Genomic DNA, 72089 nt, shown 5'->3' with positions numbered 1-72089 from the left:
TAAGCCTGGAATCCGTAGGATATATAAAATAGAAAGACATAATACATATTGTTGCCCCTGTCACCATTAACATAATACATGCTTTCATCCCACTTTCCAAATATTGTAGCAACTTTTTTCCCCATAAGATCTTCAGCAAATCCATGAACCTGTATTTGTATTACATCATCAGATAAGAACGAATCTGTTAAATATGGTAGAGAATTGAAGAGCTAGACTGAAACATATATACTAATAAGAAAATTGAAATCTAAACGTGAAACTAACATTAGAAATAGAATGGAGCAGAGAAAATGAAGCTGGGTAAGAATCACAATGTAATGATTGACTGCTGGTTTTCTTCTAATGAAACTTCAATTAAAAAGAAAAAAAATTCAAGGCTGCTAATGGCAAGTTTTAAAGGCTGCGAAAAGCCAAGACAAAAGAAAAAACCACCACAGTGGTCCATATATAATTTTAAACTGAATTAATAAGTTCACTGCAGAATCTTTAGCCATTGTTCATAAGTTCATTTACTAACAAGCCAGAAGACAAAGAATCTCCCTAATAAATGTCATGTGAAACGATTAAAATCACTTTTGGTACATTCAAAATCCCAATAGATGATTTCCTAATAAGAAAAAATTCAACAATAGCCCAGTTATCAAAATTCATTATTTCTTAATTTTCGGGTCCAAATTCATGAATAAACATAACTCTGTTAATAAGTACCTCCATTCTTCATACATGAAGAAAGAAAGAAAGAAAAATCAGACACCCAAACACAGAGTCAAGCAAAGTAAAGGAAAATAAAAAGGTAGAAAGAGTACCCCACGAATAAGGTGAGGGGAAGTGAGAAGGCATTTGGCGCTCCATAGAGGATCGTTGAGGTCCGCGCCATGGCGTTCGAGCTCTGTGGCGAGTCCGCCGTCGATAACGGCGGCACCGCCGGACTTCCTGAGAAACTCCGTCATAAGAGATGTATCCATTCAACGATGAAACAAAGAGAATGCAAATGAGAAAGGAAATACAAACCCAATACAGCATTGTCGATCGAAGCTCTCTCTCTCTTTACTCTGCTGATTTTGTTTCTCTCTCTAGCTTCTGAGAAAAGCTTCTCTCCGAGCAAGTCCGATAATTTATGGTTATTGAACAAAACAGTGGTAGTGTACCCTAGAGAGAAGAAATTAGCAAGATTGAAAGATAGGTCTTTTTGAATGGGGAAGCAAGTGTGAAATATGATATGAAATTAATAATACCTGTTCCGGCTATGACGAGGATCTTGGAAAAACCTATACCGGAGTGCAAAGCCATAGCTGCATTTGGTTGATCGTAAACCAAAGCGAGAAAATGGGATATACGGTTTGTTAGAGAGATATGTGGCTAAGATGATTTTTTTTTAATTTAAAAAAAGATTATTTAATTTTTTGGGTTTAATTATTGAGTTTATTTATTAACGGGAGATAAACCTATTAACATCGTTAAATTTAACAGAATATTCTTTGTATATTCTGTTAAACCAAGAAATGCCGTTTGATAGACACTTTTAATATATAAAGATATCCTATTTTATAATAATTCTACAATAAATTGGCCAATCTAATATATGTTCACAAAATCATTTTTATTTAATATACAAAAATTATATTTGAATAATTATTATTAGTATTTTTTCTTTTTGAAATCACTTGACTAATTATTTGAAGAAATGAATGTGAGTGCTTTTATGATTAAATGATAAAAAGATTTTATGGTAATTAAAAAAAATTAAAGACATTTTTGTAATTTAGTATTGCCAACTTTTATATAGCTTATAGATTTTTCTGTATATAAAAATCAAAATTAAATAATTTAGAATATATATATATATATACTGAAATTGATAATCTAGTCTAGACAAATTACAATATAATAGATCATAAGATAGATTTATAGGAAAACTTGGAGTTGGATCAATAGCAACCAGCTAAAAAAACACTATTATTCTTATAGTTTCTCGTCACTTGTCCATATGTCACTCGTGTGCTTATTGAATAACAATTTTTTAGTTTTGAGAGACTTTGATAATCTTTGATTAAAATAGGCTAAATAAGTATTTTGGTTTAGTGTGATTGTTCTGTTCTAATCACAACAAGTAGTATGAAGAGCCAAATTGTTCGTAATGAAATTGTTTCAAAGATTCAATATAAATACCAACAATTCGACTCGTCCACGGTCTTGTGTTGATCAATTTTAAGATTCTTACAAAATGAGGTTCTTCTTTGTTGTTGGGAGAACTTGTTAGTTTTTTGTACTAGTGTTTAATTAATTTAGTTTTCATTTTTCAATATGTTGGATGATGAATTCATAGTTTGAAAACTTTGAATTGAGTATTAATATTCTTTTTATTCTTCACTTCTTTCCAATCAATTCTTCCATGTAGAAACATGTAAGGAAAAAACAGATACAAGAGGATATATGATAAAATGCAACATCAAGACTCTCCATTGGGCATTTCAAAAACTTCTAGATTTACTGCAAGAGAAAAACATCAACCAAATTTAAAATGGTTGATGGATTATTCGAGCATGAGTAGAAAAACAGATACTTATCATTACCAGACAATGGCAGAAAACGAGCTCACTTAGCACTGGCCAGCTGGGAGCGGAGAAGCTTGGCAGCAGCAACCATGTTGCTAAGGGCAGGCTTCACTTCAGTATATTTGCGAGTCTTGAGTCCGCAATCAGGGTTGACCCACAGAATGTTAGTCTCCAAGACAGCAAGCATCTTATTGATCCGGTCAGCGATTTCTTCTGCAGATGGGATCCTTGGTGAGTGGATGTCATACACACCAGGGCCAATGCCAGCGCCATACTTCACTCCCTCTCGAAACACAGACAGAAGCTTCTCATGAGATCTTGAGTTCTCGATGGTAATCACATCAGCATCCATGTTGATTATCGAGTGGATGATGCCATTGAAATTTGAGTAGCACATGTGGGTGTGAATCTGTTCAACAAAATAATTTAGACAACCAGACGCGACTCTTCACATTTGAAACATTGATTGAATTTTCTCAAAATCTCCCTATATTTTCAAAAGTAGGTAAACCTAGAAGTAACTTTTATCTTAGGATACAAATCACAGAACTTCATGTAAAATAGATCAGTATGACTGAACCTGAGTAGTATCTTGGACACCACAGTTGGTGATTCTGAAGGAGTGAACGGCCCAATCAAGATAGAAAGCCTGCTCGGACTTCCTAAGAGGCAAACCTTCTCTTAAAGCAGCCTCATCAATCTGGATAACAGTAATTCCAGCCTTTTCAAGATCCTCAACTTCATCCTTAATCGCCAAAGCAATTTGATAGCAGGTCTCAGACCTGAAAGCAAAAAGACATTAATAAGGGAAAAAGTAAAAAGAAAAGATAAATATCCAGAAAATTAATTTATACTTGTATCTTACCTTGGTTGATCATTTCTAACGAAAGACCAATTCAAAATCGTTACAGGACCAGTGAGCATTCCTTTCATTGGGCGCTAGTCAAACTCTGAGCTAATGAGGACCAGAAGACTGTCATGGCCTTGGGGCGACTGACATCACCATAGATGATAGGTGGCTTGACACAGCGAGATCCATAAGACTGAACCCACCCATTCACAGTGAAGGCAAAGCCAGATAATTGCTCTCCAAAGTACTCAAACATATCATTCCTCTGATTGACAAAGGAGCAGTTTAATAAGATCTTCATAAAAAGATATAAATGTGAAAACTATACATCAATGTCGAGCTCTTCTTGGAGCTTGACAACTTTGTTAATCTCCTCCTTGATCGCACTGACATAATTTTCTTCGGAGATTCTAATGTATACACCAATAACAGTTCAGTTAGTTCAAACAAAATCATTTAGAAATTTTTTAGGACAATTATAGCAATACTCAGCTAGCCAGGAGCTCACTTTTTAGCCTTGTATTCCCGACGGACTCTTCTGAGATCCATGGTCTGAGGGAAGGATCCAATTGTGGTAGTTGGAAGAACGGGAAGGCTCAACTTTTTCTGCTGGGCATCCAGCCTGACACTCACATTTGTTGCTCGACGGTGGTCAGAGCCCTTCAAAGCAGCAGCCTTTAAAAGCAAAGAATTGCAGTCCAGAGTAAGGAAAAGATGATCACATCAAAACTATAGAACATGAGATGTTGAAGTGGACATCTATTCACATTTAACATAGACTTACTGATTTTTGAACATGCTCATTTGTTACCCTAGTTGAAGATTTTCTTGAAGCTTGAGCAGCTGCATTGGCAGCAAAGAAAGCCTGGAGACAAATAAAAAACCAGACACTGAATTTATTCACTTGTATTGTAGAATTATATAGTAGGCCAGCACAAAAAGTTACATAAAAAAAAATCATAAAGTAAAATCCAAGCTCGACTGATCATCACTTGACACAACAAGACAGCGGCAACATTCATAATTACATTTATATGTAGTCCTGTTCATACAGTGTCTTCCTAGTTAGAGCTAAATAATAAAATTACGTAAAAATAATGAAAGGAATATCCCTATAAAAATTTATAGATTACAAAAGAGAGAGGGAAAAAAGCTCAAAACTAATAAATCAAATCCCAATTCCTCAAGAATCAGAAAGATATAAAAAAGTAGCAAGTTATTATGCAAATAATTTAACTAATAAGCTTGCAACTAAATTAAAAAGCCTATTAAGTATAATTTTCTGTCTGGAAAAATATTGAATAACAAATATAATATGTAGGGAGAAAAAAGCACCTCATCCTTGTGTCCAGACAATACCTTAGCCAGGGCATTTACTTCAACTACTTTTTGAGCAGCAAATGCAAGCCATGACTTGATCTCCGCATCTAACTTAGTCTCATTCACAAGATCAACCGCAGTGTGTAGAAGAGAGCAGGATGTAGAGACAACAACCTTGTCTACAGCATGTAAAAGATAGCAGAAAATACTTAAACCTCTAGAACAGTACTAACATTCTAAACCAACGCAAAGAACTTATAGAAAGAATACCTTTTCCAACAATACCCTCAAGTGCCTCTAGGGTACTGATGGAGGATGCAAGATCGTTGGCCCATATATTGCGCCCATCTACCACTCCAGCAAACAAGTATTTTCCAGAAGGAAATCCACTCTTGATCAAATCAAGGGTCTTTGTTCCACAGACCAGGTCAAAGCCATACCCAGCTACACCCTTTAGAGAGGTAAGTGTTTTGTATGCCTCGGCAGGAACATCAGCAAAATATGATTCAATTATAACATTCAAACCAGACAAAGATGACTCTAGTTCTGAGTAGGCATGAGTAAATGCTTGTAATTGGTGAGAATCAAGATCCTTCACAAGGGTGGGCTCATCAAACTGAATCCAAGTGGCACCTGCAGCCTTTAGTTCAGCCACAACCTCCCTGCATAGCATAGACCATTTTTGGTTGACAAGATTTAATACAAGATAACATTGAAAAAGGTAACGCCTGATAAAAATATAATATTCTTACTTGTAGACTGAAAGAATATTTCCAATGAGGGAAAGAAGAGAGAAGGACTTCTCAACACCTTTTGCTGGTTTTGATAGCAACAAGTAAGACACTGGACCAACAAGAACTGGTACAGTATCTAATCCTAGCTGCAAGGCAAGTATTATGAGAAGAAATTAAGCATCTTATACAAATTATTAAATTGAAAAACGTTACCAAGCTTGGTTAGATCTTAGAATCAAATGCAATATAGAGTATTCTTTAGTTTAATATTTCTAAAAGGAAAATAAAAAAACTCAGTCCTTTTCTCCTTTTAAACTTCTCTCTAATGTCTCCACATTTCTAGAATTAAGAATCCATAATTGATCTTGATAGTACTTTCAGTTTCAGCTGGAAAAATTAAAAGAAACTGACTTGATCATTGAACTCAAGCTTTAAGATAAGGAACAACAATGAAAATTACAATACACATATTTACAAGCAACAATGTTTTCTATGAACATGTGACATGGGTTTCCAGAAATTCATCTTGTATTCTCACAAGGCAAGGGAAAAAAATTCAACACAGAAATATACACACATATATATAGAGATTGAAAGCAATGATATGTGCACACAAGTAATTTACCAAGATTTTATTAATATAAATCATTAATGATTAAACTAATTACCATAAATAGATTATTATATTAATTAATGTTTATAATATTATTTTGTAATATTTTATCCTTATGTTTATTATATTAATGTTTTAAAAATTATTAATAATAAAACATGTTTATTAAAATTCAAAATAAAGAATTTTGTCAAATTAAGTAAATAAATAATAAACAGTTTTATAAAAATAAACAAATTAAATATTTTTTTTTTATTAAAGATAAATGTCTATTATCTATTTTAGTATGAATTAATATAACTTAATAATTTTTTTTCAATAAAATACAATATCAAAATTATAAACCTTAATGTATATAAATATAAATCAATGCTTAAAATTCTAAGAAATAAACATGACACGCAGAGTGATATAATAAACATATCTGAATATTATTATTTTGTTTATTAAATTAGTATGTTTAATAAATAAAAACAAAATAAACATATATATACAAAGTATTTTATATTATTAGTATGTTTATTATAATTGTAAATACAAAAATAAACATAGCCAATTTATACTATGCTAAAATAAATATATTTTCTTTTTATTGTGTCTATATATTTATTATTTTCTAATGAGTTAGTGGAAGAATTTTCTATTGAAATACAATTCTTATATCAAAAAATAAATAAATAAACAAACATAACTTTATAAACTCCAAATATTATTTAATTAGAAAAAATAAATAAAAATTATTAATAATAAAACAAGTTTATTAAAATTCAAAATAAAGAATTCTGTAAAATTAAGTAAATAAATAATAATCAGTTTTATAAAAATAAACAAATTAAATATTTTTTTATTAAAGAATAAATGTTTATTATCTATTTTAGTATGAATTATTATAATTTAATAAGTTTTTTTTTTTCAATAAAATACAATATCAAAATTATAAACATTAATGTATATAAATATAAATCAATGCTTAGAATTCTAAAAAATAAACATGACACGCAGAGTGATATAATAAACATATCTGAATATAATTATTTTGTTTATTAAATTAGTATGTTTAATAAATAAAAACAAAATAAACATATAGATACAAAGTATTTTATATTATTAGTATGTTTATTATAATTGTAAATATAAAAATAAACATAGCCAATTTATACTATACTAAAATAAATATATTTTCTTTTTATTGTGTCAACATATTTATTATTTTCTAATGAGTTAGTGGAAGAATTTTCTATTGAAATACAATTTTTACATCAAAAAATAAATAAATAAACAAACATAATTTTATAAATTCCAAATATTATTTAATTAGAAAAAATAAATAGGACACAATAAACAAAAAAAAAAGAAAAAGATAAACAGTTTTTTTTTATATATATTATTTATTTTTCAAAAAAAGAAACATGGTACTAATATAATAAACCTATGTGAATATTATTATTTTGTTTATTAAATTAGTATGTTTAATTAATAGAAAATAAAATAAATAAATTAGTATGTTCAATTATTTTGTTTATTAAATTAGTATGTTTAATAAATAAAAACAAAATAAACATATAGATACAAAGTATTTTATATTATTAGTATGTTTATTATAATTGTAAATATAAAAATAAGCATAGTCAATTTATACTATACTAAAATAAATATATTTTCTTTTTATTGTGTCAACATATTTATTATTTTCTAATGAGTTAGTGGAAGAATTTTCTATTGAAATACAATTTTTACATCAAAAAATAAATAAATAAACAAACATAATTTTATAAATTCCAAATATTATTTAATTAGAAAAAATAAATAGGACACAATAAACAAAAAAAAAAAAGATAAACAGTTTTTTTTTATATATATTATTTATTTTTCAAAAAAAGAAACATGGTACTAATATAATAAACCTATGTGAATATTATTATTTTGTTTATTAAATTAGTATGTTTAATTAATAGAAAATAAAATAAATAAATTAGTATGTTTAATTATTTTGTTTATTAAATTAGTATGTTTAATAAATAAAAACAAAATAAACATATAGATACAAAGTATTTTATATTATTAGTATGTTTATTATAATTGTAAATATAAAAATAAACATAGCCAATTTATACTATACTAAAATAAATATATTTTCTTTTTATTGTGTCAACATATTTATTATTTTCTAATGAGTTAGTGGAAGAATTTTCTATTGAAATACAATTTTTACATCAAAAAATAAATAAATAAACAAACATAATTTTATAAATTCCAAATATTATTTAATTAGAAAAAATAAATAGGACACAATAAACAAAAAAAAAAGAAAAAGATAAATGCTTTTTTTTTATATATATTATTTATTTTTCAAAAAAAGAAACATGGTACTAATATAATAAACCTATGTGAATATTATTATTTTGTTTATTAAATTAGTATGTTTAATTAATAGAAAATAAAATAAATATATATACATACAAAATATTTCCAAAGATTTTTCAAACAAAATATCATAATATTTATATTATGAATATTAAATTAAACAACATAATAGCATTACCAATCTGATAATATATAGGGCATATATGACATATTTTAATAAAAAAATCATGATTATATAAGTATTGAGTTTGAAAAATATACCAGGCAATTATTAATGTACAGATTATATACGTAATATTAGTAATATTCTAATACGAATTTTATTATTAATGTACATATTATATACCATGCCTAATACAAATTTTATTATTTATTAGTAATATTCTAATATTGATTATGGTTTAAAAGCTTAGTCATTAAATGTTGTACAATTTAGCCATACAAATAATTATAAAACGGATAAAATTTAATTATGGTAATCATTCTCATTAAATCAATCCAATATAATTAAATTAAGAATTTGTATGATTTTATGTAAAAATGTTTTCAAATGTGTACATTGTAACAATTAATTTTTTTTGCACATTTTTTGTAATTATTTAAGAAAATGTATACATTTATGTAAAATGCCCTTCTTTTTATTACACAAAGCACCGTATAATATTCATATGGCTAATAAGTAATTTTTCCCTCGAATTTTGACATATACCAAATTATGCTTCTTGTATTTTTTTGGCCGTTAAAAATTCCCCCTGAACTATTGAGATTGTTAGATTTAAGGACTTTTATCTAAAACTTTCATCTATGTTAGAATTTTTTTTTACTTAAATTAGACAAAAGTCCTTAAATCTAATAATCTTAATAGTTCAGGGGAAATTTTTAACGGCCAAAAAAGTTCAGGGGGCATGACTTAGTATATGTCAAAGTTCGTGGAGAAAAATTGATAATTAACCTATTAATATTATAGTTTAATTTTGGGGCCAACCCTAGGGAGTAGAGGTGTTGGCTTAGGCATGCATACGACCAAAGATTCATAATAAAGAAATACTAATTACAACTTCTTAGTCAATCTTCACGTCCGAAATCACATGCCGAAATATTTTATTTCAAATTTTTTTCATAGCGTTATTCGTTATATTTACAATATCATCCCTGTAAATTTTTGAAAATTCCGAATAGTTTACAGTAGCAAAAAAAGAGTTCCTGATATTCCAGTATACCACTCGCGTTCAAAAAACTTCAAACGTATTTTCGGCACTTTAAACTATTCGAAATTTTTCAAAAATTTACAGGGATGATATTGTAAGCATAACAAATACCTCCGTGAAAAAAAAAATTGGAAAAAAAATATTCCGACATGTATTTTTGGGCGTGGAAATTAACTTAGAGGTTGTAACAGAAGGTTGATGGTAACACTCCTCTTCATAATAAAGCACAATTTCTTGCGAACAACTAAATTTTGTATTACATAAAGCACTATATAATATTAATATTATAGTTTAATTTTGGGTATAACAATAAATAAATATTAAATGAATAAAAAAATATAAAATTACATAAAAATTATAAGGGATATTTGCAGCAAAAGTCCTTTAAAAATTTACTTTGATGGAGATTAATCCCCAACCACAAAAAATAGCGGCAATAGTCCTCAAAGTCGTACTTTTTGTAAGTCCGTTAGTCCCAACTTTAACAGATATGTTCACTTATTCAAAATTGACACATGTCCAATTATTATTGGTCTAAATTATAATTTTAATTTAAAAAAAAATTATAATAAAAATAAATAAATTATTTAAATTTTTTAAAATAATATTTTTTCTTTTTTTTCTTCCTTGTCTTCTTCATCTCCAACCACATGCCAATCCCCGCCACTACCACCCCAACCCTCACTATAGCCCACCCCAACCCTCATGGCAGCCACACAACAATTGCTCTGTTTTGCCAATGCTCGAGAACCCCAAAGCCCCAAATCTCTCTCTCATTCTCCCTCTCCTTGATCGTGCCAGAGCTTTGGAATGTTCTTCCATCGTCGACGAGATCTGAACAGACAAGTTACAAATTAATACTTGTTGAGAAAATTATTAAAGGTGTAATGAAATTTGAGCATCATAGTTTCTTCACTTATATAGTTTTCTGCAAGAAGCATGTTAATAAATTTAATTATATAAGCAAAGTTATCCACTAATGCAGCTTTTAGTATTATATTACCACCCTCAAATTTCAACTTTTAATATTGTAGAAGATGATACGGCCACTTTGCAACCCATCTAGATGTTTCAAATAATCTTAATAGTTAAATCTAATTCCTAATGCATTGTATATATGCACCATCCAATATAAGAGTAAAGATGCAGCGTGAGTCGTGAGATCCCATATCCTAGACAAGCCAACCATAAATTATTTGAATTGCTAATATTAATTTGTATACCGCTAAAAAATATATTTAAGTGCACTTCATTGCATTTCTTGCTCTAAATTTTTGATAATTCAATTAATCTTTCTTGGGCGAAAAGGAGGATATCTCGATCGAAGAAGAGAACGAGAAAATACCATATGACCCAATATATTTGACAAACAGGCCCGACCCTAATGGTGTGCAGTACCTATCGCGCACGTGGCCCACGCAAGAAAAGGGCCCAATTTTGTTATTTTTTTTTTTTTTGGTAAGTTGAAAAATACCACTTTTATTAATCAATTAATTAAATTTACCTCTAATTTTAAATTTAATTGAAACATACCTCTTTTTATATATATTGTACCTAAAATACCCCGACATAAGAGAATCACATGGAGAGTATCTTGAAGTGACATGGGCAAAATTGGTATAATGTTTAAAAAAAGAGGTAAATATGATAGACTTTAAAAAAGAAGGTAAAAATAAAAGAGTACAATATAAAAAGGATATAGAATGTAATTTTCTCTTTTTTTTTTTTTTTGATAAGCTCCCTCCCTTGGTCATTGCAAAAGCCCATTTAATAGGGATCATTAATTGAGAGACGTTGGTCTTATCTCTCTCATTCTTCTCCTTCCCAACAAAAGCTCATTAATTTTTAACCTTTTCAATTTTTTTTTTTTTTATAAACCAAGTATTAGACTATTAGTCAATTAAGTACCAAATTTCTTAGTTTTTAGTAAACTAACGGTACCAAATTTATTAATACCATTTAATTTATTTTTTTTAAAACTTTTTTTATTCACCTACTATATATATACTAGTTAAAAGTTACGTGCCGAGGCACGTAAATATTAGTTTTATTTAAAGTCTTTTTTTTTTATTATTTATTTAGATTGTATCTAAAAGTATGATCTTGGGAATGATTTATTTTATTAAAGTAATTTTTGTGCTATTATATTTGGTTAGTAAAATATAATTGGGTATATATTAGTCATAACAAAATAATACTTATTATTTACTTATAGAAAATTTGGAGGAATAATTCAAATTCATATGTAAACAAAAAAAACAGAAAAATCTATCTAAGTGGAACAGTTCAGTATTCAAAAATTATTCTACAAATCTAAAACGATGTTTTAATAAATATACTAAATGTATATGTGAAGACCTGACGTGTTGAAAAAATTGTTGAGAAAGCAACTGTCTTTTTCTTCAAACTTTCTCTTTCTGGTTGTTATAGAAGATGGGTTATTATCATTGAACGCCATTAACCAAAAATCAGTGAGAAAAACTGCAGAAAAAGAAAAAAAAAACAAATAAAGATCTTAGCTTTACTTTATCATCACAAAAGGGGTTCTTAAATGAAACCCACTTGGGAAAAATATCAAACAAGAGGAGGACATTATATATATAATTAGATATTAGAGGAAAAATCTCACTGAAAACAAATACAGATCAGAAAGACAAGACAAGATAGAGACTACTACAAAGATTCCCACACTCAATAATGCAAATACAATTATTAGTACTAATAATGAAAACAACATCAAATTAAAGAAAAACCATAGAAGAAAACAAAAAGAAAAGAAAGAAAGAAAGAAAGATAGATAAATACCTGGTAGTGGGTTGGTTGGTTGGTGGTGATGAGTACTGAAATGGAAGACAGTGAAGGGAGGAGGGGTTTACAGTGTTAACACTATAGTAAGGATTTGGTTTTCGGCTTTCGTTCTTTTAAGGAAAATGGGTGTTTGAGAATGGATTGAGTAGTACAAGTCCAAATTCACAAGCAATTGCCGAGGCAGACGATGACTTCTTCAAATTCATAAGCAAGTGCCGAGGCAACCGATCTAAATGGGTCTCGCGAGTACTGAGGGGTGAGAAAAATATTTTAAACTTATAATTTCATAAAAAATAATAAAAAAATTACAATTTTTTAGGAAATTAAGTTTACTATCGTTTTAATTTTAATATTTTTTTTATTTCTTTCATAAAAAATAATAAAAAAATTACAATTTTATAGGAAATTAGGTTTACTATCGTTTTAATTTTAATATATTTTTATTTTTTTTGGAGTTAACGTTGATGTTAGAGAGTTATGTGGCTAAGATATTTTTTTTAATTTAAAAAAAGATTGTTTAATTTTTTTGTTTAATTATTGGGTTTATTTGTTAACGGGAGATCAAACCTATTAACATCGTTAAATTTAACGGAATATTCTTTTATTTTTAAGGTATATTCTGTTAAACAAAGAAATGCCGTAAGATAGGCACTTTTAATATATAAAGATATATATATATATATCCCATTTTAAGATTTTTCATCCACATCAAAAATCAAAATTGTTTATGAGAATTGAGAAGAAAGATATTAGATATATTTTGTTATCATCTATATTTTTAGTTTTTTTTTATAAATATATAAAAAAAATAAAAGATTTGAAGAATAATATCATTCATTGGAATTTTTTGAGGCAAATTTATCAACGGTTAATAGAAGGTATGTATTTGATATTTATTCTTTGTTCATTGTATCTATATTGTTTATTATTTTTAATTTCAAATCTGTATATTTGTTATATTTGATCTCACTTTTTATGATTAATAGTGTAGTTAGTATTAGTAGTTAGCTAGTATTTTTTCTTTGCCTTTTTACCTTTTATTTTTTAAAAAAACTAAATATACTTATTTACGTATTTAATGCTGAAACTAATGGAGAAAAAAAAAGTATATAATATGTATTATACCTATTTACATATTTACATAATGTATATGTTGTAATTCACCCTTGTTTAATACTGTCAATCAATCATATTTTTGTAAATTTTTTTTAATTGAGATTAATTGTTATTTAGTTAATTATTATTTATAACTATATTCTAAAAATATCATTGCATAAATCAGAAAATCAATTTTAAATGAGCATTGGGCAATTGGTGACGGCAAATTTTCACAATTTGAAGTTTTAAACTTTGAAGACGGAATTAGCAGCAAATATCAGGTTTTTTCGTCCCTTTTTGAACTTTTAAATTAATAATTATTATTATCTTGATTGTTCTTTGAAATATTATATTAGTTGTTGCTATTATTTTTTTTTACTTTATCTCATAAAATTAAAAAATATGAGTCTGGATATGAAAAGCGTAAGAAAAAGAAAAAAAAATTGAGGAGTTAACGCAATCTCAAAGAGGAGCTCTTGATAAATTCGTTATAAAAGAACCACAAATTTCTTTTTGAAAATCATAATCATAATGTTGTTGATACTGAAATTTCTGAAAATATGTTGCCTATTATTGAGAATCATAGTGAAAATGATGATGTAGAAAATAGAAGTGACATGCCTATTGAAAATAATAATGTGGAAAATAAAGGTGATGTGCCTATTGAAAATGATAATATGGAAAATCAAAATTTTGATTATAAAAATTGTGATGATGACCATTTGAATAATTCACTCGAAAATAAAATTTTAGAGGATAATAATAATGCTGAGCAAACAAACTCATTTAAAAATTTACTTGACACATTTGATCCAAGAAATTGGGATGCTCTTGATCCAAAAATGATTGATTTATTTGTTAAAAATTATTTAAGTAAACATTTCTCTTTTTATGTCATGATTATTTAAAATCGTTATTATCATTGTATACTTTGTCACTATTGTTATTTCTAATAAATTTATTTAACACATAATAAAAATTAAACAATGAGTTATAACTACGTAATTTATACATAATTTTTTGAAATATTTAGTTATATAAAATAGATCTAAAAATATTAAAAAATTTGTAAAGAAACTCACTATCCAATGTTGAATCTATAAATCGATTGAGAACTTATTATATAATATTTGTTATTATATTTTGTACTTTTTAATTATTCCTAGTGAAAAGTCACACGTGCACACGTGAAATATTTATGACTATATTAATATAAGAAATGTTAAAAGTATTGATAATACTTAACGATATTGTAATGTATTATACCACTATTAATATGATTACTGGATCTCATATAATTTAATTTAATAATTATTATCAAAAATCATTAATCTGTAAGGCAAAACTATCCCTACTCACATAATATATAAAGAGAAGCTCTCAATACACCAAAATAATTGGTTACACAATTTATGTTCCTATCGTATTTTCAGTACGTAAAATAATTTCATTTTGTTTTATTGTACTGCACTTTAGTTATTTAATATATTCTGTATATTTTAAATAATTTATTGTATTGAAAAATATAGTTTAAATATTTTTTTTGTACTCGTATTAATTTTAATACAAGAGTGAAACAAATTGTTGAACTAAATTTTAAAAAAAAAATTATTAAAATTTTATTAAAAATTTGCGAGATATTTTAAATAATTGCAATGTACATTGTTATTTTTTTTTTTTTAAAAAAAAAGATTATACATATATAAACATAACGAAGATGCATCACACACCTATTTTTGCATCATATATATAAACCCCTAAATATAAATATATAAAAGAATTTTGTGGTTATCTTAAGAAATACAATCATTTAAATTTAAATAGTAAATTACACTCATGTATATAATATTTTCATAGTATAACATCTAAATTTTAATTTGTAATAATCAATTATTCAAAATTTATCAAAATATTGTAAACCATTTTAGGATCTCTAACTTGATAAGTAACATTAAATATTTAATTCGTCAAAGAAAAATAAATAGTATAGTAAGTAACTCACAGTTGAAAAGCAAAATTATTTTATCCAAGTCATAATTCAAAAAGAAAAAAATATAAAAAACTTATTTATCATTTTTTTATAGATTTAATGACACCAAAATAGTATTTATCTAATTACTAAAATTCTATTGTAAGGTTATAGCTTAGTTACTACTTGGTATAATATAAATCTCACAAATCACTCACATATGAGCAATGTAAGACAAATACACACAATTTTTTTTTAAGATTTAATCACACTAAAATAGTATTTAATCTATAAAAAATATATATTATTATGAAATATTAGTATTATGTAATATTATAATTTAGAGAAAAAAAATAGAGAAGAGATGAGAATTTTCTGAGTGTTTTATTCCAATAGGTGATCTCCTATTTATATACATACAAGAATCAAATATTAAGAAACTAAGAAAAAGGGAAACTAAGAAAAAGGGATTGTTGATTACGTTAATGGTAATAAATAAAAAATTTAGACATCCACATAATTAATAAGTTGTGACCCACAATTATTAGAATAGAATAATCCTTTATCAATAGTACCCTGGAGATAGCGAAGTATGTGCTTAATCCCTTTCCAATGTCTATATGTTGGAGCAGAACTAAATCTTGCTAATAAATTGACAGTAAGCTATATCATGTCTTGTACAATTAGCAAGATACATCAATGCTCCTATTGCACTAAGATATGGTACTTCTGGACCAAGGAGCTCTTCATGTTCTTCTCTAGGTCGAAAAGGATCTTTTTCTACATCAAGTGACCTAACTATCATTGGGCTACTCAATGGGTGTGATTTATCCATATAAAACCGTCTCAAAATCTTTTCAGTATATGTTGACAGATGAATGAAAATTCCACATTTTAAATGCTCAATTTGTAGACCAAGACAAAATTTTATTTTTCCTAAATCTTTCATTTCGAACTCTTTCTTTAGATATTCCACAGCTTCTGAAAGTTTTTCAAGAGTTCCAATAATATTCAAATCATCAACATATACAGCAATAATAGCAAACTCAGGACTTGAACTTTTTATAAAAACACATGGGCAAAGAGGATTATTTTTATATCCTTCTTTTAATAAATATTCACTAAGTCAATTGTACCACATGCGTCCTGATTGTTTTAATCCATACAATGATCTTTGTAATTTAATTGAGCACATTTCTCGATTGCTTGAATTATATGCATCAGGCATCTTAAATCCTTCGGTGGATCTTCATGTAAATATCACTATCTAATGATCCATATAAATAAGCCGTGATCGCATCCATTAATCGCATATCGAGTTTTTCACTCACCAGTGCTAACCAAATATCTTAATGTTATTGCATCCACCACGGGAGAATATGTCTCCTCATAATCAATACCTGGCCTTTGAGAAAAACCTTGAGCTACCAGTCTTGCTTTGTATCTCACAACTTCATTTTTCTCATTTCTTTTACGTAAACATACCCATTTGTATCCAACGGGTTTCACACCTTCAGGTGTTTGGACTATAGGTCCAAATACTTTGCGTTTAGCAAGTGAATTATATTTTGCTTGAATTGCTTCTTTCCATTTTGGCCAATCTTTTCTATTTTGACATTCTTTGATAGATTTAGGTTCAAGATCCTCGTTTTCATTTATAATTTCTAGCGCTACATTATAAGCAAAAATATTGTCGACAATTACTTCGAGTCGGTTCCATTCTTTTCCTGTATTGACATAATTTATTGAGATCTCATTATTGCTAATATTTTCAGGTACCCGAATCTCTTCAAGAGATTTGTTTATGTCAACATCTTCCTCGAAATTTTCAGCCTCTTCATTAGGGCCATCTTGATTATTTGCTCCCTTTCTTTTTCAAGGATTTTTATCTTTGGAACCGACTGGTCTACCACGTTTCAAACGTGCTTTAGAATCATTAATTAATTCTCCTTCTGGGACTTCAATTCGAATTGGAGCATTTTAAGCTGGAATATGTGATTTTGTAATTTTCTTTGGGTCAGTGAATGCATTTGGTAATTGATTTGTAATATTTTGTAAATGAATTATTCTTTGAACTTCAAGTTCACATTAATTTGTACGAGGATCAAATTGAGATAATGATTGTGCATTCCATATAATTTCTTTTTCCAGCTGTTTCTTTTCCCCTCCCCCTAAAGTTGGGAAACTTGTCTCATCAAAATGACAATCATCAAAACGTGTTGTAAATACATCTCCAGTTGTGGGTTCGAGATATTTAATGATAGATGGAGATTCATACCCAACATATATTCCCAGCCTCCTTTGAGGACCCATCTTTGTTCGTTGTGGTGGAGCAATCAAAACATATACTGTACAACCAAAGATTCTTAGATGGGAAATATTTGGCTCCTGACCGAAAGCCAATTGTAGTGGGGAGAATTTGTGATATGATGTTGGCCTAATGCGTACAAGTGCCGCAGCATGTAAAATAGCATGTCCCCAAGCTATAATTGGGAGTTTTGTTCTCATAAGTAATGGTCTTGCGATTAATTGGAGGTGCTTAATAAATGATTCTGCTAGATCATTTTGTGTATGTACATGAGCAACAGGATGTTCAACATTTATCCTTATTGACATACAATAATCATTAAGAGCCTGTGATGTAAATTCACCAGGATTATCAAGACGGATTGTCTTGATTGCATAGTCTGGGAATTGTGCTCGTAATCAGATTATTTGAGCAAGCAATCTTGCAAATGCTACATTACGAGTAGATAATAAGCAAACATGTGACCATCTAGTTAATGCATCTATCAATACCATAAAATATCTGAATGGTCCACATGGTGGGCAAATAGGCCCACATATGTCGCCCTGAATTCATTCAAGAAATCTAGGGGATTCAATTCCAACCTTTACCGGTGAGGGCTTAATGATTAACTTTCCTTGAGAACAAGCAGCACATGAGAACTCACTGGATAAAAGAATCTTTTGGTTCTTCAATGGATGACCATGTGAGTTCTCTATTATTCTACGTATCATAATTGAACCGGGATGGCCTAACCGGTCATGCCAAATAACAAATAAATTTTTCTGGTTTGTTAACTTCTCGTTCACAATAACATGAGTTTCTATTGTACTTATACGTGTAACGTACAAACCCGAAGACAAACTGGTAAGTTTTCTAATATGCATTTTTTTCTTGAAACAATAGATGTAATGCAAAGATATTCAAAATTATTTTCATCTATTGTCTTAATATGATATCCATTACGACGTATATCTTTGAAACTCAACAGATTCCTTTTTGATTTGGTGGATAATAAGGTATCATCTATAATAATTTTTGTTCATCTAGGCATCAATATAATGGCTCTTCCGGAGCCTTCAATTAAATTTGCAGTGCCTGATATTGTATTAACATTTACCTTCATTCTTGATAAATTTGAAAAATATTTATCACTTCTAAGTATTGTATGAGTGGTTGCGCTATCCACCAAACACATATCATCACCATTATTTGTAGAATCATGTATAGAATGACAAATGTCCATTACTTCATTAACAAAAAAAAAACATAATAAGTTCAAAATATAAATGCTTAAATAATAAAAGTTCATTACATGCCAAATAAAATAAACACCTTAAAGTAAATAAATGATAATAATAAAAAAAACATAACAAAGAAAAGTGACTAATTGTGGACATTCCCATCTCCATTATCGATATTCATGTTGTTATTAATGAGATCTTCATTAAAAAAATTTGCAACATCTAAGTGTGTAATATCCAAAGGCTCTTTGAGAAAACCATCATCTTGATAGGCAAAATTTGCTTCTATTTTCTCCTTTCCTTTCACGGATGCTTGATAAAGATCAACAAGGTGTTTTGCCGTACGACAGGCACGTGCCCAATGTCCTTTTATTCCACATCTGGAACATAAATTTTCAGAATTTCTATGATTATTATTTTGAGGACCTTTTCCCTTGTTCTCAGTAGTTGTGCTTTTCATTGGAGTATATGAATTTTTATTTTGACCATTACGATGCCAAACATTGCTTCGACCGCGATCGCGACCACAACCACGACTTTGATTATGGTCACGACCACGTCTATTACTTCGATTATGATCACGACTACAACTATGATTATGATTGTCAACAATTGATGTATGACTATGGATGCTAAACAAATTAAGTCACCTGACATAATAATCAATCAAGACCATTAACTTACTAAGAACTTCATGGGCCGTAAGCCGCTTCTTAGGGTCCCTTACAAGCATTCTTCGAACAAGATCCTTTGCACTTTCAGATATGCTAGGCCATGGTTCAGAGATAAAATCGAGTTCTCCCCTTAAAACCTGCTCAAATATTCCTTGCTCCAATTCTGATTGATCCATTAAAAAGCAGGTACAATCGATATAAGTCCACAACTATGGATGATTAATGAATTTGTAAAACAACAAGATATGAAACATAAGATCCTTACCATCCCAAAATGGGGGCACTCCACTATGTAAAATATAAATGATTACCCCAGCGCTCCAAACATCACATTCTGGACCATAATGCTTCCGTAACACTTCTGGGACGACATAGTAAGGACTACCGACCCATGTAGCAGAAAGGTCCATCTTCACTTCCTCTTTCGAACTATTTTGGTTTCCATCCACTTTCTTGTAATTTCCTTGACTGCATTTCCCATACACCAGATCATACCATTAGAGATAAGAAGAATGAAAAAAAAAAAAACGTGAATATAGACATTTTCCTTATAGAGAAAATGTCAAGTATGTGAGAAAGGCTATTTACAATGCCATTTTGCAAAAATGCCCCATACATACCATTCTTTGCTTTTTCTCTAAACGTTGTTTCTCAGCATTTGCCTTCTCATATTCTCCATTCTCCAAATGTCGTTGGTCTGGTCTAAGCCTGGAATCCGTAGGATATATAAAATAGAAAGACATAATACATATTGTTGCCCCTGTCACCATTAACATAATACATGCTTTCATCCCACTTTCCAAATATTGTAGCAACTTTTTTCCCCATAAGATCTTCAGCAAATCCATGAACCTGTATTTGTATTACATCATCAGATAAGAACGAATCTGTTAAATATGGTAGAGAATTGAAGAGCTAGACTGAAACATATATACTAATAAGAAAATTGAAATCTAAACGTGAAACTAACATTAGAAATAGAATGGAGCAGAGAAAATGAAGCTGGGTAAGAATCACAATGTAATGATTGACTGCTGGTTTTCTTCTAATGAAACTTCAATTAAAAAGAAAAAAAATTCAAGGCTGCTAATGGCAAGTTTTAAAGGCTGCGAAAAGCCAAGACAAAAGAAAAAACCACCACAGTGGTCCATATATAATTTTAAACTGAATTAATAAGTTCACTGCAGAATCTTTAGCCATTGTTCATAAGTTCATTTACTAACAAGCCAGAAGACAAAGAATCTCCCTAATAAATGTCAAGTGAAACGATTAAAATCACTTTTGGTACATTCAAAATCCCAATAGATGATTTCCTAATGGGAAAAAATTCAACAATAACCCAGTTATCAAAATTCATTATTTCTTAATTTTCGGGTCCAAGTTCATGAATAAACATAACTCTGTTAATAAGTACCTCCATTCTTCATACATGAAGAAAGAAAGAAAGAAAAATCAGACACCCAAACACAGAGTCAAGCAAAGTAAAGGAAAATAAAAAGGTAGAAAGAGTACCCCACGAATAAGGTGAGGGGAAGTGAGAAGGCATTTGGCGCTCCATAGAGGATCGTTGAGGTCCGCGCCATGGCGTTCGAGCTCTGTGGCGAGTCCGCCGTCGATAACGGCGGCACCGCCGGACTTCCTGAGAAACTCCGTCATAAGAGATGTATCCATTCAACGATGAAACAAAGAGAATGCAAATGAGAAAGGAAATACAAACCCAATACACCATTGTCGATCGAAGCTCTCTCTCTCTTTACTCTGCTGATTTTGTTTCTCTCTCTAGCTTCTGAGAAAAGGTTCTCTCCGAGCAAGTCCGATAATTTATGGTTATTGAACAAAACAGTGGTAGTGTACCCTAGAGAGAAGAAATTAGCAAGATTGAAAGATAGGTCTTTTTGAATGGGGAAGCAAGTGTGAAATATGATATGAAATTAATAATACCTGTTCCGGCTATGACGAGGATCTTGGAAAAACCTATACCGGAGTGCAAAGCCATAGCTGCATTTGGTTGATCGTAAACCAAAGCGAGAAAATGGGATATACTTTGTTATGTGGCTAAGATGATTTTTTTTAATTTAAAAAAAGATTATTTAATTTTTTGGGTTTAATTATTGAGTTTATTTATTAACGGGAGATAAACCTATTAACATCGTTAAATTTAACAGAATATTCTTTGTATATTCTGTTAAACCAAGAAATATCGTTAAACCAAGAAATGCCGTTATATAGACACTTTTAATATATAAAGATATCCTATTTTATAATAATTCTACAATAAATTGGCCAATCTAATATATGTTCACAAAATCATTTTTATTTAATATACAAAAATTATATTTGAATAATTATTATTAGTATTTTTTCTTTTTGAAATCACTTGACTAATTATTTGAAGAAATGAATGTGAGTGCTTTTATGATTAAATGATAAAAAGATTTTATGGTAATTAAAAAAAAATTAAAGACATTTTTGTAATTTAGTATTGCCAACTTTTATATAGCTTATAGATTTTTCTGTATATAAAAATCAAAATTAAATAATTTAGAATATATATATATATACTGAAATTGATAATCTAGTCTAGACAAATTACAATATAATAGATCATAAGATAGATTTATAGGAAAACTTGGAGTTGGATCAATAGCAACCAGCTAAAAAAACACTATTATTCTTATAGTTTCTCGTCACTTGTCCATATGTCACTCGTGTGCTTATTGAATAACAATTTTTTAGTTTTGAGAGACTTTGATAATCTTTGATTAAAATAGGCTAAATAAGTATTTTGGTTTAGTGTGATTGTTATGTTCTAATCACAACAAGTAGTATGAAGAGCCAAATTGTTCGTAATGAAATTGTTTCAAAGATTCAATATAAATACCAACAATTCGACTCGTCCACGGTCTTGTGTTGATCAATTTTAAGATTCTTACAAAATGAGGTTCTTCTTTGTTGTTGGGAGAACTTGTTAGTTTTTTGTACTAGTGTTTAATTAATTTAGTTTTCATTTTTCAATATGTTGGATGATGAATTCATAGTTTGAAAACTTTGAATTGAGTATTAATATTCTTTTTATTCTTCACTTCTTTCCAATCAATTCTTCCATGTAGAAACATGTAAGGAAAAAACAGATACAAGAGGATATATGATAAAATGCAACATCAAGACTCTCCATTGAGCATTTCAAAAACTTCTAGATTTACTGCAAGAGAAAAACATCAACCAAATTTAAAATGGTTGATGGATTATTCGAGCATGAGTAGAAAAACAGATACTTATCATTACCAGACAATGGCAGAAAACGAGCTCACTTAGCACTGGCCAGCTGGGAGCGGAGAAGCTTGGCAGCAGCAACCATGTTGCTAAGGGCAGGCTTCACTTCAGTATATTTGCGAGTCTTGAGTCCGCAATCAGGGTTGACCCACAGAATGTTAGTCTCCAAGACAGCAAGCATCTTATTGATCCGGTCAGCGATTTCTTCTGCAGATGGGATCCTTGGTGAGTGGATGTCATACACACCAGGGCCAATGCCAGCGCCATACTTCACTCCCTCTCGAAACACAGACAGAAGCTTCTCATGAGATCTTGAGTTCTCGATGGTAATCACATCAGCATCCATGTTGATTATCGAGTGGATGATGCCATTGAAATTTGAGTAGCACATGTGGGTGTGAATCTGTTCAACAAAATAATTTAGACAACCAGACGCGACTCTTCACATTTGAAACATTGATTGAATTTTCTCAAAATCTCCCTATATTTTCAAAAGTAGGTAAACCTAGAAGTAACTTTTATCTTAGGATACAAATCACAGAACTTCATGTAAAATAGATCAGTATGACTGAACCTGAGTAGTATCTTGGACACCACAGTTGGTGATTCTGAAGGAGTGAACGGCCCAATCAAGATAGAAAGCCTGCTCGGACTTCCTAAGAGGCAAACCTTCTCTTAAAGCAGCCTCATCAATCTGGATAACAGTAATTCCAGCCTTTTCAAGATCCTCAACTTCATCCTTAATCGCCAAAGCAATTTGATAGCAGGTCTCAGATCTGAAAGCAAAAAGACATTAATAAGGGAAAAAGTAAAAAGAAAAGATAAATATCCAGAAAATTAATTTATACTTGTATCTTACCTTGGTTGATCATTTCTAACGAAAGACCAATTCAAAATCGTTACAGGACCAGTGAGCATTCCTTTCATTGGGCGCTAGTCAAACTCTGAGCTAATGAGGACCAGAAGACTGTCATGGCCTTGGGGCGACTGACATCACCATAGATGATAGGTGGCTTGACACAGCGAGATCCATAAGACTGAACCCACCCATTCACAGTGAAGGCAAAGCCAGATAATTGCTCTCCAAAGTACTCAAACATATCATTCCTCTGATTGACAAAGGAGCAGTTTAATAAGATCTTCATAAAAAGATATAAATGTGAAAACTATACATCAATGTCGAGCTCTTCTTGGAGCTTGACAACTTTGTTAATCTCCTCCTTGATCGCACTGACATAATTTTCTTCGGAGATTCTAATGTATACACCAATAACAGTTCAGTTAGTTCAAACAAAATCATTTAGAAATTTTTTAGGACAATTATAGCAATACTCAGCTAGCCAGGAGCTCACTTTTTAGCCTTGTATTCACGACGGACTCTTCTGAGATCCATGGTCTGAGGGAAGGATCCAATTGTGGTAGTTGGAAGAACAGGAAGGCTCAACTTTTTCTGCTGGGCATCCAGCCTGACACTCACATTTGTTGCTCGACGGTTGTCAGAGCCCTTCAAAGCAGCAGCCTTTAAAAGCAAAGAATTGCAGTCCAGAGTAAGGAAAAGATGATCACATCAAAACTATAGAACATGAGATGTTGAAGTGGACATCTATTCACATTTAACATAGACTTACTGATTTTTGAACATGCTCATTTGTTACCCTAGTTGAAGATTTTCTTGAAGCTTGAGCTGCTGCATTGGCAGCAAAGAAAGCCTGGAGACAAATAAAAAACCAGACACTGAATTTATTCACTTGTATTGTAGAATTATATAGTAGGCCAGCACAAAAAGTTACATAAAAAAAAATCATAAAGAAAAATCCAAGCTCGACTGATCATCACTTGACACAACAAGACAGCGGCAACATTCATAATTACATTTATATGTAGTCCTGTTCATACAGTGTCTTCCTAGTTAGAGCTAAATAATAAAATTACGTAAAAATAATGAAAGGAATATCCCTATAAAAATTTATAGATTACAAAAGAGAGAGGGAAAAAAGCTCAAAACTAATAAATCAAATCCCAATTCCTCAAGAATCAGAAAGATATAAAAAAGTAGCAAGTTATTATGCAAATAATTTAACTAACAAGCTTGCAACTAAATTAAAAAACCTATTAAGTATAATTTTCTGTCTGGAAAAATATTGAAGAACAAATATAATATGTAGGGAGAAAAAGCACCTCATCCTTGTGTCCAGACAATACCTTAGCCAGGGCATTTACTTCAACTACTTTTTGAGCAGCAAATGCAAGCCATGACTTGATCTCCGCATCTAACTTAGTCTCATTCACAAGATCAACCGCAGTGTGTAGAAGAGAGCAGGATGTAGAGACAACAACCTTGTCTACAGCATGTAAAAGATAGCAGAAAATACTTAAACCTCTAGAACAGTAGTAACATTCTAAACCAACGCAAAGAACTTATAGAAAGAATACCTTTTCCAACAATACCCTCAAGTGCCTCTAGGGTACTGATGGAAGATGCAAGATCGTTGGCCCATATATTGCGCCCATCTACCACTCCAGCAAACAAGTATTTTCCAGAAGGAAATCCACTCTTGATCAAATCAAGGGTCTTTGTTCCACAGACCAGGTCAAAGCCATACCCAGCTACACCCTTTAGAGAGGTAAGTGTTTTGTATGCCTCGGCAGGAACATCAGCAAAATATGATTCAATTATAACATTCAAACCAGACAAAGATGACTCTAGTTCTGAGTAGGCATGAGTAAATGCTTGTAATTGGTGAGAATCAAGATCCTTCACAAGGGTGGGCTCATCAAACTGAATCCAAGTGGCACCTGCAGCCTTTAGTTCAGCCACAACCTCCCTGCATAGCATAGACCATTTTTGGTTGACAAGATTTAATACAAGATAACATTGAAAAAGGTAACGTCTGATAAAAATATAATATTCTTACTTGTAGACTGAAAGAATATTTCCAATGAGGGAAAGAAGAGAGAAGGACTTCTCAACACCTTTTGCTGGTTTTGATAGCAACAAGTAAGACACTGGACCAACAAGAACTGGTACAGTATCTAATCCTAGCTGCAAGGCAAGTATTATGAGAAGAAATTAAGCATCTTATACAAATTATTAAATTGAAAAACTTTACCAAGCTTGGTTAGATCTTAGAATCAAATGCAATATAGAGTATTCTTTAGTTTAATATTTCTAAAAGGAAAATAAAAAAACTCAGTCCTTTTCTCCTTTTAAACTTCTCTCTAATGTCTCCACATTTCTAGAATTAAGAATCCATAATTGATCTTGATAGTACTTTCAGTTTCAGCTGGAAAAATTAAAAGAAACTGACTTGATCATTGAACTCAAGCTTTAAGATAAGGAACAACAATGAAAATTACAATACACATATTTACAAGCAACAATGTTTTCTATGAACATGTGACATGGGTTTCCAGAAATTCATCTTGTATTCTCACAAGGCAAGGGAAAAAAATTCAACACAGAAATATACACACATATATATAGAGATTGAAAGCAATGATATGTGCACACAAGTAATTTACCAAGATTTTACTCACAATGACATGGCATACCTTCTTAACATAGTGGATTCTACCTTCAAATAATTATGGCTGGATGAAAAACATGCCATATGTTGTGTAAAAAATTAGTGCACATATCATCAATATTCAACAGTTGTGAATTGCGAGAGTAGAAGTATCTCTGAATTCTGTAAATAATTTGTAGAGCAAATAAAAAATAACTTTTAATAATGAACTACCAACAAACAAACAAAAGATATTATTGAGGAACTTCCCCCCCTCATGTTATCGAATTCTTAGACAAGTTGATGGCATAAAAGATTGGAGAAATTGTAAAAATCTTATACTAGGTGTTTAAATGATTTAAACCAACAGAACTAATTACAAAATTGTCAACTTTGCACGATAAAACTAATGAAAAATGCATAATCTTGAAAGAGACATTATATCAAACACGTTGCGAGCAAAAATGCCAAAAAACAAATTAATTCCAAACTTGTATTGTATGATAAACCCAGCGAGCGTCAAGGAAGATAATCAAGCCCTATGAGAACTAATACCGAGCAATAACAAAAATTCATACATAAGGCACGAAGAGATAGACATAGAAAGAAAGAAAGAAAGGAAAAAAAAATACTGAAACGACATACATACATGATCTTAGAGGACGATGCAACTGCGCCGCCGCCGGTGAGTGGGTTCCTTGGTGGAGAGGGAAAAAGAGGTTTTTTTGTGTCTCTGAGTCTGTTGTGCAGTGAGATGAGGAGTGGAGAGTAGGATAGCATCTGAGATTGATTTTTACACTAACTGAGAAGAACAAGTTTTGATTTGGTTTAAGGAAGAAGAAATCCCATCCCTCCCACATGGACGAAACATAACTTTTTTAATATGTTTATATTGATTACTTTATACAATCCTATCGCCGGGTCCAGTCCCGTGGGCCTGTAACCAAGTGGGGCAAAGTAGTTGGGTTGCATCTAGCGTGGGCCGTACTCCCTAGTCATATGGATGGTGCTCACTCCGACCACCCTTGTAGGGACGTGGTCCCATTCCTACAAGATGGTTAGGAGCTTCAAGTGGCTGAAGTCTAAAGCACCGCACGCTGCGAACCTGGGGAGTAGAGTTGACAAGCATGTGACCCTCTGAGGGTTCATGATAAAGCACCATCTCACCTGGCTAACGGTCCACGCCTTGCAAACAACTATTTTTTATTACAATCACTAAATAATATAAACAATTATTTTTTTTATTACACAAACTACCATATAATATTAATATTATAGTTTAATGTTGGTAAACAACTATTTCTTTTTAGGCTTTTTTTCACAACAAAAATAAAATTATTACAAAAAATGTGTAAAAGAAAATTATTTGAAAAATTTATACATTTTCAAAATTTATTACATAAAATCATACATTTTAATCATTAAATAATATAAATCATTAATGATTAAACTAATTACCATAAATAGATTATTATATTAATTAATGTTTATAATATTATTTTGTTATATTTTATCCTTATGTTTATTATATTAATGTTTTAAAAATTATTAATAATAAAACATGTTTATTAAAATTCAAAATAAAGAATTTTGTCAAATTAAGTAAATAAATAATAAACAGTTTTATAAAAATAAACAAATTAAATATTTTTTTTTATTAAAGATAAATGTTTATTATCTATTTTAGTATGAATTAATATAACTTAATAAGTTTTTTTTCAATAAAATACAATATCAAAATTATAAACATTAATATATATAAATATAAACAATTATTTTTTTTATTACACAAAGTACCATATAATATTAATATAGTTTAATTTTGGCGGTCCACATTACAAACAACTATTTTTTTATTAATAAATTACTATTTCACTTGACACGTGGTAAACAACTATTTCTTTATTACACCATATAATATTAATATTATAGTTTAATTTTGGTAAACAACTATTTCTTTTTATTGCACAAAGCACCGCATAATATTAATATGGCTAATTAGTAATTTTTTTTTCCTAAATTTTGACATATACTAAATTATGTCCTTTAAACTTTTTTCGCCGTTAAAAATTTCCCTTCAACTATTGAGATTGTTAGATTTAAGGACTTTTATCTAAAACTTTCATCTATGTTAGAATTTTTTTACTAAAATTAGACAAAAGTCTTTAAATCTAACAATCTAATAGTTCAGGAGAAATTTTTTTACTAAAAGCACCATCTCACCTGGCTAACGGTCCACGCGTTGCAAACAACTACTTTTTATTACATCACTAAATAATATAAACAACTATTTTTCTTTTATTACACAAAGTACCATATAATATTAATATAGTTTAATTTTGGCGGTCCACATTGCAAACAACTATTTTTTTATTAATAAATTACTATTTCACTTGACACGTGGTAAACAACTATTTCTTTATTACACCATATAATATTAATATTATAGTTTAATTTTGGTAAACAACTATTTCTTTTTATTACACAAAGCACCGCATAATATTAATATGGCTAATTAGTAATTTTTTTTTCTAAATTTTGACATATACTAAATTATGCCCTTTAAACTTTTTTCGCCGTTAAAAATTTCCCCTCAACTATTGAGATTGTTAGATTTAAGGACTTTTATCTAAAACTTTCATCTATGTTAGAATTTTTTTACTAAAATTAGACAAAAGTCCTTAAATCTAACAATCTAATAGTTCAGGAGAAATTTTTAACTGCCAAAAAAGTTCAGGGGGCATGATTTAGTACATGTCAAAGTTCGGGGAGAAAAATTATTAATTAACCTATTAATATTATAGTTTAATTTTGGGGTCAACCCTAGGGAGTATAGGTGTTGGCTTAGGCATGCATACGACCGAAGATTCATAATAAAGAAATACTAATTACAACTTCTTAGTCAATCTTTACGTCCGAAATCACATGCCGAAATATTTTATTTCAATTTTTTTCATAGCGGTATTCGTTATATTTACAGTATCATCCCTGTAAATTTTTGAAAATTTCGAATAGTTTACAGTATCGAAAAAAGAGTTCATGATATTCCAGTTTACCACGCGCGTTCAAAAAACTTCAAACGTATTTTCGGCACTGTAAACTATTCGAAATTTTTTAAAAATTTACAGGGATGATGTTATAAGCATAATAAATACTCCCGTGAAAAAAAAAATTGGAATAAAAAATATTTAGACATGTGTTTTTGGTCGTGGAAGTTAACTAGAGGTTGTAACAGAAGGTTGATGGTAGAACTCTTCTTCATAATAAAGCACAATTTCTTGCAAACAACTAAATTTTTTATTACATAAAGCACTATATAATATTAATATTATAGTTTGATTTTGGGTACAGCAATAAATAAATATTAAATGAATATAAAAATATAAAATTACATAAAATTATAAGAGATATTTGCAGTAAAGTCCTTTAAAAGTTTACTTTGATGGAGATTAATCCCCAACCACAAAAAATAACGGCAATAGTCCTCAAAGTCGTACTTTTTGTAAGTCCGTTAGTCCCAACTTTAACAGATATGTTCGCTTATTCAAAATTGACACATGTCGAATTATTGTTGGTCTAAATTATAATTTTAATTTTAAAAAAATTATAATAAAAATAAATAAATTATTTAAAAATTTTAAAATATATTTTTTTTCTTTTTTTTCTTCCTTGTCTTCTTCATCTCCAGCCACATGCCAATCCCCGCCACCAGTCACCTCAACCCTCACGACAGCCACCCCAACCCTCATGGCAGCCACACAATTGCTCCGTTTTTCCAATGCTCGAGAACCCCAAAGCTCCAAATCTCTCTCTCATTCTCCCTCTCCTTGATCGTGCCAGAGCTTTGGAATGTTCTTCCATCGTCGACGAGATTTGAGCAGACAAGTTACAAATTAATACTTGTTGAGAAAATTATTAAAGGTGTAATGAAATTTGAGCCTCATAGTTTCTTCATTTATATAGTTTTCTGCAAGAAGCATGTTAATAAATTTAATTATATAAGCAAAGTTATCCACTAATAGCAGCTTTTAGTATTATATTACCGCACTCAAATTTCAACTTTTAATATTGTAGAAGATGATACGGAACCATCTAGATGTTTCAGCAATCTTAATAGTTAAATCTAATTCCTAATGCATTGTATGCATGCACCATCCAATATAAGAGTAAAGATGCAGCGTGAGATCCCATATCCTAGACAAGCCAACCATAAATTATTTGAATTGCTAATATTAATTTGTATACACCCTAAAAAAATATATTTAAGTGCACTTCATTGCATTTCCTGCTCTAAATTTTTGATAATTCAATTAATCTTTCTTGGGCGAAAAGGAGGATATCTTGATCGGGGAAGAGAACGGGAAAATACCATATGACCCAATATATTTGACAAATCGCACTATACGTCAACCCACGATGCATCTTCGTCTCCAGGACTTCGAAAAGGTATTTTGTTTAATTAGGGATCAATTCAGTATTAATGCTTTATTACATTTTTCTTTATGAAAATTAATCATAGACCTTACATATTGGAATTTTATATCATTAGTAGTTTTTTTCTCTATTTCTCTCATCTTTTCATTTATCCGCACACTTTAACTTTTATTGTTTCACTACTCCTAATCAATTATTCTATAGATTAATTAGGTGATATAGAGAAAAATTATTAGATTATTATTATTATTATTTGTTAAAAATTATATAAGTAAACATTTCTCTTTTTATGTCCTGATCAGGGACGGACCCATTAAGATTGATGTGGGGGTTATAGCCCCCACGAACAAAAATATTGCCTTTTAAAAAATTAAATGTAAATTTTTTAATTTAATAATTATAGGCCAAAATAGTTGAAAGCCCCCACAAAATTAGATAAATTTAGTAAGTGTGATTATAATGTAGCTATAAATATTTTTTTTATGATAAATAAGCCCCCACAAAGTAAAAATTCTGGGTCCGTCACTGGTCCTGATTATTTAAAATCATTATTATCATTGTATACTTCGTCACTATTGTTATTTCTAATAAATTTATTTAACACATAATAAAAATTAAACAATGAGTTATAACTACGTAATTTATACATAATTTTTTGAAATATTCAGTTATATAAAATAGATCTAAAAATATTAAAAAATTTGTAAAGAAACTCACTATCCAATGTTGAATATATAAATCGATTGAGAACTTATTATACAATATTTGTTATTATATTTTGTACTTTTTAATTATTACTAGTGAAAAGTCACACTTGCACATGAAATATTAAAAAATTATACATATATATGTACAAAAATATATTAATTTTATATTTATTTATTAATTTAATATTTAAAGATATATATAATATGAGTGAAGGATTTTTAAATTTATTTTCATTTTTCATATAATATAATATTTTTGTAACTCACCTTATATTTACATGTATACATATATATATATATTAAATCATCACTTAACTTAACTGTTTCATAAATTAAATATTATTTATTTTTAATTTGTCTTATATTTTTGATAATTCTTATATTGAAAATCTATGAGGAACAATACATACTATAACTATTTTTTTATTTTTTTATGTCATATGATTATCACGAAAAATAAATCAAAAAGACAACAATAATAATATGATACGGTTCAAAACATATGAAGTTTTTTTTAGAACAATATATATGTGAAACTCTCACAATATTTTTAAAAATAAAATAGAATGTTACTTAAACTTATTTGGGCTTCCATATTTTATATAAATATATAGATTTTATCAACTCAACTAATATAATAAATATTTATAAAATAAAATTATTAAATTATAGATTAATCTAAAAAGTGACATTAAAAGATACTTTTATAAATATACTTAGAAGAAAAAAAAATATTGTTAAATAGATAGAGATTTCTTTTCTCTTATATAAAAATATCCAAATTTAGACCTTAATAGTTATTATTTTTGTTTCTATTTTTTTTTCCATTATATAATTTTAGAAAATTCTAGAATAGACACCCAAAAAATGGACACATCAATGCTTCGATTATTGTGGGATCATATTGGTTGGAAATGTTCCTGTGACACAAAATAATAATTATAGGGTGATTCTACAATGCACCCCTTAAAATGGATGTATTGATGCACCCTTTACTTGTTTCGGCATCAAGAAAAATTTTTTAGTCTAATTTTTTTCATATTCATGTACGTTATAGCTATTTGAGATATCCTACAAAATTTTAAGAAATTCGGAATAATTTACAATATAGAAAACAATGTTCAAACAGTCTATTTTACACGCGTATAAAATAAAATAGTCACGCGTGCAACACACTACTTGAGCCCAATTTTCGGCGTGTTAAACTTTTCTGAATTTCTTAAAATTTTGCAGGATGTCTTAAATAAGTATAATTTACATGACCATGAGAAAAAATTTGACTAAAAAATTATTTCAGATACTAAAACAGATAGAGATGTATTGGTGTATCCCTTTTAAGGGGTTGTATTATTGTACTAGATTATACTCATGTTAAATTAAGGGTGCATTGGTGTGTCTAGAAAATTTATAACTGATTAGAACACTAAACACGTATTAAAATTTTCCAATTAAATTTTTTAAATGGAAAATCATTTTGAGGGGTATCAACTATGAAGAAATGGATTTGTTATATAGGAAGGGTTCGAAATCTTTTTTTCTTTTCTTTTCTTGTGTTATTGTAATTTAGTTTATGGAATTGTTGTGGGCTCTTTTTGTAACTATTCAGTTGCTCTCTGTTTTTTTATTTTAGTATGGAATTGTTGAAGTTGGTGAAGATTTCGTTTAGGTTCTTCTAAAGAAAAAAGAAAAAAAAGTTAATGTCTAATGTGCTTAGTCTATCTCAGTAATTTTTGTTTGAGTGTGAAGGAAAAGTGTTATTTTCAAAATAGTTTATAAAGAACAATCTTTTGTTGCTGTTCAAACAATGCTTGATTTGTTACAAAGATTTGATATGAAAAAAAATTTTATGTATCTCTAGATCCAAAACTGCAGCTACGATCAAAACGATAAACCCAGTCCAACACTCCTAAAATTTTAATTTTTAATTTGTTCACTTTTTATAATTTATAAAAATATACATGAATATTATCTTGAATATCCTATGTGCTTCACCCCACCATAATACTTTGGGCCTTAACATTTTAACCTATGATCTTTTAAAATTTTGGAATGCATCAGATTTGGGGTGTCTATTGTAGAAGTTCCCTATAATTTTTATTGTACTCTTTTTAAATTATATAAATATTAATTAAAAAACAAAAAAAAATATTTATAATCATAAATTAATTATAAATATAATACATTTTATTTCTCAATGATAGGTAATAAAAATATAAGTATTACAATATATAATTTAGAATTATCATAAACAATCGCTCGTGAAGCATATTTTATTTTTATAGTTCATTACATTATGTTTATTTCATTAATTATGTTGTAACACATAGAACTCTACTTCTTTATTTTTATATTGATTATGTTTATATTTTAGTTTAATTAAAACCATGATGACTAATTTTTTTTATTATGTTATTATAAAAACCGTTGTTATTATTATTATTATTTATTATTATAATAAGTAGTGACTATTCTAGTTCATTCTATTATTTACAAAAATGTATCTTTAAGAATTTTACGGTTTTCAACCTTTCAAGTTTCTATTTCACATTCCTTCTATTTTTTTCTATTTTTCACATTTATTAAGTTTTTAATTATTTTTTTTCATTTATTAATCATAAATAATATGGTTAAAACAAATTAAAGTGAACCAATCATTTATTTATATGTCTCTTTTTATTCTTATATTCAAGCATCATTATTATTCTTATTTTGAAATTTAAATATGACCTCCCATTCCATGCCTTGCATTTTCAACTTAAGAAAAAAATTACCACTAAAAGGAGTAATGAGATTTGGATCCGTCTATCAAAATGAGTAATTATAAATAATAGTAAAATATAGGGAAATTACCACATATACTATTTTTTTAACTTTTTTTTTAAAAAATTTACGGTTTGGGTTTCTAAAATGGTTTCTCAGGTGGTTTCTTGCTATACGATTTTTTGTTACGATTTAGGTTGCTCCGTTAGTTACAATAGGAATTTCTATGTAAAATTCCATAAAAATGCGAAAAAAACTGTTTTTAAAATATAAAAATAAAAAAGCCCCTAATATATATATATCTTTATATATTAAAAGTGTCTATCTAACGACAATTCTTGGTTTAACGATATTATTTTGTTTCCTCCGTTAACTTAAACAGAATATCCCATTAGTTTACAAAATATTTTAATTAAAAAATCATTAATTATATTCAATTAATTTTAACCGTATTAATACTCTCAAAAATTTTATCAAAAAAATAAAAAAAAATACTTCCAAAATTTAATCTAACTAATTTTCAAAAATTATGAAAAAATGCGATTGAATGCGAAAGAGGAGAATCTAATTAAATGCGAAACAATAAAACCATTTTTCATTATTCTCTCTGCGATTGAAAATGTGGGATGAATCTAGGGAAAATATTTTCTTTATTCTCTCTGTGATTGAAAATGTTGGATGAATCCAGAAAAAATGTCTTGGACAAGGGATTTTGTCAGTGCATTGCATGATTATTTTGATTCTAAAAATGTTTCATCTTGCTTCTGATAACGTTTTTTGTGTGGTATCAGATCATAATACATTTTGTTCTACTAAGATATTTTGTGAATTTTGGTGTTGTAATGGCTTCATGGCGAAGGATGCATACATTTTTGCTAAAACATATCAGTCTTTTTTTAAAAAAAAATAAAATAAATAGCTTAGGTCTTTTTACTATGTTTTTTTTTTTCAATTATGATATTTATTTATATTGAACCTTTTAAGATAGTTTGTTATTAGTTAGTTATTTATTGACAAAATTTAAAAAAGAAATAATTAGAAAAATATTTCTTTTTTTAAGATAAAAACAAATCAGGGTAAGTAATTTTTTTGTTTTTATTTTATTTTTATAAGAACTTTTAAGTCAATTAAAATTTTTTTGAAAAACATCTTATTAGTGTTGATGTTTTTTTTTATTTATTTTATTTATTTTTTTGAAAATCATTGTTTGCTTAAACTAATATAAAACTTCTTTTCTCATACAATTTCTTATTAGATTTAATATATTTGATTTTAAAAGAAATAATTTTAATATTCAATTTTATAAATATATTTTTAAAGTATATACATAAAATAATTAATTTTTCATTAGAGATATGTAAATATAAATAACATGATGTTAATAATTTTTTTATGAAAAAAATGTATAAGCAACATATATTTACACATGCATTTCCATGTGACTTACGCCTAGTATATATATATAGTTTGTAAATATATAGTTTGTATCTTACGTATAAATAGTCAAAACAAATTTAATTAAATTGAACCGGTCATTTCTTTAATTTTACAATTGGGAGTTTTTTTTTCAATTATACTCTCATTTATTTTTATATTCAACAATCATTATTATTCTTGTTTTAAAATAAAATAAAAAAAAAATCATCATTATGGGGAGCAATGACTTGTTCAAAACTATGATTAAAATGAGTAATTATAAAAGAAAAAAAAAAACATAAAAATATATATTGATTTTATCTTACAATATACTATAAGGTTCTAAAAATCTTAAAAATTTTGTATAACCTTTGCATTTTGCATAAGAACAACTCCAAGGTAGCACTAAAACTTGGATTTGGTGTATAAAATCCATCCAACGTAGCACCAAAATTTACAGCATATATGTCGTGTGGCTACAGTGCATGACATATATGTCGTGGTACTGTAGCTACGACATTCTTTTTTTTTTAAAAAAAAAAATATTATTATTTAATTTATATTGTAGATATTAATATTATTATTTGTATTTATAAGATTAAAAATGTTATTTTTACAATACACTCCCTTAAAATAAATCAATCGATGCACTTTTATTTATTGTATCTGAGATAATTTTTTAGCTTAATTTTTGTATGGTCGTCTACATTATAACTATTTAAGACTTTTTACAAAGTTTTGGGAAATTCGAAAAAATTTAACATGCCGAAACAAGGTTCAAACTGTCTATTGCACGCGAAACTCTTTTATTTTATATGTGCATGAAATAGACTATTTAAACCCTATTTTCGGCGTGTTAAAATTTTTTGAATTTTTCAAAATTTTACAGGATGTCCTAAATAATTGCAACGTAGACAACCATGAAACAAATTAGACTAAAAAATTATCTCATATGCTCAAATAAATAGGTGTGCATCGGTGGACCCCTAATGCATTGTAGAATTTTAGTTTATTTTTTTTATGGTCATGTACATTATAATTATTTAAGATATCATGTAAAATTTTAAAAAAAAAATTAACACGCCGAAAATAAAATTCAAACTATCTGTTGCACGGGTGACTCTTTTATTTAGAGGGGTGCATTGTAAAAGTACCTTTTAATTTATTGTGTGTAAACTTAAATGTGAATATCATCATTATTTTTATTTTATTAAAAAATTAATATAATAATAATGAATATTTTTTTAGTGTAATTTTTGGTGTTGTGGTTAGAGTGAAAATAATTTTTGACACTAAATTTAGTGATAGTGTGACACCAAATTTGGTGAGCTCGTTGAAGATGCTTTAAGAATCCATATAATTTTTTTTCTTTTTTATTTGTAGTAAGTTATCTCTATTTAAGTGAATTATGTGAACCTATATATGCAAATGAGCTTATGTATGTTATTCTTTTCTTTTTCAGTAAAATATGATTATCATTCAAAGGCAAAAGCTATAACACATACAAAATATCAATATATAATATGCCATATTGTATTTTTCATTATATTATTTTAAACAGTTAATTTTGTCATTGATTTCTGTTTTATTATTATTTTTCATTTTAAATAAAAATCTATTAAGATGGAAGAATATAAAATGGAAAGTTTTATACACATTCTCAATCAAAGTTTAAAGTTACTTGAGCAAGTGATTGAGCTAAGGCATACTCTTTTCTTACAACATGAATAATGAGACACAATGACTAAAAATGAATAAATATTAAATAATAGGGTAAATACCATTTTGGACCTTCTGTTTTACAAAAGTTACCAATTAGACCATGTGTTTTGTTAAATGATAAAATGGACCCTGTATTTTCTAAAATAGTACAAATAGGACCCTGAATTGATTTTTTGTCAAAATAAAGTTTAATTATAATCCGATCTAAAAGTGCTATGACAAAACTGTTTACATTTTTTGTATCTGTTCGTATTAAGCATTGTCTTCAAGTTGGTTGTATTAAAAAAAAAATTGTCAAAAATTAAGTTCAGGGTCATATTTTTACTATTTTAGAAAATACAGGGTCCATTTTGTCATTTAACAAAACACAGGGTCCAATTTGTAACTTTTGCAAAACATAGGGTCCAAAATAGTATTTACCCTAAATAATATAAAATATTACATCATTCAATCTGTAACGCCCGCATTTTATAATAATAAACTCGGAAATTTATTTTAATAATTTGTATATTAATAAACATGCGGATCGGGATCCCGAGTATCAAAATACTAGTTTAAAATATTTTACTAATATGTACATATACATATATTTTTTTTTTTTTAAAGTTTAGCGGACATGCATTTCCAAAATACAGACTCAAAATAATATAAGATCGAAACCCTCCGGGTTGCACTGCCGCGATATGTACAATCATGCCGAGTTCCACCTCACTGTTCCTCCAGCTTTGCTTTTCCTTTACCTACACAAGGTAGCAAACTGATGAGTCAACAGACTCAGTAAGATATGCAAGAATTAAATAAAAGTAACACGTGACCAGCTTTATGGTTAAGCTGCCCTGAGCTTAACAACGAAGCTCACCAAATGATTAAGAACGTTCTTAAGGGTAGTACGACTACTATACCAAATGCACTAAAGTACCAACTCCGTACTTGTGTTGGTAGAGCCCTGATTGTACTCCCGAGAATTACTAAGTGTTGTACCACGAACACGACGTACCCTGGGTACTCGTGTTGGTAACACCGTACTTAAAATAACATCCAAAACAAGCATAAACATTCGTATATATATTCTTACGCTATCTTACCTCGTTCTTTGCTCAAGTGTGCCGGTCAGCCTGAGTGGAAGTGCAGCTCGACGTTTTACAGGGCCCTAAACCATATATTCAAAATTCGATGAGAGACTCGCTAAAATACTTATCGGGGATTTAAAATGCAAACTAAGCTTAACCCTATCGATGAAAAGGATGACAATACCCTAAAATACTTAAAAACGGGAAAAATTAGGGTTCGGGAAAAAGCCCCAACCGGCAGGCCGGTTCCCAACCGGAAGTCCGGTTCCTGGGACCAACCGGTCGACCGGTTGACACAGGCTCCCAGGAACCGGAATTCCGGTTCTGGTCTGGGAACCAAAATTCCAACCCCACAACCTCAATTCATCCCCAAATTTTCCAAAACTTTCCAGAATACCTGTATACACTAAAATATACCAGTTCCAATCAACAAAACTCAACAATTAACACAGATTTTCAATCCACCATTAGAGAGCTAAGTTTGAGTTCACAAACTCAAACCTTGCTCAAACCTTAAATTAACCTTCAATTTCAATTAAAATGAGCTCAAGCAACCTAAAACCATATCCAGAATACCAAGTTATACCATTTCAATTCACACAGCCCCCTAGAACCTAAATTCACAAGTAAAAACCTAACCTAGACTAGAGAAAACTTAAGAGAGGAGAACAAGAGGAAAATACCTTGAATTGGAACTTCAAACTCAATTAGAATTCAAAGATTTCAGCAAGAAATAATCTCCTTCCTTGCTGGTTGATGGATCGAAAGAGAGAGGGAAAGTGAGATGAAGATAGAAACTTCACTACTAAGCTTCTTCTAACTTATCTTCCTTGATTTCTTTCTTTTCTTAATTAATTAATTTTAAAATCAAAGTCAACAAAATAAAAAGGCAGCCATTAAACACTAAAAGCCAAAACAAGGGTTTTAAAAAGAAAAGACCTAATTACCCTTCTAACTAATAAAGCTAGTCACCAACTCCCAAGGGCAAATTGGTCATTTACCACACCCCGAAAATACCAACTCCGCTAAAACTTAGCAATGATTTCCCGAATAAATTCTAAATTATAAAATGCGACTCTCTATGGCCCAACGTCGCTTTCCACAGCTTCCGAACACAATCACAGAAATTGAGAAATTACATAGACAGCATAATAAATATATATGCACTCAAATAAATTTCCATAATCATAATATTATTGATAATAATAAAATCTCATACATAAACCCTAATTATTTAATAATTCAAAATATTAATCATATGCGGTCTTTACAATTATCCCCCCGTTAAAAGGATTTCGCCCCCGAAATCTACCTGAATAACTCAGGATGCTGGGCCCTCATATCAGATTCTAATTCCCAAGTGGCTTCTTCCACTTTACTATTTCTCCAAAGTACCTTGACCAGTGATATGGTTTTGGTTCGGAGAACCTTTTCCTTTTTATCCAGAATTTGCACTGGTTGTTCGTCATATGATAAATCAGGTTGCAACTCCAATGTTTCATATCTCAGAACGTGCATTGGATCAGACACATACTTCCTCAGCATAGAAACATGAAATACATTATGTACTGCTGATAATGCTGGAGGTAAGGCTAACCTATAAGCCACTTGCCCAACTTTTTCCAGAATTTCAAAAGGTCCAACAAACCTAGGGCTCAGTTTACCTTTCTTTCCAAAACGTCTGACTCCCTTCATCGGGGATACACGCAAAAAGACATGATCACCAGATTGGAATGTAACATCCCGTCGCTTGGGATCTGCATAACTTTTCTGCCTGCTTTGAGAAGCAAGCATTCGAGCTTTGATCTTGTCTATTGCTTCATTCGTTTTCTGGACTAATTCAGGGCCCAAGTATTTCTGTTCTCCTGTTTCGTCCCAATGAATTGGGGAACGACATTTCCTTCCATAGAGCAGCTCATAGGGAGCCATTCCTATGGTACTTTGATAGCTATTATTATAGGAGAATTCAATCAGAGGCAAATACTTACTCCATGACCCTCCAAAGTCCATAACACAAGCTCGTAACAAGTCTTCAAGTATCTGGATGGTTCGTTCAGATTGACCATCTGTTTGAGGATGAAAGTGTCGTGCCGAACTTTAAATTAGTTCCCATAGCCTTTTGCAAACTCATCCAAAACTTTGAGGTAAATTTAGGGTCCCTATCTGAAACGATTGACTTCGGTACCCCATGAAGACGAACAATTTCTTTTACATACAAATCAGCATACTGATCCACTGAATAAGTTACCTTAACAGGTAAGAAATGTGCTGACTTTGTAAAGCGATCCACCACGACCCAAACTGAGTCGTACAATCCTGTGGTTTTAGGCAAGCCAACCACAAAGTCCATCGCAATGTCTTCCCACTTCCATTCCGGAAGTGTTAACGGTTGAAGTAACCCTGCCGGTCGCTGATGCTCGGCTTTGATTTGCCGATGTGTTAGGCATTTAGTGACATAGTCCACTACATCCCTCTTCATCCCGTACCACCAGAAATAGGGCTTCAAATCTTGATACATTTTGGTGGTTCCTGGATGTAATGAGTAAGGGGTAGCATGAGCTTCTTCTAAAATTTCTCTCTTAAGTTCATTAAAATCAGGGACACACACTCGTGTCTTAAACAACAGCATCCCATTGTCAGCAATGGAGAAGTCCTTAGCTTTGCCTGCTAAGACATCTTCTCGAATCTTAGTCAATTCTGAATCTTCTAACTGAGCCATTCTGATTCTTTCCAACAAATGATCGAAGTGTCAGATTAAATAATTCCTCAGTCACCAACTCAATGTTTGCTCTAGTCATTTCTGAGGCTAGCTGAGAGGAAATCATAACCATGTTGGATATCTGATCAGGTCCTTTTCTGCTTAAGGCATCAGCCACAACATTTGCCTTTCCAGGATGATACAGGATTTCACAGTCATAGTCTTTCACCAATTCTAACCACCTTCTCTGTCTCATATTCAAATCCTTCTGAGTGAAGAAATACTTGAGACTCTTGTGGTCAGTATAGATCTCACACCTTTCACCATACAAGTAATGTCGCCAAATTTTCAAGGCGAACACCACTGCTGCAAGTTCTAGGTCGTGAGTTGGGTAACGCTGCTCATAATCTTTCAGTTGCCGAGAAGCATAAGCTATGACTTTATCTGCTTGCATTAACACACAGCCTAAACCCTGCCTTGAAGCGTCACAATACACCACAAACTTTTCTTGATCAGAAGGCAAGGCTAGAACAGGAGCTGTGATCAATCGTTGCTTCAGCTCTTGAAAACTCTTTTCACACTTATCTGACCATATAAATCGCTGATTCTTCCTGGTTAACTCAGATAACGGCATGGCAATTTTGGAAAATCCTTCCACAAAACGCCGATAATAACCCGCTAAACCGAGAAAACTTCGAATTTCAGTGACTGTTTTAGGTCTAGGCCAATTCTTCACCGCTTCAATCTTTCCTGGATCAACCATAATTCCATCTTTTCCAACAATATGCCCCAGAAAAGACACTTGTGACAGCCAAAACTCACACTTTTTGAACTTTGCATAGAGTTTATGATCTCTAAGTCGCTGCAGAACCATTCGAAGATGTTGCTCATGCTCTGCTTCTGACCGAGAGTACACAAGAATATCATCGATAAATACAATTACAAAATTATCGAGGAAATCCTTGAATACCCTATTCATGAGATCCATAAAAGCTGCCGGAGCATTTGTTAACCCAAAAGACATAACCAGGAATTCATAGTGACCATACCTGGTCCGAAAAGCTGTCTTCGGGATATCCTCTTCTCGAATTCTCAATTGATGATACCCAGACCTCAAGTCAATTTTTGAGAATACACTCTTACCCTGAAGTTGGTCAAACAAATCATCAATTCTGGGCAGAGGATACTTATTCTTAATGGTTAACTTATTCAGCTCCCGATAATCAATACACATACGAAGAGTTCCATCTTTCTTCTTCACGAATAGCACAGGGGCTCCCCAAGGTGACACACTAGGCCGAGTAAACCCTAGATCCAACATCCCTTGGAGTTGTATCTTTAGTTCTTTTAATTCAGCAGGTGCCATTCGGTAAGGTGCCTTTGAAACAGGTTCTGCTTCAGGGATTAAATCAATGATGAAATCTATCTCACGCTGAGGTGGTAATCCCGGCAATTCCTCGGGAAACACATCCAGGAATTCCTTAACCACAATAACTTCTTCTGGCCCAAGTAACACAGGTTTATTGGAATCCACTACCACTGCGAGAAATCCAACACATCCATCTCGTAATAAATCCCTAGTTTTCAGTGCTGAGATTCTAGGGACACGAGAACCTTGAACCGAACCAACAAAAACAAAAGGTTCCTCATTTTCCGGTTCAAAAGTCACCATTTTCCGTCTACAATCAATACTAGCAGAGTATTTAGACAAAAAGTCCATACCAAGTATAATGTCAAATTCGGTCAATGGCAACTCCACGAGATCAGCACTCAATTCTCTATCTTCAATTCTAATTATTACTGATCTAATCCACTTTCTTGAAATAATCAATTCCCCATTAGGCAACAGGGTTCCAAACCCCGTCTCGAGAATCTCACTGGGTCTAACAAACTGATCTAAAAGTCTTGATGATACATAAGACCGAGTAGCACCCGAATCAAATAAGACAGTATAAACAAAACCATTGATTAGAAGCTGACCTGCAACTACTGAAGGGCTGGCAGCAGCATCTGCCTGAGTAATAGCAAAGACACGTGCAGGGGCAGGTACAGGTCTGACCTCAGGCTTTAGTTCCTCTTTCTTCAACTGAGGACAGTCTTTCCTGAGATGTCCCACCGAACCACACTGAAAACAGGCTCTCCGGTTACAAACCCCGGGATGATGCTTCTTGCAACGCGGGCACTCAGGATAAGAAAAGGTCTGACGTCCTCCTCTATTCTGGTTTCCTCGAAACCTTTTACCTTGCCCTGAACTTCCCGAAGATGGAAAAGTTCTTTTCTTCTGTTCAAAGGTAGAACCCCCACTTTCTTTCTCAGGACCCGACATAGGGAGAGTAGTAGCCCCACCAACACCAGAAGACTCTCGGGTTTCTTGTAAAAATCTAACTGCTCCTTCAGCTCGAAGAGCCTTATCAACCATTTCTGCATAGGTTGTAGTATCACTTGTTGTAATAACCAAGTCATGTCTGATTTTGGCATTCAGCCCAGCCAAATATTTTTCTTTCTTGCTGAAATCTGTTGGCACAATTCCGGAGGCCAACTTGGCCAAGCGATCAAACTTGGTAGTATACTCGGTCACTGACATACTCTCACCTTGTACCAACTCAATAAATTCCTTCCGCTTTGCACTGCGGACCGCCTCATTGTAATATTTGGCGTTAAACAATTCCCGGAACTCTTCCCAGGTCATTCTAGTCACATCCCTAGTGAGGGATACCATTTCCCACCAAATCAGGGCATCCTCCTGAAATTGGAACGTGGCACATGCCACCCTATCATTTCCGGCTACTCCCATAAAGTTCAATATTTTCTCAATAACAGTCAACCACTGCTCCGCCTTTAAAACATCAGGGCCTCCCAGAAATACTGGAGGCGCTTGTTTTCTGAACCTCTCATACAAAGGCTCCATGCGGTTACCAGCAACATGTTGCTCAGCTGGCACCGCAGGGACTGCAGGAACTGCAACGGCCGGTTGCAGGGGAGGCTCAACAGGGGCATCCCGTTGTCTGAGTCGCCGGATCTCTTCTCCTTGTTGCTCAATTCTAGTTTGCATTTCAGCAAACCTTTGTTCCCAATCAACAGGGGCCTGAGGTGGATTCTCCTGTCCACCTCTCGGAATTCGACCGCGGCCTCTACCGCGTCCACGGGGGTTTTGGGGATTTCTACCACCCCGACCACCTCCAGTCTCAACCAATTCACCCTGCCTTCTAACGTTTCGCTGGTCGTCCATTATTTAGGACTTAGCCTGCGAACCCACAAGGCACGTAGGTCAGACAGTGGTCAAATATTTCAGGACCGCAATTAATATTTATTTAATCATATACACAACACCACATATCTTAAAACAATTTGCAAAAAGAAATAAAGCTTACGGAACCGTGAGTTGAACTCGACACTGGCCTTGATTGTACATATCTTGACGGTCATCAGTGAACAACCCGGTGGCTCTGATACCAAACTGTAACGCCCGCATTTTATAATAATAAACTCGGAAATTTATTTTAATAATTTGTATATTAATAAACATGCGGATCGGGATCCCGAGTATCAAAATACTAGTTTAAAATATTTTACTAATATGTACATATACATATATTTTTTTTTTTAAAAGTTTAGCGGACATGCATTTCCAAAATACAGACTCAAAATAATATAAGATCGAAACCCTCCGGGTTGCACTGCCGCGATATGTACAATCATGCCGAGTTCCACCTCACTGTTCCTCCAGCTTTGCTTTTCCTTTACCTACACAAGGTAGCAAACTGATGAGTCAACGTACTCGCAAGATATGCAAGAATTAAATAAAAGTAACACGTGACCAGCTTTATGGTTAAGCTGCCCTGAGCTTAACAACGAAGCTCACCAAATGATTAAGAACGTTCTTAAGGGTAGTACGACTACTATACCAAATGCACTAAAGTACCAACTCCGTACTTGTGTTGGTAGAGCCCTGATTGTACTCCCGAGAATTACTAAGTGTTGTACCACGAACACGACGTACCCTGGGTACTCGTGTTGGTAACACCGTACTTAAAATAACATCCAAAACAAGCATAAACATTCGTATATATATTCTTACGCTATCTTACCTCGTTCTTTGCTCAAGTGTGCCGGTCAGCCTGAGTGGAAGTGCAGCTCGACGTTTTACAGGGCCCTAAACCAAATATTCGAAATTCAATGAGAGACTCGCTAAAAAAAACTTATCGGGGATTTAAAATACAAACTAAGCTTAACCCTATCGATGAAAAGGATGACAATACCCTAAAATACTTAAAAACGGGAAAAATTAAGGTTCGGGAAAAAGCCCCAACCGGCAGGCCGGTTCCCAACCGGAAGTCCGGTTCCTGGGACCAACCGGTCGACCGGTTGACACAGGCTCCCAGGAACCGGAATTCCGGTTCTGGTCTGGGAACCAAAATTCCAACCCCACAACCTCAATTCATCCCCAAATTTTCCAAAACTTTCCAGAATCACTCCGTATACACTAAAATATACCGTTCCAATCAACAAAACTCAACAATTAACACAGATTTTCAATCCACCATTAGAGAGCTAAGTTTGAGTTCACAAACTCAAACCTTGCTCAAACCTTAAATTAACCTTCAATTTCAATTAAAATGAGCTCAAGCAACCTAAAACCATATCCAGAATACCAAGTTATACCATTTCAATTCACACAAACCCACAGAACCTAAATTCACAAGTAAAAACCTAACCTAGACTAGAGAAAACTTAAGAGAGGAGAACAAGAGGAAAATACCTTGAATTGGAACTTCAAACTCAATTAGAATTCAAAGATTTCAGCAAGAAATAATCTCCTTCCTTGCTGGTTGATGGATCGAAAGAGAGAGGGAAAGTGAGATGAAGATAGAAACTTCACTACTAAGCTTCTTCTAACTTATCTTCCTTGATTTCTTTCTTTTCTTAATTAATTAATTTTAAAATCAAAGTCAACAAAATAAAAAGGCAGCCATTAAACACTAAAAGCCAAAACAAGGGTTTTAAAAAGAAAAGACCTAATTACCCTTCTAACTAATAAAGCTAGTCACCAACTCCCAAGGGCAAATTGGTCATTTACCACACCCCGAAAATACCAACTCCGCTAAAACTTAGCAATGATTTCCCGAATAAATTCTAAATTATAAAATGCGACTCTCTATGGCCCAACGTCGCTTTCCACAGCTTCCGAACACAATCACAGAAATTGAGAAATTACATAGACAGCATAATAAATATATATGCACTCAAATAAATTTCCATAATCATAATATTATTGATAATAATAAAATCTCATACATAAACCCTAATTATTTAATAATTCAAAATATTAATCATATGCGGTCTTTACACAATCAAAAGGGAAAGATTATTATATCAACTATGATCTATTATATTAAATAAAAATTGACAAATTTTCAATAAAAAGAAATTGGCGAATAGTTTGACACTACTTAGCATGAAGTAATGCTCTAGCCTCATTAAAATAATAGATAAAAAATTTTACTTTTGTGATGCTTGGAACAATATGTCCATTGGTCCAAAAGTCGTCTTACCTTGTAGAAGAAACAACAACATCGAATATCAACATTATTGAACCAACATCGAACATCAACATTATCAATTTTTATGGAGTTCCGATGAGAGAGTATCTATCTATCTATATATAATACATATTTACACAAGAATATCTTTTTGATCCATTATATATCCCTTAGACCATAAACGAAAATACATATAATGATATTTACATCAGTATATACACCATGATAGATCATAATAAAAAGAGAAATTTGATTTTCTATACTTAAAAAATTTAAAAAAAAAAAATTTAAACCAATACATTTTACACTACAAAAAATATGACAATATTTACATCAGTATATACACCATGATAGATCATAATAAAAAGGGAAATTTGATTTTCTATACTTAAAAAATTTAAAAAAAAAAATTTAAACCAATACATTTTACACTACAAAAAATATGACAATTTTTTGAAAATCCCAAAAATATCCCCCCCCCCCTCATAACTCAAACCCTTTCTCTCTCTTCCCTCAAACTCTCAGCCGACTTTATCTGCACCCACCACCCTCACCCACGAAAACCCCAACCCCGACAACCCTCACCCACGCTCAACCCACGACACCCACGAAAACCCCAACCCCCGCTCAACCCACGGCACCCACGAATCGCCACCCCAACCCCAACGACGGTCGAAGCCCCAGCCCCCTTCTCCACCGCGGTCGAAGCCCCAGCCCCAGCCCCCTTCTCTCTGAAAACGAATGAAAACAGAAAAAAAAAAAAAAAAAAAAAAAAAAAAGGCCCAGGTCCGATGGTCGGACCCCATTCAGAGAGAGGAAGAGAGAGAGTGGTCCGATGGTCGGACCATAGGGTCCGATTGGTCGGACCCCATCGGACCTGGGCCTTTTTTTTTTTTTCATTCGGTTTTAGGGAGAGAGAAAGGGTTTGAGTTATGAGGGGGTATTTTTGGGGTTTTGAAAAAAGTGTCATATTTTTTGTAGTGTAAAATGTATTGGTTTAAAAAAAAAATTAAGTTTTTTAAGTATAGAAAATCAAATTTCCCAATAAAAATATACAACATACTATTGCTACACAAAAAAAAAAAAAAACAAATACATGTACATATATATAGAAAAAAAAAATAGAGTAGTGATGAGTGAGATGCCATCCCAACACTCAAGAGGTGTAACTGAAAATGGATTATAATTAATTATTATGGTGATATATTAACACCATTTATGATTTTCTTTATTGTTTTTTTCCTTCAATTATTAATATGTATACACATTTTCATATAGAAAATGTAAAGACACATATGTTACGTTTTTTTTTTGTAACTTATAGTAATATTTATTATTATTATTATTATAAGATATAATCAATATATATATATGTACAGACACATATGTTAGGTTTTTTTGTAACTTATAGTAATTTTTATTATTATTATTATTATTATTATTATTATTATTATTATTATTATAAGATATGATTGTATATAAAATATAGATTAAGAAAATCACCAAAAATTAGACAATTCAAGAAAGGAAAGATAGGCTGCCACTTAAAATTGTTTGAACTTTCCTTTTTATATATATATATATATACTAGGTGATTGTTACGTGCCATGCCATGTAGTGTTAATTTTATTTAATATTTTAGTTTTTTATTTTAATTAATAATTAAAATAGTATAATTATTTGAACGATTTGTTTTATAAAAATAAAATATGTGTCAGTATATTTAGTAAGTAAAACATAGTTGTGTTATAATAATGTATGTTATTAATAGTAAAATGTACATTAATCTTCTAATTGAAAAAAGTTCTATTATCTCATTTCATATTTAATAATAGCTACACAACTATATATTTATAGACTTTCACATTCTTTGCAAATTACTAATAAGCACCAATAATATTTTCATATTCTAATATTTTTCAACCTTCTCCTATTGGTGGTAAAATTAAAAATAAAACTAAAAATAAGCACAAACATATAAGGTAAATACTAATTACAGCCCATTTCATCTTTTTTTATTATTATTTTTTTAAGCCCAAGCCCAAAAATCTTTAAGCCAACACAATTAATCTTCTTTTATATTATCTTTTCTAGATATTTTATCTATATTTTTCTTTTTTAAAAAATAAATAAAAAAATTATTAATATTCTCCCAAGATAGGTTTGTTAGAGAGATATGTGGCTAAGATGATTTTTTTAATTTAAAAAGAGATTATTAATATTTAAAAGATTGTTTATTTAAAAGATTGTTTAATTTTTTAGGTTTAATTATTGGGTTTATTTTTTAACGAAAAATCAAACCTAATCGTTAAATTTAACAGAATATTCTTTTATTTTTAAGTATATTCTGTTAAACCAAGAATGTTAAACAAGAAATGCCGTTAGATAGGCACTTTTAATATATATAAAGATATATTGACACTTAACAATATTGTAATGTATTATACCACTATTAATATGATTATTGGATCTCATATAATTTAATTTAATAATTATTATAAAACTATCCCTACTCACATATATATAAAGAGAAGCTCCGAATACACCAAAATAATTGATTACACAATTTATGTTCCTATCGTATTTTTAGTACGTGAAATAATTTCATTTTGTTTTATGATGTACTACGCTTTAGTTATTTAATATATTCTGTATATTTTAAAAATATTTTAAATAATTTATAGTATTGAAAAATATATTCTAAATATTTTTTTTGCACTCGTATTAATTTTAATACAAGAGTGAAACAAAATGTTGAACTAAATTTTAAAAAAATAAATTATTAAAATTTTATTAAAAATTTACAAGATATTTTAAATAACTGCAATGTACATTGTTATTTTTTTTTTTTAAAAAAAAAAAAAAGATTATACATATATAAACATAACGAAGATGCATCGGCACACCTATTTTTGCATCATATATATAAGCCCCTAAATATAAATATATAAAAGAATTTTTTGGTTATCTTAAAAAAAACAATCATTTAAATTTAAATAGTAAATTACACTCATGTATAAAATATTTTCATAGTATAACATTTAAACTTTAATTTGTAATAATCAATTATTCAAAATTTATCAAAATATTGTAAACCATTTTAGGATCTCTAACTTGATAAGTAACATTAAATATTTAATTCGTCAAAGAAAAATAAATGGTATATAAGTGAATGAAACTTAAAATATTAATTACACAGTTTAGTAATTACACTATATTTTAAAATGCAAGGTGTGCTTGGATATGAGATGGTAATTACATATGAATTTCTAATATCTTGTTTGGCAAAATAGTTAGTAATTACATGGGAAAATAATATTTATTAATAGCTAATGTTTAATATGGAAAGTTTTTAGTAATTACACAGTGTAATTACATTCAATTCTCATGGGGGCCCTGAGAATTGGAGAGCGTAATTGGAACCCCTCAATTACTTTCAATTACACAATTACATTGTAATTACATGGTCAGACAAACATACCAAATTGTGTAATTACCTCCAATTACACACAAATCTAATTACATTGTGGCTTTCCAAACGCACCCTAAGTATATATAGTAAGTAACTCACAGTTGAAAAGCAAAATTACTCTATCCAAGTCATAATTCACAAAAAAAAAAATATAAAAAACTTATTTATCATTTTTTTTATAGATTTAATGACACCAAAATAGTATTTATTTAATTACTAAAATTCTATTGTAAGATTATAGCTTAGTTACTACTTGGTATAATATAAATCTCACAAATCACTCACATATGAGCAATGTAAGACAAATACACACAATTTTTTTTTTAAGATTTAATCACACTAAAATAGTATTTAATCTATAAAAAATATATATATTATTATGAAATATTAGTATTATGTAATATTATAATTTAGAGAAAGAAAATAGAGAAGAGATGAGAATTTTCTGAGTGTTTTATTCCAATAAGTGATCTCCTATTTATATACATACAATAGTCAAATATTAAGAAACTAAGAAAAAGGGAATGTTGATTACATTAATGGTAATAAATAAAAGATTTGGACATCCACATAATTAATACTATTTATAACACTCCCCCTTGGATGTCCATAATAACTGCCTCATTAAAAATCTCGCCGAGAAGATCCAGTGGGACAAAACTCGGTCAAGGAAAAAAGAGTGCATTATGAAATTACTCCCCCTCATTTTGGCATTCATGGAGATCCTTTAATCGACGCATTCCAATCTTGTGAACTATCTTCTCAAAAGTTGATGTTGGTAATGACTTCGTGAATAAGTCTGCAAGATTATCGCTTGATCGAATTTGTTGAACATCGATATCACCATTTTCTTGAAGATTGTGTGTAAAGAAGAATTTTGGTGAAATATGTTTAGTTCTGTCTCCTTTAATGTACCCTCCTTTAAGTTGAGCGATGCAAGCAGCATTATCTTCATAGAGAATTGTTGGTACTTCTTTATTAGATGTTAATCCACATGTTCCTCGAATATGTTGTGTTATTGATCTTAACCAAACATATTATCGACTTGCCTCGTGAATTGCAAGTATCTCAGCATGATTTGAGGAAGCAGCCACCAGATTTTGCTTTTTTGACCGCCAGGATATAGCAGTGTCACCGCAAGTGAACAAATAGCCAGTTTGAGATCTGGCTTTATGTGGATCAGATAAATATCCTGCATCTGCGTAGCCAATAAGTTGTGACCCACAATTATTAGAATAGAATAATCCTTTATCAATAGTACCCTGGAGATAGCGAAGTATGTGCTTAATCCCTTTCCAATGTCTATATGTTGGAGCAGAACTAAATCTTGCTAATAAATTGACAGAGAAAGCTATATCAGGTCTTGTACAATTAGCAAGATACATCAATTCTCCTATTGCACTAAGATATGGTAACCAAGGAGCTCTTCATGTTCTTCTCTAGGTCGAAAAGGATCTTTTTCTACATCAAGTGACCTAACTACCATTGGGCTACTCAATGAGTGTGATTTATCCATATAAAACCATCTCAAAATCTTTTCAGTATATGTTGACTGATGAATGAAAATTCCACATTTTAAATGCTCAATTTGTAGACCAAGACAAAATTTTGTTTTTCCTAAATCTTTCATTTCGAACTCTTTCTTTAGATATTCCACAACTTCTGAAAGTTTTTCAAGAGTTCCAATAATATTCAAATCATCAACATATACAGCAATGATAGCAAACTCAGGACTTGAACTTTTTATAAAAACACATGGGCAAATAGGATCATTTTTATATCCTTCTTTTAATAAATATTCACTAAGTCGATTGTACCACATGCGTCCTGATTGTTTTAATCCATACAATGATCTTTGTAATTTAATTGAGCACATTTCTAGATTGCTTGAATTATATGCATCAAGCATCTTAAATCCTTCAGGGATCTTCATGTAAATATCACTATCTAATGGTCCATATAAATAAGCTATGACTGCATCCATTAATCGCATATCAAGTTTTTCACTCACAGCCAGGCTAACCAAATATCTTAATGTTATTGCATCCACCACAGGAGAATATGTCTCCTCATAATCAATACTTGGCCTTTGAGAAAAATCTTGAGCTACAAGTCTTGTTTTGTATCTCACAACTTCATTTTTCTCATTTCTTTTACGTAAACATACCCATTTGTATCCAACGGGTTTCACACCTTCAGGTGTTTGGACTATAGGTCCAAATACTTTGCGTTTAGCAAGTGAATTCAATTTTTCTTGAATTGCTTCTTTCCATTTTGGCCAATCTTTTCTATTTTGACATTCTTTGATAGATTTAGGTTCAAGATCCTCGTTTTCATTTATAATTTCTAGCGCTACATTGTAAGCAAAAATATTGTCGACAATTACTTCGAGTCGGTTCCATTCTTTTCCCGTATTGACATAATTTATTGAGATCTCATTATTGCTAATATTTTCAGGTACCTGAATCTCTTCAAGAGATTTGTTTATGTCAACATCTTCCTCGAAATTTTCAGCATCTTCATTAGGGCCATCTTGATTATTTGCTCCCTTTCTTTTTCAAGGATTTTTATCTTTGGAACCGACTGGTCTACCACGTTTCAAATGTGCTTTAGAATCATTAATTAATTCTCCTTCTGGGACTTCAATTCGAATTGAAGCATTTTCAGCTGGAATATGTGATTTTGTAATTTTCTTTGGGTCAGTGAATGCATTTGGTAATTGATTTGTAATATTTTGCAAATGAATTATTCTTTGAACTTCAAGTTCACATTAATTTGTACGAGGATCAAATTGAGATAATGATTGTGCATTCCATATAATTTCTTTTTCCAGCTGTTTCTTTTCCCCTCCCCCTAAAGCTGGGAAACTTGTCTCATCAAAATGACAATCAGCAAAACGTGTTGTAAATACATCTCTAGTTGTGGGTTCGAGATATTTAATGATAGATGGAGATTCATACCCAACATATATTCCCAGCCTCCTTTGAGGACCCATCTTTGTTCGTTGTGGTGGAGCAATCGGAACATATATTGTACAACCAAAGATTCTTAGATGGGAAATATTTGGCTCCTGACCAAAAGCCAATTGTAGTGGGGAGAATTTGTGATATGATGTTGGCCTAATGCGGACAAGTGCCGCAGCATGTAAAATAGCATGTCCCCAAGCTATAATTGGGAGTTTTGTTCTCATAAGTAATGGTCTTGCGATTAATTGGAGGTGCTTAATAAATGATTCTGCTAGACCATTTTGTGTATGTACATGAGCAACAGGATGTTCAACATTTATCCCTATTGACATACAATAATCATTAAAAGCCTGTGATGTAAATTCACCAGGATTATCAAGGCGGATTGTCTTGATTGCATAGTCTGGGAATTGTGCTCGTAATCGGATTATTTGAGCAAGCAATCTTGCAAATGCTACATTACGAGTAGATAATAAGCAAACATGTGACCATCTAGTTGATGGATCTATCAATACCATAAAATATCTGAATGGTCCACATGGTGGGCAAATAGGCCCACATATGTCGCCCTGAATTCGTTCAAGAAATCCAGGGGATTCAATTCCAACCTTTACCGGTGAAGGCTTAATGATTAACTTTCCTTGAGAACAAGCAGCACATGAGAACTCACTGGATAAAAGAATCTTTTGGTTCTTCAATGGATGACCATGTGAGTTCTCTATTATTCTACGCATCATAATTGAACCGGGATGGCCTAACCGGTCATGCCAAATAACAAATAAATTTTTCTGGTTTGTGAACTTCTCGTTCACAATAACATGAGTTTCTATTGTACTTATACGTGTAACGTACAAACCTGAAGACAAACCAGGTAATTTTTCTAATATGTATTTTTTTCTTGAAACAATAGATGTAATGCAAAGATATTCAAAATTATTTTCATCTATTGTCTCAATATGATATCCATTACGACGTATATCTTTGAAACTCAACAGATTCCTTTTTGATTTGGTGGATAATAAGGCATCATCTATAATAATTTTTGTTCCTCTAGGCATCAATATAATGGCTCTTCCGGAGCCTTCAATTAAATTTGCAGTGTCTGATATTGTATTAACATTTGCCTTCATTCTTGATAAATTTGAAAAATATTTATCACTTCTAAGTATTGTATGAGTGGTTGCGCTATCCACCAAACACATATCATCACTATTATTTGTAGAATCATGTATAGAATGACAAATGTCCATTACTTCATTAACAAAAAAAAAAACATAATAAGTTCAAAATATAAATGCTTAAATAATAAAAGTTCATTACATGCCAAATAAAATAAACACCTTAAAGTAAATAAATGATAATAATAAAAAAAACATAACAAAGAAAAGTGACTAATTGTGGACATTCCCATCTCCATTATCGATATTCATGTTGTTATTAATGAGATCTTCATTAAAAAAATCTGCAACATCTAAGTGTGTAATATCCAAAGGCTCTTTGAGAAAACCATCATCTTGATAGGCAAAATTTGCTTCTATTTTCTCATTTCCTTTCACAAATGCTTGATAAAGATCAGCAAGGTGTTTTGCCGTACGACAGGCACGTGCCCAGTACAATATAGAATAAGATAATAAGATTAAACAATATAATATGATAAACAAATCAACACACATATATAATATATAAGCATCTATATAGATATATATAAGCATAAACATATATTGTATAAATATTAATTCATTAAAAAAATGGCTAACTCGAATGTGTTTCAGTCAGATGAGTATATATATAAATATATATATATATTTAGTGTATCATGACTTTGAAGCAATTCGAGATCACATAACAAAAATATTGTCATACCTTGGTCTCGTGCTGATAACGTATTATGAAATATTAGTATTATGTAATATTATAATTTAGACAAAGAAAATAGAGAAGAGATGAGAATTTTCTGAGTGTTTTATTCCATTAGGTGATCTCCTATTTATACACATACAAGAGTCAAATATTAAGAAACTAAGAAAAAAGGAAACTAAGAAAAAGGGAATGTTGATTACATTAATGGTAATAAATAAAAGATTTAGACATCCAGATAATTAATACTATTTATAACATATATATATATCCTACTTTATAATAATTCTACAATAAATTGGCCAATCTAATATATGTTCACAAAATCATTTTTATTTAATATACAAAAATTATATTTGAATAATTATTATTAGTATTTTTTCTTTTTGAAATCACTTGATTAATTATTTGAAGAAATGAATGTGAGTGCTTTTATGATTAAATGATAAAAAGATTTTATGGTAATTAAAAAAAAATTAAAGACATTTTTGTAATTTAGTATTGCCAACTTTTATATAGCTTATAGATTTTTCTGTATATAAAAATCAAAATTAAATAATTTAGAATATATATATATATATATATATATATATATATTGAAATGGATAATCTAGTCTAGACAAGTTACAATATAATAGATCATAAGATAGATTTGTAGGACAACTTGGAGTTGGATCAATAGCAACCAGCTAAAAAAACACTATTATTCTTTATAGTTTCTCGTCACTTGTCCATATGTCACTCATGTGCTTATTGGATAACAATTTTTAGTTTTGAGAGACTTTGATAATCTTTGATTAAAATAGGCTAAATAAGTATTTTGGTTTAGTGTGATTGTTCTGTTCTAATCACAACAAGTAGTATGAAGAGCCAAATTGTTCGTAATGAAATTGTTTCAAAGATTCAATATAAATACCAACAATTCGACTCGTCCACGGTCTTGTGTTGATCAATTTTAAGATTCTTACAAAATGAGGTTCTTCTTTGTTGTTGGGAGAACTTGTTAGTTTTTTGTACTAAGTGTTTAATTAATTTAGTTTTCATTTTTCAATATGTTGGATGATGAATTCATAGTTTGAAAACTTTGAATTGAGTATAAATATTCTTTTTATTCTTCACTTCTTTCCAATCAATTCTTCCATGTAGAAACATGTAAGGAAAAAACAGATACAAGAGGATATATGATAAAATGCAACATCAAGACTCTCCATTGAGCATTTCAAAAACTTCTAGATTTACTGCAAGAGAAAAACATCAACCAAATTTAAAATGGTTGATGGATTATTCGAGCATGAGTAGAAAAACAGATACTTATCATTACCAGACAATGGCAGAAAACGAGCTCACTTAGCACTGGCCAGCTGGGAGCGGAGAAGCTTGGCAGCAGCAACCATGTTGCTAAGGGCAGGCTTCACTTCAGTATATTTGCGAGTCTTGAGTCCGCAATCAGGGTTGACCCACAGAATGTTAGTCTCCAAGACAGCAAGCATCTTATTGATCCGGTCAGCGATTTCTTCTGCAGATGGGATCCTTGGTGAGTGGATGTCATACACACCAGGGCCAATGCCAGCGCCATACTTCACTCCCTCGCGAAACACAGACAGAAGCTTCTCATCAGATCTTGAGTTCTCGATGGTAATCACATCAGCATCCATGTTGATTATCGAGTGGATGATGTCATTGAAATTTGAGTAGCACATGTGGGTGTGAATCTGTTCAACAAAATAATTTAGACAACCAGACGCGACTCTTCACATTTGAAACATTGATTGAATTTTCTCAAAATCTCCCTATATTTTCAAAAGTAGGTAAAACTAGAAGTAACTTTTATCTTAGGATACAAATCACAGAACTTCATGTAAAATAGATCAGTATGACTGAACCTGAGTAGTATCTTGGACACCACAGTTGGTGATTCTGAAGGAGTGAACGGCCCAATCAAGATAGAAAGCCTGCTCGGACTTCCTAAGAGGCAAACCTTCTCTTAAAGCAGCCTCATCAATCTGGATAACAGTAATTCCAGCCTTTTCAAGATCCTCAACTTCATCCTTAATCGCCAAAGCAATTTGATAGCAGGTCTCAGACCTGAAAGCAAAAAGACATTAATAAGGGAAAAAGTAAAAAGAAAAGATAAATATCCAGAAAATTAATTTATACTTGTATCTTACCTTGGTTGATCATTTCTAACGAAAGACCAATTCAAAATAGTTACAGGACCAGTGAGCATTCCTTTCATTGGGCGCTTAGTCAAACTCTGAGCTAATGAGGACCAGAAGACTGTCATGGCCTTGGGGCGACTGACATCACCATAGATGATAGGTGGCTTGACACAGCGAGATCCATAAGACTGAACCCACCCATTCACAGTGAAGGCAAAGCCAGATAATTGCTCTCCAAAGTACTCAACCATATCATTCCTCTGATTGACAAAGCAGCAGTTTAATAAGATCTTCATAAAAAGATATAAATGTGAAAACTATACAGAAATGAGTGTTTTATTTGGTTAATTATCACCTCTGGCTCCCCATGGACCAATACATCAATGTCAAGCTCTTCTTGGAGCTTGACAACTTTGTTAATCTCCTCCTTGATCGCACTGACATAATTTTCTTCGGAGATTCTAATGTATACACCAATAACAGTTCAGTTAGTTCAAACAAAATCATTTAGAAATTTTTGAGGACAATTATAGCAATACTCAGCTAGCCAGGAGCTCACTTTTTAGCCTTGTATTCACGACGGACTCTTCTGAGATCCATGGTCTGAGGGAAGGATCCAATTGTGGTAGTTGGAAGAACAGGAAGGCTCAACTTTTTCTGCTGGGCATCCAGCCTGACACTCACATTTGTTGCTCGACGGTGGTCAGAGCCCTTCAAAGCAGCAGCCTTTAAAAGCAAAGAATTGCAGTCCAGAGTAAGGAAAAGATGATCACATCAAAACTATAGAACACGAGATGTTGAAGTGGACATCTATTCACATTTCACAAAGACTTACTGATTTTTGAACATGCTCATTTGTTACCCTAGGGGAAGATTTTCTTGAAGCTTGAGCTGCTGCATTGGCAGCAAAGAAAGCCTGGAGACAAATAAAAAATCAGACACTGAATATATTCACTTGTATTGTAGAATTATATAAAAAAAATCATAAAGTAAAATCCAAACTTGACTGATCATCACATGACACAACAAGACAGCGGCAACATTCATCATTACATTTATATGTAGTCCTGTTCATACAGTGTCTTCCCAGTTAGAGCTAAATAATAAAATTACATAAAAATAATGAAAGGAATATCCCTATAAAAATTTATAGATTACAAAAGATAGAGTGAAAAAAGCTCAAAACTAATAAATTAAATCCCAATTCCTCAAGAATCAGAAAGACATAAAAAAGTAGCAAGTTATTATGCAAATAATTTAACTAATAAGCTTGCAACTAAATTAAAAAGCCTATTAAGTATAATTTTCTGTCTGGAAAAATATTGAATAACAAATATAATATGTAGGGAAAAAAAAGCACCTCATTTTTGTGTCCAGACAATGCCTTAGCCAAGGCATTTACTTCAACTACTTTTTGAGCAGCAAATGCAAGCCATGACTTGATCTCCGCATCTAACTTAGTCTCATTCACAAGATCAACCGCAGTGTGTAGAAGAGAGCAGGATGTAGAGACAACAACCTTGTCTACAGCATGTAAAAGATAGCAGAAAATACTTAAACCTCTAGAACAGTACTAACATTCTAAACCAACGCAAAGAACTTATAGAAAGAATACCTTTTCCAACAATACCCTCAAGTGCCTCTAGGGTACTGATGGAGGATGCAAGATCGTTGGCCCATATATTGCGCCCATCTACCACTCCAGCAAACAAGTATTTTCCAGAAGGAAATCCACTCTTGATCAAATCAAGGGTCTTTGTTCCGCGGACCAGGTCAAAGCCATACCCAGCTACACCCTTTAGAGAGGTAAGTGTTTTGTATGCCTCGGCAGGAACATCAGCAAAATATGATTCAATTATAACATTCAAACCAGACAAAGATGACTCTAGTTCTGAGTAGGCATGAGTAAATGCTTGTAATTGGTGAGAATCAAGATCCTTCACAAGGGTGGGCTCATCAAACTGAATCCAAGTGGCACCTGCAGCCTTTAGTTCAGCCACAACCTCCCTGCATAGCATAGACCATTTTTGGTGGACAAGATTTAATAAAAGATAACATTGAAAGAGGTAACATCTGATAAAAAATATGATATTCTTACTTGTAGACTGGAAGAATATTTCCAATGAGGGAAAGAAGAGAGAAGGACTTCTCAACACCTTTTGCTGGTTTTGATAGCAACAAGTAAGACACTGGACCAACAAGAACAGGTACAGTATCTAATCCTAGCTGCAAGGCAAGTATTATGAGAAGAAATTAAGCATCTTATACAAATTATTAAATTGAAAAACGTTACCAAGTTTGGTTAGATCTTAGAATCAAACGCAATATTGAGTATTCTTTAGTTTAATATTTTTAAAAAGAAAATAAAAAAACTTAAAGTCCTTTTGTCTCCTTTTAAACTTCTCTCTAATGTCTCCACATTTCTAGAATAAAGAATCCATAATTGATCTTGATAGTACTTTCAGTTTCAGCTGGAAAAATTAAAAAAAACTGACTTGACCATTGAACTCAAGCTTTAAGTTAGGGAACAATAATGAAAATTACAATACACATATTTACAAGCAACAATGTTTTCTATCAACATGTGACATGGGTTTCCACAAATTCATCTTGTATTCTCACAAGGTAAGGGAAAAAATACAACACAGAAATATACACACATATATAGAGAGATTGAAAGCAATGATATGTGCACACAAGTAATTTACCAAGATTTTACTCACAATGACATGGCATACCTTCTTAACATAGTGGATCCTACCCTCGAATAATTATGGCCGGGTGAAAAACATGCCATATGTTGTGTAAAAAATTAGTGCAAATTGAAAGTATTTGTTGGGTATTTGAATTCTGTAATCATCAATATTCAACAGTTGCAAATTGCGAGAGTAGAAGTATCTCTGATTTATGTAATTAATTTGTAGAGCAAATTAAAAGTAACTTTTAATAATGAACTACCAACAAACAAACAAAAGATATTATTGAGGAACTTCCCCTCATGTTATCAAATTCTTAGACAAGTTGATGGCATAAAAGATTGGAGAAATTGTAAAACTCTTATACTTACAGCTTTAGCTTCCTTAAATTCTTGCACTGCCTTGTGTGATGCATAAGAGAACTTAACATCCGGACCCAATTCAGGGACAATATAGTGGCTGCACAAAGAAGATATACAACATTAGCTGAGTCATCCATTCAAACAAAGTTAGCAAACTTATTGATAGCTTTTGAAAAAACCAAAAAATAAAAAAGAGAGAAATAAAAACTTACTAGTTGGTGTCAAACCACTTGGTCATTTCCATAGCAGGAACAGTGGCATTACCCCTAGCCATGGAGAAGTAAACATCAAAGCCAATCTCGCCGCCATTCCAACCATATCTCGAGGGAACAGCCCCAAGCATAGCAGTGGTATCCAACACCTGATCATAGTAAGAAAATGTGTTGGATGGAATGTACTTGATTCCAGCATCAGCCATCTGTTTCCAGATAGATACTCTAAGATCTGCTGCAACCTTCTGCAAATCATCAGAGCTACTCTTCCCATCCCAGAAAGATTCCAAGGCAAACTTGAGCTCTCTCTTGGGTCCCATCCTGGGATACCCAACAATGTGGGAAGCCATTGCTCTGTTCCACAAACAAAATTTCAACCATATAACAGCAAATAAAATTGATCATAATAACAAATTCACATCATAACCAATAATTATATGACAATCTTATTCTAAAATTTTGATTAATATCTGCATTTGCATCTCTAAATATAACAATTCCACAAGGCACAGCACATATGAATTACCTGAGAGTAGTAGTACGGAAAGAGAAACGAAGAAAGGAGGGAGGGTTGGTATAAGGAGCGAAAGCAATTGATATTGAAAAGGAAGAGGTGAACCTCAAGGGTGCAATTGTATGGAATGAAGCTTTGGGCATTTATACTACTCGCTCTTCCTATTCCTATTCCTATTCCTTGTCTTATCACCTTCTCACCCTCTTTTTGGACCAAATCTCACCTACAATTTCACTCTTTTTTTTTCTTATTTATTTCTTCCTACTAATTTTGTAATTATTAGGTTTTTTTTCCTCATTTTGATGTCCAAAAAAACAAATCACCTTGTGAATAAAAATTTTATGGTCATATTTGAAATTAGGTTATGGGATGTGGCATTTTGGGAAATATGAATAGGATGTGACATTTTGGAATTTATGATCATATCATATGACCCTAATAAGACCATTTACAAGGTTCATCACTTCATCCACCGAAATTATGGTCATATTTGGAACTATAATTTTGTTTTTTTTACATTTTTATAGATTTTAATTTTTTTTATAAAAATACAAAATGTTATTTTTTTTATTATTTTTATGTTATTACTAAAAAAAATTAACTTTCCAAAGAAAAAACTAGTAAATAACTGTAAAAATGAATCCGTGAAAATATAATAAATAAATAAATAAATAAAAGCCAAATTTTAAGTGGATTGTGTAAAAATCTTCTAATAGTATTGAATTTTAAATCTATACTAAATTAGTTCAAATCATTTTATTTCATTCTATTTAAATGATTGAGTATACATATCATTAGATCAAAAATAGTTATTATGTTTATTAATAGGGTTTTTTTTATTTTTACACTTCAAAATAATTTTTTTACATTTTTATGTAATTCTACACATAAACCCATATTGCAACTAGCGCTGCAACTTAAATTGCAACAAAAAATCGTATAGATTCCCTATTGCAACTAGCGCTGCAACCACTTTAGAAACCCAAACCGTAAATTTGAAAAAAAAAAAATTAAAAAAATAGTACATGAGATAATTCTCCTTATTGATATAAATAATATAAAATGTTAAATTTTTTAAATTAATATTTTTTATTTAGTGTGATATTTAGTATAAATTATTAAAGTTATTACAAATAGTAATATATTTTACCCCAAATTAATTAAAAAATATGGATTTTTTCTATAATAAACTAAAAAGGGAAGCAATTTACATTTATAACCTAAAAAGGAAAAATCAACCTAAAGAAAACAAAACTTTCTATTTACAAAAATACCAGCCAACCATAAAAAACGGAGGAGAGACCTCCTTCTTCGTGAGCCGAGAAACCCCAAACAACCAAATCTCCACCATTTTTTTTCAAAAACCAAGGAAATCAGATCTGAACAAGATGTAGATCTCAACGAAAAACCAATAAAAATCCAAAAAATCCATATAGGAAAAAAAAATAAAAAGGTATTCAACCTCCATTGCTGTACAAAAAATGCAAAAACAACCTACAATCAAAAACCCAACGAGTTCAGAAGAGAGGAATCGAAGAGAAGGACATTGAGAAATCATTGAAACTCACCCATAATCGAATCAAAGAAAGAATTGAAGGTAATACAATTTCTTCATGAACCTCTTCCTATTTTTTTATTCTACATAATTGAGAATGTGTTATAAATTGAGGAAAACAGGAAAAAATTGAAATGATCAGGAAATTTTATAAACCTAAACAAAAAAACAACAACAAATTGCATCAAAAAAATATTAATGCATATAATTAGATGCTACAGGATTTAAATCTGTAAACAGATGTTTATAAGTTGTTTTCCAGTAAAATAATTGTTGTTTGGGATCTCCAAACAAGAAATGTTTAATTTATCCTTATTAACTAACGTATGCTTCAAAATAGTTGTTTAATAGTTGATTTCACAAATAAAAATATGATGATGGCAGCATATGACAACAACTCAGCACAGGAAAATTTGCAGCAACCTGAAAACAACCCAGGAACAACTTCCAAGCAACAACTATTTGCACACACAATTCAAGATGATACATTTTTTTTAAAGACAGGGACTGTGACATCAAAGACAACCATCCAACAACCAAAAAACAACACAAAAAAAACTACAGGAGTAAATGAATATTTCGACTTCACCGACTACGCAAAGCTTGTGGCTGCAGAAATGGTACAACAGCTTGAAAACAACCAGGAAGAAGAAAAAGAAGTCGACAACACAAAAATGATTATCATCACTGACAAATGACATAAAACAATAGAAAAGGGAAAAATAGAAATGTACCATAAAAAAACACAAAAAAGACACCTTAGAAGGATTTTTTTTGGGTTAGTTAAAGTCTTCATACTTTTCTGAGCTCTTAGCATGGACCTGAAAGAGGAAAAAAAAACATAAGCAACAAATTTGAACAACTAAATAAATACATTGCAAGCAACAACTAAAAAGCAAAACAAAAAATAAGCAACCAGGAAAAAACCAAAAAACAACATTTAAAAAATAACTCCAATATGCTCATCCTAAAAGATGAGCAACTTCAAAGCAATATATTAACAACAATATGCAGAAAATGAAATTAAAATAGTAATTGTCAACTAAGAAATTAAATTAAACAACCTAAAAATAACTGAAAACAAACCGTTAAACAAATGTTCATAACAAGGATAAGTTACTGAAAAACTAATAATGCTATAAACTATTTAATAGCAGCAAAAAAAAACCAAAAAAACACTAAAGAACAATACAAAAACAACATCAACAAAAAACACATAAAAGAAATACAAAAAAAAAATGAGACAAAACATAAAATCGTCATTATAAACAGGTAAAACATTGACAAAAAGAAAACAAAGGGTGATTAAAAATTTTAAACTTAAGAAAATGAGAAAATTCAAGGTAACAATACCTTGAATTTAACTTTAGGCTTCACTTCCCCTTCATGCACTTCATCCTCAAAATCAAAATAAGATATAACCTAAAACAAGAAAGGGGAAAAATTTAAAACACAAAATATCATATGAAAAAACACAACAACCAGAAAAAAACTAAACAAAAATTGAAAAACAACATAACCCAACTTACATCCTTGGCAGATTTCGAAGATTTTGCTCTCTTTGTCTTACGAGACTCAATCTTATTTGGAATAGGTCTTTTCTTAGAACCAGATGGCTCTGCAACATCACTCATTCCTTTCTTCGCAATGCGCTTCAAACTCATCTTAGGATCAACTTTAGATGAATTTGTAGGAGGTTTCTTAGAAATTTTAGAAATTTTTTTAGCTGGGGAAGGTGACTTCGAACCCGACCTAGTGGTGGCCATTTATAGAAGAAGAGAAGACAATGTGGGAGGAACAACTTACGGAGCTTATGGAAGATAATGGAGATGGTGACATAGATGGGAGGTTGAAAAATCGTGGGTTAGGGCTTTGGACGGGATGATCGTGGGTTGTGGTAATGAAGAACCAAAGAAAGAGAAACAGAAAATAAAAAAAATTAAATAAAATAAAAAAAAAAAGAAAGGAGGAGTTATGGAAGTGGTGGAGTGTAAGAAGAGAGAAAACCATGACATAAGCATGGGGATAGGTATATTTGTAATTATGAAACTTTTGAAAATGTAAAATTGAAAAATAAAACTTGTATAAAAGTTTAAATAACCGAGTATTGACAAAAAAGTAAAAAAATGGCAAAAAAGGACACCAAGTGTAAAAATCTTTAAAAAAATATACATATAGCTCAGCTAGTTCAACTAAAATTATCTACACTCTTTTTTTAAAAGTTTTTTTAGTCTAACTTTTTATTTGTAGTTTTATTTATTTATATATTTAAAGAGTTTTTTTTTTATATATATAAAATAAAAGATACCATCCTTTCATATATTATTTGTATTTTGCTTGTTTGTTCATTTTTGCAAGCAATATGTTAATTGAAAGATCAACTTCATATAAGGTTAAGGACTAAAATAATCTCATTAAAGTAATATCATGGTAAATCATTTTAAAACATTTTAGTTTAAGTTTCAATTAATGTTTTTTTTTTTTCATTTTGGTTCGTAATGTCAATGTGTGTAAGACGTTCAATTTTGTTTTATAAGATCAGTATGATTAATTTTATTTTATAATATCGTTATGATTTTATTAAGCTTTGAATTTGATTATGATAAAACATTTTTCAAATAACTTCAATTCCACAAGAGGTATCGTATTGGTTTAAGAAAATATCGAATATCATAGTGACACTCTCAGCAAAGAAGATTTTATAGATAAATTCTACCATTTCCATCATAAAATTATTGGAATATTTTTTTTCTAATATGAAAAATACTACACATGTATTAAATATTTGATATTAATCCACTTATTTCTATTATTTTTTTATAAATGTTTTATTGATGGGACACAAACACAAATTAGAAATTTTCTTTTCTTGTCTAGTTTTCCAATATATTTCTTTCTCATGTTGCAACTTTTAGCATACCTTTAAATAGATAATAATTTTTCTTATTGGATAGAAGAAGTTCTTCTAAAAATTGTTATTTTAACCTTTACCATTTACCAATAATAATAATAATAATAATAATTCTCCAACAACTCTAAGAATAAATATCCCAACAACCTTTTTGCTTTTTTTAATAACCAACAACCTTTTTGTTAGATGTTTTTCTTATATTCTTAAAATATATATATATATAACAGAAAAAAGAAATTATTAAAATTAATTTCTTTTTTTCAAATTTACGGTTTAAGTTGTTACGTTAATTTTTTCAGTGGTTTTTATGTGGATTGCTATACGAATTTTGGTTGCGATTTAAGTTGCTCCATTAGTTACTATAGATATTCCTTTCTATGTGGAATTCTGTAAAAATACAAAAAAAAAAAAAAAAAAAAAACTATTTTAAAGTGTAAAAATACAAAATAAAAAAAAAAAACTATTTTAAAATGTAAAATTAAAAAAAATAAGAAAAAATCCTAAAAAAAATGGCAAACATAAATTATATTGGGATATAATAATCACACTGAGGAAGAAAATGTAAAGTAAAAAATAAATTGTGAAAAAGTAAGTGATCTCCTAAAAAAACATACTTTTTTAATTTATTTTAGATCTTAAAAGAGTTTTTTAATTTAATTTTTTTCATTGTGTATATAATTATTTATGATTAAATGTAAGTTTTTAAATAATATACAATATGAAAAGTAATGTTTAAAAAAAAATTTATCCGCCTGATTTTTTTTTTATATTTGTTGTAAACATATGTTTGAACCTTATTTTCAACAATGAAAATTATTCTAAATAATTTCTCAAAATGTACAAGCGATCTTAAATAAGTATAACATACACAGTTATTAAGAAAGATTGACTAAAAAATTCTATATTGCTATACATAAAAGATGTACGAGAACTATCTCATTATAAATTTGTTTCAATTATCAATAACTATATATAATTTTAAGGCCTAGTTCATATATTAATTCTATAATTTCATTTTTTTTATAAGAATAGTTTCATTAATAATTGGTTGCCTTGAGAAGAATAAATCTCACAAAAAGACATGGAAAAAGATGTATATTTTTCAGTTTTGGATGTGCAATTGTGAATTTATAAACTTATTAAATGTATAATTTTTTGTTGAATTATCATTTTATTTTCATTGTCTATAATATTTTGGCATGATCGTACCTAATAGTTTATATATCATATTCAAAAATTGATATATAAGTATACGTAATTAAATCAAGTAATATAATGATAAAATATAGTATTATTTCTAGATGACTGATTATTAATTTGCCAATTAATTAATTTTTTGTTTCTAATTACTAAAAAGGGTTTAGAAAAATAAATAAATAAAGCAAAACAAATAATTAAAAATTAAAGAAATAAGCAATGATTGTTATGATCCTTAATTATTTTTTATTTTACTTCTTAATGCAATTATCTAATTATATTCTTCTTATTCAATTGACAAATTAAATCAAGTAATTCATAATGTGACTTACAAACCCAATTTATGTAAGAACTCCATATATAAAGTTTAATCACAAATAAAGCATTAAACAAAGTAACTTATAAATCATCCAAATAATCTAAATACTTTCGTCCTAAATAAATTCGCATCTATAACAATCAAAGCATATTTAAATCTCACTTTTCAGAATTTTGATTTGAATTCATAAATAACAATTATAAGTGATCAGCCAATAATTGCAAATCTAAATCATATTGCATGTAATTAAAATAAGAGCATAAGATAAAATTAAATAACTACATTAATCTATAAAAAAAACTCAAGTGGTTCACATAATAATCCTTAAAAGAAAATTAGCTCATAAAAGTCATCTTTAATAAAAAAGATTCAATTAAGAACATAAAAGATAAAGATATATGAAAAAGAACATTATTGGAGTCTTCCAATTGGGATGCACATTTCTCCCACGGGGATGACACCCGTGGGGACCCGCCCCTAATGAGGCGAAGATTCCCCGTATAAATGGGGAATGGAGTGGGGACGGAGATTACTTTTTATCCCCAAATGTTAAACAGGGCGGGGACAGGGATCACACTCCCCGCCGCCCTGACGGGGACTCGTTTAGTATTTTATCTTATATTTCTAGTAATATTTTATAATTTATAATTTATGTTTGTATTTTTTTAGTATATTAATATTTTTTTATGAATTTTAAGTTGTGTTTTGGATAATAATTAGTTTATTGAATAATAATTAATGTGTAATATTTTAATTTTTATGTAGTTTAATATTTTTGTATATTAAAAATTTTATTATAAACTTTATTTTTCTATTAGGAGATTCCTCGCCCCGTCCCCACCCCTATTAGGGGATTCTTCGCCCCATCTTGATGGAGAATAAGCGGGGATGGAGATTAAAATCCTTAACGGGGATGAGGAATGGGGGAGCACTCCCTGCCAATTCCCTGCTCCGTGTGCATCCCTACTTCCAATGGTGTCTTCTACTCCTAACCGTCCTCTGCTCAAAATTGGTCTCCAAGTTCGAATGAATTCAGAACTTAATTCCTTACCCCCTTTAAATACGAAATTAAGAAGGTTTCTCAAAAACTTTCAATACTGCGGCTTTGTGAGTGAAGTTTCTACTTTCTATTTTTCACCATTTTCTTAGTTTCCCATTTTTTCTCTTTCCAGCGACCAAGTGAAGGTCGCGACATTCAAGAGCAGTTTCTCAATTTTTTGATTCTTCATTTTATTTTTAGAAAGTGACAACTCTTGATTATAGACCACGACTTTTGAAATTAAAAATATGAACTTTGACCAATTTTAGGCAATGAGAATCCCAAATAAGATTATTTAAATCTTGAAGTTTCTTTTTCCTCATAATTAATTATTTTTTTCTCAAAAAGGTTTGAAGAACACTAAAATAAATAAAAATAGAAATCTCCAAATATTTTCCTGAAAAACACACAAAAATAAATATCAAACATAATCCAAACAATAAAATGATAAATTATTTTAAAATATATATTAAATAAACTCTAAAATTGCATAAAAATAGTCTTAATATATCATTTAGTTAGCTTTGACTAAGATTAAAGAAATACATAATATTTACCTTAATCTTTAATCTTCTACACCAAATCACACCTAATTAGGATTAATATTAGGGAAACCCTTGAAAAAATACTACTAATTAGGAACATACTAAGTAAAGTGTTATTATTTTTTCTCCAACACTTAGTTTTCATATCACTAAAACTTAATCCTTATATATATATATATATATATATATATATATATATATATACTAGGTGATTGTTACGTGTCAAGCCGCGTAGTGTTAGTTTTATTTAATATTTTATTTTTTTTATTTTAATTAATAATTAAAATAATATAATTATTTTGAACGATTTGTGTTATAAAAATAAAATATGTGTCAGTATATTTAGTAAGTAAAACATAGTTGTGTTATAATAATGTATGTTATTAATAGTAAAATGTACATTAATCTTCTAATTGAAAAAAGTTCTATTATCTCATTTCATATCTAATAATAGCTACACAACTATATATTTATAGACTTTCACATTCTTTGCAAATTACTAATAAGCACAAATAATATTTTCATATTCTAATATTTTCAACATTGTCCTCTTGGTGGTAAAATTAAAAATAAAACTAAAAATAAGCACAAACATATAAGGTAAATACTAATTACAGCCCATTTCATCTTCTTTTTATTTTTTTAAGCCCAAGCCCAAAAATCTCTAAGCCAACACAATCAATCTTCTTCTTCCCCGATAGCAATGAGTTGCCCCTTCTGTAATTATTTATATTATTTTTTTTAATTAAATTCTCTTACATATACAGTCTCACATATATATATTTATCTATACATTTTTATCTTTTCTAGGTAATTACAGAAGGGGCAACTCATATACAGTCTCACATTTATATTATCTTTTCTAGACATTTTATATTTTTCTTTTTTAAAAAATAAATAAAAAAAAAATTATTAATATTCTCCCAAGATAGGTTTGTTAGAGAGAGATGTGAGTAAGATGATTTTTTTAATTTAAAAAGAGATTATTAATATTTAAAAGATTGTTTAATTTTTTGGGTTTAATTATTGGGTTTATTTGTTAACGGGAGATCAAACGTAATCGTTAAATTTAACAGAATATTCTTTTATTTTTAAGTATATTCTGTTAAACTAAGAAATACCGTTAGATATATCTACTAGGTGATTGTTACGTGCCAAGCCACGTAGTGTTAGTTTTATTTAATATTTTAGTTTTTTATTTTAATTAATAATTAAAATAGTATAATTATTTGAACGATTTGTTTTATAAAAATAAAATATGTGTCAGTATATTTAGTAAGTAAAACATAGTTGTGTTATAATAATGTATGTTATTAATAGTAAAATGTACATTAATCTTCTAATTGAAAAAAGTTCTATCATCTCATTTCATATCTAATAATAGCTACACAACTATATATTTATAAACTTTCACATTCTTTGCAAATTACTAATAAGCACCAATAATATTTCATATTCTAATATTTTTCAACCTTCTCCTCTTGGTGGTAAAATTAAAAATAAAACTAAAAATAAGCACAAACATATAAGGTAAATACTAATTACAGCCCATTTCATCTTCTTTTTATTTTTTTAAGCCCAAGCCCAAAAATCTCTAAGCCAACACAATCAATCTTCTTCTTCCCCGATAGCAATGAGTTGCCCCTTCTGTAATTATTTATATTATTTTTTTTTTGAATTAAATTCTCTTACATATACAGTCTCACATATATATATATTTATCTATACATTTTATCTTTTCTAGGTAATTACAGAAGGGGCAACTCATATACAGTCTCACATTTATATTATTTTTTCTAGACATTTTATCTATATTTTTCTTTTTAAAAAAATAAATAAAAAAAATTATTAATATTCTCCCAGATAGGTTTGTTAGAGAGATATGTGGCTAAGATGATTTTTTTAATTTAAAAAGAGATTATTAATATTTAAAAGATGGTTTAATTTTTTGGGTTTAATTATTGGGTTTATTTGTTAACGGGAGATCAAACCTAATCGTTAAATTTAACAGAATATTCTTTTATTTTTAAGTATATTCTGTTAAACTAAGAAATGTTAAACCAAGCCGTTAGATAGGCACTTTTAATATATAAAATTATATATATTTATGGGTACACTTTTAATGCCTTAATGGATATTACCCATGGGTAAATTAGAAAATTTTGAGTTTTTATGCTTAATTTTTTTATCTAATTAGAAAAATCTCTCATTTTTATATTATATGGGAAATTGTTCCATCGGTAAAAAAAAATTAAAAAAAGTTTTTTAGCAAAAAAAAAAAAAAGAAAAAAAAAAGTTGATTTTTATTTAAATATTTTTATATGAACACATTTTTTATGTAGTGAAAAAAGATTTTTTTTCTATATTTTTTTAATTAAGTATAGAAATTTAAATTTGTGATTTTATTATTCGTTATTACATTAAAATTTGATGGTTAAATATTTTTAAAATTAATATTTATAATTAAATTTGTTTAATAACTATTAATAGATAATACTCATTAAAAATTATTCCATATATATATTGGGAAAGGAGAATTCAAACTTAAAATCTTCTCTTTATGAGGAGAAGTGTAGAACTACCATATTATGATTATTTTTTTTAAAAAAAATATTGTATGAAAATTTACCCTACAACTTTTATCAAACAAAAACCATTATTATTATTATTATTATTATTATTATTATTATTTCAATATTATACTCCGAAAATAACCTACTCTTTAATTGTTCAAAAAGTTGATCATTTCTTTTTAGTCAACATTACATTACTCTCCTATTGATGGTCAATATTATGTTGGAGTATGGCATGTTTATGTCATCTTGTTTTTAGAGATAATTCTAATCATTGATAATCAATAGAATGAGTTCTTTTTGCATAAGAATTATATTTTAAAAAAAGAGAGACAAAACATTGTTTTCACCTGAGTTTGGTCTCCTACCTAATTTACCTACTACTTCACTTGTTTGTCAAAATATATTAAAAAAGAATTGTTCAAAAAATACATTAAAAAAGAATAAATAAATAAATAATATTTATTATAAAAATTGAAAGAATAAATGTCATTCGTCCTCTTTAAACTATGATCATTGTAGAGTTTTATTTTTGAATTATTAGTCATTGTGAAAATTCCTCTTAAATTATAAAAATTGTTTCAATGACTTGAATTTATTGATGTAACACTAATGTGATGCTAATCTAACACAATTCAAGTCTAGATAAAGAATAAATGTATAATTATGAAATAAAAATATTTTGGGATATCTTGTGGTATCAAACACCACAATAAATGACATATAGTTATTAGTGTAAGTTAATATCGGGTCATATATATTTTGATTTAATAAATAATATAACTACTAACTAATGACAATGCACCACATCAATATAGTATTAGACACAAAATTCATATTTATTCAAATTGAAAATATT

General features: G+C 30.0%; 5 protein-coding genes, 2 long non-coding RNA genes and 2 pseudogenes across 7 annotated transcripts in view; all 9 read right to left on the bottom strand.

Moving 5' to 3' along the window:
- The window catches only part of LOC133034707 (uncharacterized), a 1641-nt gene extending 340 nt beyond the window's left edge, over positions 1–1301 (bottom strand). The window contains exons 1-3 of the mRNA XM_061110049.1: positions 1239–1301; positions 810–1152; positions 1–149 (exon numbers count right to left, since the gene is read on the bottom strand). The exon at positions 1–149 is cut by the window's left edge and continues 83 nt beyond it. Coding sequence (XP_060966032.1) covers positions 1–149; positions 810–880 — 220 coding nt within the window. The 5' untranslated portion in view covers positions 881–1152; positions 1239–1301. The remainder of the gene's footprint in view (positions 150–809; positions 1153–1238) is intronic.
- Positions 1302–2344: 1043 nt separating this feature from the next.
- Positions 2345–5635, bottom strand: LOC115718769 (5-methyltetrahydropteroyltriglutamate--homocysteine methyltransferase 1-like; annotated as a pseudogene).
- Positions 5636–19699: 14064 nt separating this feature from the next.
- LOC133034097 (calcium-dependent protein kinase 20-like) lies at positions 19700–21383 on the bottom strand. The gene is made up of 5 exons (XM_061109117.1): positions 21240–21383; positions 20509–20579; positions 20316–20435; positions 20039–20195; positions 19700–19936 (listed from the first exon to the last, which is right to left on the bottom strand). The coding sequence occupies exons 1-5, from the start codon at positions 21381–21383 to the stop codon at positions 19700–19702; spliced, it is 729 nt and encodes a 242-aa protein (XP_060965100.1).
- Positions 21384–22780: 1397 nt separating this feature from the next.
- LOC133029034 (5-methyltetrahydropteroyltriglutamate--homocysteine methyltransferase 1-like) lies at positions 22781–27366 on the bottom strand (annotated as a pseudogene).
- Positions 27367–38007: 10641 nt separating this feature from the next.
- LOC133034702 (uncharacterized) lies at positions 38008–40278 on the bottom strand. The gene is made up of 3 exons (XR_009686089.1): positions 39299–40278; positions 38631–38695; positions 38008–38285 (listed from the first exon to the last, which is right to left on the bottom strand). It is a non-coding gene; the product is annotated as an uncharacterized LOC133034702 (long non-coding RNA).
- A 496-nt stretch (positions 40279–40774) lies between these two features.
- LOC133034096 (uncharacterized) lies at positions 40775–44107 on the bottom strand. The gene is made up of 5 exons (XM_061109116.1): positions 43548–44107; positions 43294–43415; positions 42633–42927; positions 40889–41341; positions 40775–40778 (listed from the first exon to the last, which is right to left on the bottom strand). The coding sequence occupies exons 1-5, from the start codon at positions 44105–44107 to the stop codon at positions 40775–40777; spliced, it is 1434 nt and encodes a 477-aa protein (XP_060965099.1).
- Positions 44108–44184: 77 nt separating this feature from the next.
- On the bottom strand, positions 44185–47610 carry LOC133034701 (uncharacterized). The gene is made up of 3 exons (XR_009686088.1): positions 46073–47610; positions 45402–45466; positions 44185–45057 (listed from the first exon to the last, which is right to left on the bottom strand). It is a non-coding gene; the product is annotated as an uncharacterized LOC133034701 (long non-coding RNA).
- Positions 47611–56237: 8627 nt separating this feature from the next.
- LOC115718912 (5-methyltetrahydropteroyltriglutamate--homocysteine methyltransferase 2) lies at positions 56238–61495 on the bottom strand. The gene is made up of 12 exons (XM_030647729.2): positions 61104–61495; positions 60578–60931; positions 60375–60462; positions 59406–59533; positions 58923–59314; positions 58668–58831; positions 58143–58223; positions 57867–58033; positions 57663–57768; positions 57317–57567; positions 57032–57233; positions 56238–56860 (listed from the first exon to the last, which is right to left on the bottom strand). Exons 1-12 carry the CDS (start codon positions 61232–61234, stop codon positions 56492–56494), a joined length of 2433 nt encoding a protein of 810 aa, XP_030503589.2. The 5' UTR covers positions 61235–61495; the 3' UTR covers positions 56238–56491.
- Positions 61496–62125: 630 nt separating this feature from the next.
- LOC133033913 (uncharacterized) lies at positions 62126–64531 on the bottom strand. The gene is made up of 2 exons (XM_061108979.1): positions 64176–64531; positions 62126–64068 (listed from the first exon to the last, which is right to left on the bottom strand). The coding sequence occupies exons 1-2, from the start codon at positions 64410–64412 to the stop codon at positions 63985–63987; spliced, it is 321 nt and encodes a 106-aa protein (XP_060964962.1). The 5' UTR covers positions 64413–64531; the 3' UTR covers positions 62126–63984.
- Between the last annotated feature and the right edge of the window lie 7558 nt (positions 64532–72089).

Source organism: Cannabis sativa, chromosome 2, assembly GCF_029168945.1.
Source record: "Cannabis sativa cultivar Pink pepper isolate KNU-18-1 chromosome 2, ASM2916894v1, whole genome shotgun sequence".
Classification (NCBI taxonomy): domain Eukaryota; kingdom Viridiplantae; phylum Streptophyta; class Magnoliopsida; order Rosales; family Cannabaceae; genus Cannabis; species Cannabis sativa.
The sequence above is the reverse complement of the archived record's forward strand: the minus strand, read 5'-3'. Positions and strand labels throughout refer to the sequence as shown.

What these genes read in the sequence shown, in the direction of transcription:
- LOC133034097 (XM_061109117.1), bottom strand. Translation starts at nt 21,383, where the DNA reads ATGACGGAGTTTCTCAGGAAGTCCGGCGGTGCCGCCGTTATCGACGGC. An exon ending in CCCCTCACCTTATTCGTGGG is followed by an intron (nt 20,580 to 21,239) that starts GTACTCTTTCTA and finishes ATACAAATACAG; the next exon opens with GTTCATGGATTTGCTGAAGA. An exon ending in CATTTTTGCAAAATGGCATT is followed by an intron (nt 20,196 to 20,315) that starts GTAAATAGCCTT and finishes TGGGAAATGCAG; the next exon opens with TCAAGGAAATTACAAGAAAG.
- LOC133034096 (XM_061109116.1), bottom strand. Translation starts at nt 44,107, where the DNA reads ATGGGAGTAGCCGGAAATGATAGGGTGGCATGTGCCACGTTCCAATTT. An exon ending in AGTTCAGGGCAAGGTAAAAG is followed by an intron (nt 43,416 to 43,547) that starts GTTTCGAGGAAA and finishes GGGACATCTCAG; the next exon opens with GAAAGACTGTCCTCAGTTGA. An exon ending in CAGCCCTTCAGTAGTTGCAG is followed by an intron (nt 42,928 to 43,293) that starts GTCAGCTTCTAA and finishes GTTCGGTTCAAG; the next exon opens with GTTCTCGTGTCCCTAGAATC.
- LOC115718912 (XM_030647729.2), bottom strand. Translation starts at nt 61,234, where the DNA reads ATGCCCAAAGCTTCATTCCATACAATTGCACCCTTGAGGTTCACCTCT. An exon ending in AATATTCTTCCAGTCTACAA is followed by an intron (nt 59,315 to 59,405) that starts GTAAGAATATCA and finishes TATGCTATGCAG; the next exon opens with GGAGGTTGTGGCTGAACTAA. An exon ending in CGTGAATACAAGGCTAAAAA is followed by an intron (nt 57,769 to 57,866) that starts GTGAGCTCCTGG and finishes TGTATACATTAG; the next exon opens with AATCTCCGAAGAAAATTATG.
- LOC133033913 (XM_061108979.1), bottom strand. Translation starts at nt 64,412, where the DNA reads ATGGCCACCACTAGGTCGGGTTCGAAGTCACCTTCCCCAGCTAAAAAA. An exon ending in CTTCGAAATCTGCCAAGGAT is followed by an intron (nt 64,069 to 64,175) that starts GTAAGTTGGGTT and finishes TTCTTGTTTTAG; the next exon opens with GTTATATCTTATTTTGATTT.